The sequence below is a fragment of the Malania oleifera genome, chromosome 6 (genome assembly GCF_029873635.1).
Source record: "Malania oleifera isolate guangnan ecotype guangnan chromosome 6, ASM2987363v1, whole genome shotgun sequence".
NCBI classification, from domain to species: Eukaryota; Viridiplantae; Streptophyta; class Magnoliopsida; order Santalales; family Ximeniaceae; genus Malania; species Malania oleifera.
The window spans coordinates 110,370,418-110,421,965 of record NC_080422.1 but is presented as its reverse complement, the minus strand read 5'-3'; the positions used below and the strand labels follow the sequence as shown (position 1 = coordinate 110,421,965).

Genomic DNA, 51,548 nt, shown 5'->3' with positions numbered 1-51,548 from the left:
GATTTGGTAGGTAAAGAAAACAGAAGAAAGGAAAAGGAAAACGGAAACATGAAGCTCTGTTTTCTGGGTCTTCACCTTCGCGAGAAAGAGCGGGCTGGAATCTGGTGCAGCTAGAGCTTGGACGCGAGCATGGACGAGTCGTCGTAGTGGAACTGGAGGACCTCCGGATGGCCCTGCCCCTGATCTTCGGCGACGTCGCGAGGCTTCTGCAGGCCAATGGGCTTCGCCGGTGAGATGGAGTTGCCGGGATTGAGGTCCCAGGGGGGCCGATTGGGGTTGCTGGCAGAGAGTTCGGGGCAGGAACAGGAGGAAGCAGAGAGAGAAGAGAGCATCTGGGTTGCGGACGCAGCGTGAAGATCGGAAAATAAAAGAAAGAATGGAGGAATGAATTTACATTCCCATGCAAATCTCGGTCCTCCGAGAATTGTGTAAATTTGCTACTCTAACGGGAAAATTTTTTTAAAATAAAATATTATTGTATATTTTATTATAAGTTAATAATAAAATGGAAAAAAACTCGAAAAAATTGAGATGGAAAAATTTATAGACAGCCAAGATAAATATGATGAACCTCAGCATTAAACATTTATTTTACTTGGCATTCAAATCATTCTGGATGAATTTTGAGCCACCAGATGAGGACATGGTAACATGAGAAGATGGTCAGAAGAGTTGAAGTAGACAAACTAATACTTTTGTTAAGTAATATAGGTGATGACAGAAGATATAAGCTAGAAGAACATATGAATCTGTGTTGGATCTTGATAGAGACGAGAGAAAACAATTGCTATCTATCTTTTAACGAAACTGTTATCTTCTGTCTGCTAAAGAAAATAAAATCACCAATCTCTCTTCATTAATAAGGATATTGCAGTATGCATATCAAGCCTAACATCACCAGAAGTAAGAAATTATGAGTGCTGCTGCATAAACAGAAGGACAATGCATCAACGAACACATGCTACTATTCATCAAACATGAAAAAGGGAAAGCAGAAAGAACAGTGGAATGGGCAATTACCTAATAGTTTGGATTGCCGAAAAGGACTGAACAATGCCGGCCAGGTCGATGTGTGTGAAGCAGAAAATATGCCCTTGGGAAGAAAGACAGAGCCCAGTGTAAAGAAAAATGTTCCCAGCTTCTATTTAATAGAATGAAGGAATGGAAATTTAAATATCATGAATGACTTATTCTAAACTCATCCTTGTCTGGCACCGCTATGACAGGGCCTTGGGATCGCGAGAAAATTGCATACAGAGAACAAATACTTTCTCTAAATGCTCTCTCCATAAATGGAAAATCCTGACGAAACCCATTATTCAATTGAAACAAATTTAAATCCATACATGCATATTCAAAAGAAAGAAGAGAACAGATTTAAATGTCATAAATGACCTATTTCAAAATATCCAAGAGCCATGCAAAATGAGCAATTGTCACACAAGGGATTTTAATATTTTTCTTTAAAAAAATCTACAGTACTTCTGCAAATTCAATGGCCAAAATTTCATCCAATCTGGGTCCTAAAGGGAACGTGGAACTGAATATGAAGTGACACAGCATGCGTGCGATAATTGTTCAGGAAAACAATTACCTTAACAAATTCACAGATTGTGATGTTTATGTTCTATATTTTATTATTGCACGTTTTTATTCTTCTTGATTCTTCTTTTAATTATGTTTATGACATGTAAAAAATAGTTTCTTATTTTTTTAGGACCTCTTTAATTATAGAAAATAATAGTATTCAATTTTCATTTCGAACGTCACATTTATCCGGTCCAATTGTGAGAAAAGCTTTTCGTCTCTTTGCCGCTGTTTGTTCTTCTTTCCTTCATCCCAGACATCCAGTCCTTTAATATTTATCCCCTTCATTTTACTGCACCATGATTTAGTCTACCCTGTCCTCAAGTCTTCCTTGTTAGCCTGTAAAAGCCCAGCCGCACAATATGAACAGCAGTGGTGTTTTTTTCCTTTTAAATTGAGATTGTTCATCATAAAAATGTGTCATGCTTGTTGGTATTGCTCTAGAAGTCCCTGCAGAAAAAGAGGGTTGAGCAACACTACCCAAAATCGAAATGAAGAAATATGATTAAAGAGATTCTTCCAGTGAAATATTGGAGGAAAAAAGAACCCGGAGCGAGAGGGGGAGATTCTTCCACTACAACAAAAGAATATAACATAGAATCATAAATGCTCTCTCAATAAAAATTCAGGAAAAAATTAAAACAAATCAGGTATCAAATTATCCAATTAAGCAACACATTCAACTCTGTATAATCACCAGTAAGCTGTAAAATGGTAACATTGAGATCACTAGCGACCTTGGAAAAGATGATAATTTTACAATAGAAGGGGGCCACTCGTTGAAGATTGCTACAAAATAGAAGCCAGACCCCAAGATCTTGATCAGTTTGCCCTTTAAATGACTTTAGTCACACGAGAGTCTGGACCGGTTTGGTAAACCAGCTAAAAATTTTACAACCCTTCACCGTATTGTTGCAGAATGTTAACCAAAAAATTGCATGAGATGCCTCGTGCAACTGTCAACCTAACCTTGCTTCTCTTCGTAGCACCTGAAACACCATTGACAAATATTTTTTTTAAACAGTTAGTAACAAAAATCAGAGTTAGAAAATAAATATGCTGAAGTCAAAAAGAAATAGAAGGAAAATGATGAACATAGATAAAGTTGCAAGAACGGGCAAAATCAGTATAACCGAAACTGAAAAATAGTTTTATCCTTTCGGAGTGTTGTGTTAACTGTTACTAATGTATGCCTACATTTTCATGTACCATGTTACAGAGGTAGTATATATGGTATAACATGCAAACTATTGTGCAACAAAGCATTAAACATTTTCATGATGGTTCCCAAGGCACGCTTTGGGTGAATAAGCCTTAATGTCAGGATCAAGATTTAGACATACGTGAGCAGACAAACTGTGAACGTGAGAATAGAATGCATGTCTCATATGCATAAATATAAGAATGAGCTACACAAATGGTCTAGATGAAACAGAATGGCAGAACAGATGTTATCCACACAACATAACAGGGATGAGCAACAAGAAATGACAATTCATCGTGCCATGATTTGGTAAGGTTGAGTGCATGAAAAACGAGCCACTTCTTAATTGACCTAGTATTTTGGCCAAACTGATTTATGAGCTACTGATCTCAAGTGACACGCCTGGAGCAACATGAAGATTGTTGAGTGGCAAGTCAAACCACACAGATTTGACAAAATGCAAACACATGAACCAGCTATGCTTTCCAGGTTCAGATTGGTATGGCACAAGGAATGATGTGCAGAACCAAGGCCCCAACAGGACAATAACCCAACAAATTTTTCATTACATACCCACCAATGCATGCAATTTTTTTTTCTAGATTACACTTAGCTAGAAGAGCTGTAAAAAATGCCCATTTCAGCCAGTCTGCCATGAAAGCAGCACAAAATTCCCAAAACCAACCATTATTGGGTTTTTTTTGGCTAGGTAACATTATAAGTTTTAAGTATTCGCTGAGGCAAAGATCTTCCAACCCCCACCACATCAAAGAATTCAATAATAAAAGCACTCGCACTTGGTAGTCAATAACTCATGACGATGCTTGGTAATCAGAAACCATTGTAAGCAATTAAGAATCCAAAACAGGCAGTGTAACAAGCTCACCATCAGACATGGTTGGGATTAGAGCACTACAATTGCAAAACAATTGTCATGGATCCAGTCTCTTTTCTTTTCTTTTTTCTTTTTTTCTCTTGATGTTGACACTAAATGCAGTTTGAATTCCATATATTACTGAAAAACTTCTATATCCAACTAACGAAATGAAAACCCGGTATCAGAGATCAAGACTCCGTGTCCCTTTCATTACTTATATTTAGGCCCAAATTTGGTATTTTTTTTACCAGAAAAGGAAATTGGGTGAGAATGGCCCAAAATCAGTTATTCAAGGCGATTCTACGACTGTACATATGACAGATGACATACAACAACAACAACAACAAGCCTGGAGTCCCGCGGGTGGAATCAGCTATATGAATCCATTTCCGATAATTCACATGACCATGGGAATTTTCCTTGGCTAACTTAAGAGCTATTAAATCCTTTTTCACAACCTCATTCCATGTCTACCTCTACCCCTTCTACAATCATTTTTGTTTTTTTTTAGCCCCCTTCTACTACCATTGACAATAACTAACTCACTCCTACTCAATAGAGCACTACTTGGTCTATGTTTTAAATGCTCAAACCATCTAAGTCGCCCCTCTCTATCTTCTACTAATTGCTTACCTAATTGCGATTCGTTCTATAACTTATCCTTCAAAGTTATACCACTCTTCCACCCTAGCATTTCTATTTCTGCAACTTTTACTTTTTGGATATTATAATGTTTCTTAGTTGCTCAAAATTTTGATCCATATAACATGGCTGGTTTTATAGCTATCCTATAAAACTTTCCTTTTAATTTTAGGGTTATTCTACAATCACACAGCACACCTGAAGCCTCAATTTTACCCAACCTATTTAAACTCTATGCTCCCTCAGCTTCTCCGATCCAAAGTATCGAAATCTACTAGTATTATTAATTTCTTGATTATCAATTTTAAAATTATTTCCAATATTCCCCCTTACGTGGCTAAAGTTATATTTCATATATTCTATCTTATTTCTACTTATTCTAAAGCCTCTAAACTCCGAAGTTTTTCTCCATAATTCAAACTAACATTCAACTCAACTCCTACTTACATCAATTAGAACAATATCATCTGCAAACTACAGCATGGGACCTCATTTTGGTATTCCTAATGAATTCATCGATCACTAAAGCAAAAAAGATACAGGCTCAACATAGAACTTTGATGCCACAAAGCTCACCACTCTACGAGGATAAGGGGAGGGTTGTCATAGTGTATGCAACCTTACCCCAACTTTTATGCAAAGAAGTTGTTGCCTTAGACTCAAACCCATGACCAACCGGACATAAAGGAGAAATATCACCATTGATCCCTTGTTCCTTGGGGATTGTTGATGATTATTGAACCTTAATTCTCCCTCGCTCACACCCCCCCCCCCCCCCAAAAAAAAAAATCAAAGAAGTTTCTTCTTTTTTTCTTTTTTTTTATCAGTATGGGTAAATGTATATTCCACAAGTAAAGAATATTTACAAGTACTCTGGACATCCCCAGGAAATACATCTAACACAATCCTTCATTAAGGAAAGGTCGATATACAAAAAAATAATCTATATCCAAAAAAATACACCTTCCATCTCAACCCCTTTGCTCCTGGAGGTACGGGAACTTCTCATAGACAGTTCTAAATATATGCATCTGAATATATTTCATAATAGTTTCTGTAGGAGTATCCTTCCCTTCAAATTTCTTCATATTTCTAAAGTGCCAGATCCCGTAAACAGTGGAGGCCAAGCATGCTCTTCTTGCAATAGTTTGGTATCCAGATCCTCTAACTTCCTTATGCATCCATTTCAGTGCCGCCTTCAATGATATCATTGCTCTCTTCCACCCAAGCCAATCCCTTAGATAATTCCAAATCTCAGCACTTACCTTTGCATCTGAAGAATAAGTGGTCCACTGTTTCCAATTCTGCATTACAAAGAACACAGGGTTTATCTTTGTCATCACCCCAGAGTTTATCACTTGTAAGCAGTTTGTTCTTAGCACTTAACCACAGAATGAATGAGTGTTTAGGGGTACACCCCATTTTCCATATCAAAGCATGCCATGGTATTATAACCCCTTTAATTCTCCAAAACTGATAGGCCTCCGACCAAGAGAACTGCTCACCAGATGTCCACGAGCTCATCTGCTGTATTGCACCCCCACTGCCCCCACATAGCATCATCATTGTATTTTTTAACTCCACCACTTTCTTAATTAATGGAGAGTCATCATGCCGAAAGGAAGCATCCCATACACTCCCCCCCTTGAGGTAAACCTGATTTATCCATTTCGACCATAGGGTGTCTTTTTTCATATGAATGTCCCATAGAGTTTTTGTAAGCAAGGCTTTGTTCCAAGGTTTCAAGTCAAAGATACCCAGTCCCCCTTCTTTCTTTGGAAGGCACACCTCTTTCCATGCCACCAATGGCTTTGATTTACCTCCCCACAAAAAGACCCTGCACAGTCTAACCACATGCTTCAAGACCGCCATAGGGGTTGGAAAGATCTAGAGCCAAAAGCATTCTGTGCCCAGCACTACCAAGTTTATTAACTCAAGTTTTCCAGCATATGTTAACGTCTTTACTGGCCATGAACCAATAATAATATCAATTTTAGCAATCAATGGGGAATAATGGGTAGTATTGAGCCGGGTAGAAGCTAATGGGATACCCAAGTATCGAAAAGGGAAGCTTCCTTCGGCAAAACCAGTCAGATTTCTAAAACTGTCCGGTTCATAATCATTCAAGCCTGCAGTATATATGTTAGATTTCAAGGGGTTAGCTCTCAGTCCAGAGCATCGTGATAATTCTTCCAAACAACCCATTAATTTTCTAACTGACCAAAAATCCCCTCTGGAGAAAAGAATTAAGTAATCAGCGAAAGCCAAATGGGTAATTTTGAGCTCCTTACACCTAGGATGGAAGTTAAAATCCTTATCATCTTCCAGAGACTCCAGCAATCTTGACAGATAATCCATACATAGTAAGAAGAGAATAGGAGATAGTGGATCCCCTTGTCTCAATCCCTGCTTCCCTGTAAAAAAACCATGAAGGCTACCATTCAACGAGAGAGAGAAAGAAGTAGTAGATACACATTCCATGATCCAATTCACCATTTTATCAGAAAAATTCAATTTTCTCAACATCTCCTTCAGAAAGTTCCAAGAGATGGAGTCATAAGCTTTCCTTAAGTCTATCTTCAACATGCATCTAGGAGAAATGCTCTTTCGAGCATATTTTCTAACCAACTCTTGAACCAAGTAGATGTTTTCAATCATACTTCTGCTTAACAAAAGCAGACTGAGCTGGGTTCACTAACTTCTCAAGAGCTGGGTTGATCCTGCACGCTAAAATCTTGGAAATGATCTTGTAGATTACATTGCAGCAAGATATCTGTCTGTAGTCATTTACTGTATTAGCATGCTTAGTTTTGGCAATTACAGCAATGGCCGTATGACTGACTTTCTTAAGTAACCTGCCCTTTAAGAAGAATTCTTTTACTGCATCCACAACATCCCCTCCCACAGTGTCCCAAGCTAGTTTGTAAAACTTTGCTGCATAGCCATCGGGCCCAGGAGACTGGAAGAAAATCAGACAGGGGTGGCTTGCAGCAAGGGCACGTTGATGAAAGAAAATAAAGATGTAACTGATAGAGTTGAAGATAAGACCCCAAATGAGGTTCAACTGAAGCAAATGGACAAAGGAACAGAAAAAGTGGAAGTATTCACAACAGTGAAGAGGAAGAAGAGAGGGAAGAGTTCCCAATTCAAACCATTTGCTTTTCGTAGGGGGTTAAAGCCTCCTTCTAAAAATAAATGAAGATGAGCTGGAATATCAGGGGTTTCAACAAACCCCTGAAACAAAATGGGGTGACAGACTAGAGAAGTTTATGAAGAAGAAGCTGACTATATGGAGTCAGATTAATAACTTTGGGAACCATGATGCTGGAAGAATTGTGGTTGCATGGAACCCTCAAAAGGTGGATGTTCAGGTGCTGGAGAGCAGTTCTCACCTAATACACTGTGCTATCTGCTGTCTGGTTTCTAACAGGAAATTCTTTACCAGTTTTGTATATGGATTGCACACTGTCGTTACTGAAGACCTCACTGGCAACAGATCTGTGAGATAGCTAAGTCTTGCAATGGTCCTTGGATGCTGATGGGAGACTTTAATAGTGTCCTATACCCAGATGAGAAAAGGAATGGAAATGCTGTTAGAGCTTATAAAGTAAGGGACATGGCTGACTGCTTCACTGAATGTGGGCTGTGTGATTTAAACTCGAATGGTAGTTTCCTCACATGGTTCTTCACCTTATGGCATCAAGCATGTTTTAAGTGGTAGTTCAGTTATGAAAAACAATAACAAAAAAGCTCAGTAGTCAGCACTAAAACATTTGCATGAGAAAAGGCATCGTTATCATGTATCCATGTCTATGATACATAAATAGTCCGGACTCAAATTAAAATCATATATGTCACCCATGGAGTAATGGAGAATCCAGCATGTGCAAGATTGCAAGGAAGCATGATTTCATGGAAACTACTTCAGTGAAGCCCATTTTGTTTGGATGGAATAGTGCATTGACAAATGGACACAATAGTCATGGAGAATGAGATCCCTGGCTGCAGGAAAAAGGAGAAGAGGAAGTTTTTACTTTTTTTTCCTTTTCCATTTTCCCATTTTGGTTGAGTTTTTATGGGATCAGGTGGTGTTAGACCAAATGCACCTGGAAGAACATGCAGAATGTACCTCTTCAGCAAATTTAATCAAAATGGTAGTCCGAGGCCGTTGCTGACCCTCGATGGGTACAAAATGAGCTGTCACTACAGCTGGAAAACCTGCACTATCCAGAACACCCTACAGATAGACCAAAAAACCATCAATCGGAGCATTAAGCCAAAAGATACTACAGAAGCAAGCCAATGTAATACGCACCCTTACTATTCCAGCAACAAATGCGCCACAATTGAATGTCCCCATGTCTTTTGGAATTGAAATAAATCTACAACCCAAAGGGGGTGAATCAGTTGGACATTGAACTAAAGAATATAGCTCTAGCTATTTGTAACAGTCAAAGGCAAATTACAACAATTATGATATTTTTACCTATTCACAAGAAGCTCCTTCTCACTGATCATGTATTCATCTTCATGTTCGGTGCCTTTCTCAAGTGAGTCCGCTACCTAACATGTTATCAAACAGGTTATGGTAAGGTCACTGCAGCATTTCAATGAATAGCCAGCATTTGTAAATTATGAACAGAAAAAACAAAATAAACAATAACAACTGCTAGCATGAATTGTCAGGCCTTCCACACACGAATCAAGAGGCATGGCCCCCATACACAATGACCAATCCTGAAACAGATCATATTCCCTTTCCATGAGCTCTAAAATAATATACATGAAAAACACCAACGTCACTGTGCATTGTCTGCTCCAATTAGTCGTTTGGTACTTTGGTTGAAGGAATCTTTGGGGATTTCCAGCAATATGAGTTGGGAATCCTTGATACCCACATTTGGTTCTTCCTTAGAATCCTCTGTGGTGGGTGTCCCTGCCCTGAGAACCATTATGCCCACAAAACATTACCATTATTTTTGTTTGGTAATCCAGATTTATAGGCATGGCATTCCATTCTCAGGCACGGAGTTCCCTAACCAAATGCTGAATACTTCAAGAGTTTTCAAGCAAAAAGTATAATGAAGCAGACAAGTATACCAAATTTTTTTAGCAAAATGGCTAAACAGACAGAAACATGATATTGTCTCTATCAGCAAGATGAATAACCAGATCATAAGAACTGAAATAATAAACATGACATTTAACCAATTACATAAGACTAACAATTAACCAAAACACACTCACAATTGATAGACAATACACCTGCACAAAGTAGACTAATGATCATAGAATATTCTATGGAGTCATGCAAGAACTTCAAAAAAAGGTTAATGGACATTCAATTAATTCTATACACCACACCTCTTCGCACAACATCTACAACTGAAAAATCAATTCTATTCAATATATGTTCCATCTGTTGACACCCAATCTTGTCCGAGGTTGAAAATTGCTCAATTATTTTGAGAATAATGGACAATAATTGGCTAGAAAATAATTAATTATGATTTATCCACCTTTCTCTAAGCCCTTGCTAGTGCAATTTAATTTTAGACTAGGTCGTGGCCTCCAATTTTATATTTAATTGACTTTATATCATCCAATTGGAAGCTATCCCTAACTTGGATAGGGACATACTCTTTTGACTGGAATGAGCTTGTGTCAAGCAATTTTGTGGGACAAGGACAGGAATTCTATAATACTCAAGGGTGTTTTTCAAAAGGTTGGATTAGGGCAAAACCCAAACTTCCAAAAAATTCTATAAAAAGGAAGCTAAAGCTCCCTTGCACACACATGCATTGAAGGTTGTCAAAGGTCAGGAGGACAAACATAAGAGCTTGGAGAGAAGAGGCATGTTGAATATTGGGAGGAGAGGCTCAAATTCAAGATCTAGGGGAAACACATTCGCATTCAAGGGAGAACTTGGGAGGGAAACATTTTCACGTTCAATGGAGAACTTGGGAGGAGTGCATGTTCAAAGGTAGAAGAAAGTTCACTATTCCTTGGTTCTCCTTGATATTCTTGGAATTTCTTTTGGTATTCTAGTTCTTGGAAGAAAGGAAAACAAGGTATAACTTGAAATCAAATTGAATGATTTCTGTATTTCTTGAATTTATTCTGTACAATCACAACTCTCTATAAATAATACAAACCGTATATCAACAAGGAAAGAATTCCCTAAAATAGGAGCATGAAATCTGCCCAAGTATTAGGCTAGAAATCCCTATACAATCTCTAGCATCATTGACCCATTATTCTCGGGATTTCTAATAATCCTCGGGATTTCTATACTCCCCCTCAAGTTGGATCATAAATGTTGACCATATCCAACTTGTATGTGAAATCATCAAAACTTTGTCCAGGTAGTCCTTAGGTGAAGATGTTGGTTGTTTGTTCTTTGGTAGGAACATAAGGCATGCAAATGGTTCCTTCTTCAACCTTTTCCTTGATAAAGTGTCCGTCCACTTCTACATGTTTGGTCCTGTCGTACTGGATTGGGTTGAGAAAGATGTTAATGTCTGTTTTTTTATCACAGTAGAGCTTGATAGGGAACTTTACCGTGACATGCAACTCCTCCAAGAGTTTCTGTAACCATAGTCCTTCACGTATCCCTTGCGCCACTGCTTTAAACTTTGCTTCAGCACTACTTCTGGCCACAACGTTCTATTTTTTGCTTCTCCAAGTCACCAAGTTTCCCCATACAAAGGTGTAGTACCCAGAAGTGGACCTTCTATCTTCTGCTGATTGGGCGCAACTCCTCCAAGAGTTTCTGTAACCACAGTCCTTCACATATCCCTTGCGCCACTACTTTAAACTTTGCTTTAGCACTACTTCTGGCCACAACGTTCTGTTTTTTGCTTCTCCAAGTCACCAAGTTTCCCCAAACAAAGGTGTAGTACCCAAAAGTAGACCTTCTATCTTCTACTGATCCTGCCCAATCAGCATCTGTGAAGACTTTTATTTCTTTGCTTTTACATTTTTTGAAGAATAGTCCTTTGCCCAGATATCCTTTGAGATATCTAAGAATCCTGTAGACTGCTTCTAGGTGACTTTCCCTTGGAATGCATGTGTTGACTCACCACACTTACTGCAAATGCGATGTCGGGTCTAGTGTGTGATAAGTAAATTAGTTTGCCAACTAATCTCTGATACCTTTCTCGTTCAGCAAAGTTTCGACGTCTTCTCTTCTTTTTCCTACTTCAATGGGGGTATTGCTTGGTTTGCACCCAAGCATGCCAGTTTCAGTTAGGAGGTCTAGGACATACTTCCTCTGAGAAACACTGATTCCCTTCTTTGATCTAGCAACTTCCATCCCCAAAAAAAACCGCATTTGTCCCAAATTTTTTACCTCAAACTCAATGGCCAAGACTTTCTTCAACCTATCCATCTCTGCTATGTTGTCTCTAGTTAGGATGATGTCATCGACATATACAATCAGAATTGTATTCTTCCCATCTTTAGACTGTCAGAAGAACATAGTATGGTCTGATTGTCCTTGCCGATATACTTGGCTTCTAATCACCTTTGTAAATCTATCGAACCAGGGACTTTTTGGATCCTTGTGCTATCAAATGTATTTTTCTGGACTACTCTTGCACTCAAAAGGGATATTAATGTAATAGTCCTACTTTACATTGATTCTTTGTCTTTGTTGATGTCAGCTTCTCTGAGACTACACCATACTATTCTGATTCCCAGATTCCTATCCTTGACAAGTCCCTTATTTTGCCCAACCATGCAAATTCTAACCTAGTAAACTCTGCCTAGTCCTCTTGCATCTTCATCCAGTCCTTTTCGTTGCTTGGATTCATCCTAACTGCAAGTGTACACACAAGGCAACAAGGGAGGAGAGCCCCTCTTCTACTCTACACCTCTTATGATCTTATTTCCCACGATGTTGATCTTCCTGTTACTGTTCAAAAGGTAGACACACTTGCACCCATCATCCAATCTCAAATTTTATTCTCTATAATCTCTTATCACCCTCATATTACTGTTTTGTAAGTACTTTGTCTTCTATTGCTCTTCCAAAATATGTTTATAAAGCCATGTCTCATTCTAGGTGGACGACTGCAATGGTTGAAAGAAATTTCTTGGAAATGGTCTCTTCCTTCTAATAAGTTTGTGATTGGTTTTCGCTGGATTTATACCATGAAAATCAATCTAGATGGTTCCACGTCTCACCTGAAGGCCCGCCTTGCTTCTAAAGGATACATTCAAGTGTACGGTTTGGATTATTTGACACATTCTTCCTTGTCACCAAACTTGTCCCAATGTGTTAATCACCTCCCTTACCCACCACATGTTGTTGGCCCTTGCATCAAGTTGGATGTGAATAATGCCTTCATATATGATTCGACAAGGTCTATATGGTGCAAGAAACTGGGCGAGTTGCTCAAGGGGGGCCATGATTAGTGTGTCAGCTCAAGAAATCCTTATATGGTCTAAAGCAGTCTCCCAGAGCATCGATCGATTGAGTGTTGTAGTACCTAAGTTTGATCGTCGGCGGTGGGTGGTAGATCACTTTGTATTTTATCATCATGCTGCTTCTCAAGATTATGCTCATTGTGTAAATGTGGATGATATTGTGATTACTGGTGATGATGATCAAGGTATCAAGCACCAAAATCATTCTCTAAAAACAAAATTTCAAACCAAAGATTTAAGGCTAAATGTTTTTTGGAGTATCCAAATCTCATATTGGGGCCCTTTGTCAAAGAGGAAGTAGGTCTAGACCTAAGACTAGATTGTTGGGAGGCAAACGTGAGTGCCAGATGTTGGTGATTTTTTGGCTAACCCTAGAAGATACCAAAGTCTTGTTGGAAAGGGGAACTATCTCGACCCAATATATCTTTTGCTACAAGTGTTGTGAGTCAAATTCTCAATTCTCCAAGAACAAGTCACTAGGATCCAATCATTTATATCTTGACATACCTTAAAGTGCACCTAGGGGAGATCTCTTCCATCAAGATCATCGTCACACCTATGCTCAACAAGACGCAGCAAATTTGGCTAGATCACCTTTCAATAGAAGATCCACAACTAGGTATTTTGCTTTTGCTGGTGGTAACTTGGTATCCTAGAAAAGTAAGAAACAAACTATGGTGAAAGTGCTGAGGGCCAAGGCCCACACTACATGTGAGCTCATTTGGCTAAAGAACGTGTTAGAAGAACTTGGAAAACATTCTCAGCCTATGGAGTTGACATGTGACAATTCATATTGCCTCCAACCTGATCTTTTATGAGCAAACAAAACACAATGGAAGTTGATTCTCACTTTGTTCAAGAGAACCTTGTGCAAAAGCTCATTACAATAACTCTTTTTTCTTATATAATAACAGAAGGTACGTTAGATTGAGAAAGAGAAGTTACAACCTAAAGGGACAAGAAACCACCCGAAAAAATAAAAAATAAAAACAAAAATAATAAATAATAATATTGATAAAACTAAAAATAAACAAATAAAACAACTCACCAAGAAAACCCCTTTTCAATCCCTTTCCAATCCCTTTCCATTGTAGTTCACGGAGTGCTTTAAATTTTCTAGCTCCCTCCGACCCTATTTTCGGGTTAAACTTACCCCCATCAAAGTGCACTTCAATTCCGCCAACATCACATATTTTTAAATCCAATTTATCCACTGTATCTTGGGCTTCTAAATCCTTCCTAGAAATCACCTCCAGTGGTGTAGGTAAAAATTCCATTCTTGCACTGCAATTTACTATCCAACCCATTGTTATCAAAAATAGGAACCCCGTCCAATCCTTCCAATTGGGAAGGATGTACATATGATAGATCATCCAAGAACATCATAGTATTTTGAAACATATCCATATTGTTCCTGACTCTCATCCAACAGCAAACCCCCATCACAGTCAAACTCACTAGAGTCATCACTATTGTTGTCTGAAAGATCTCCCCATTTTCTAGCATCCTTTCCTTTACTAACTCCATCACTTGCTATATTTTTCATCTTAGCAAATGTATCTTCCACGATACTAATCTCTCCTTATTATCTTTGGTCTTATCTCACCAAAATGCTCTCTCTTTGCATCATATGATTTCCCCATCAAAGCAGCCTTCTGACGAGCGTACAGTTTAGGACCCTTAGATTTTTCAAAATTGAAACCTAAGACGTTAGGTTCTGGAACATAATAACATTCATATCTACTTTTTAGAACATAATAACAATCTCAACACATATGCTATATATTCAAACTCTTTAAACTCTTTAAATTATGATCTATGTCCAGAATTTTCAATACACAATAGTTCATTCATAAAATATAAGAGGCAATTGTAGAATTCATTAAATTTTCTATTTAGTTACAACAAGAAAAAAGGGGAAGATAACCTTTCCAAATAACACCTTCCATACTGTGCTATGAACAAAAGATAGAATACCCAATAACCGTGTCTCCCTTCTGTTTCCCTGCAGCATCATAAAAACATCATTTATTGTCATCCTCATGAAAAACACATATATGCTCACACATGCACATGGGTGACATGCATCGATGGAGATCTTGAAATTTTCAACTAGGCCCATAAGCTCAATGAAGTCAACATGACAATGTTGTCTCACAATGTCACACATGCGCAATGTTTCATTATTAATTCAGATAATGAAACAACAAAATGGCAAAAGAAAGAAAGGAGGGAAGAAGAAGAAGAAGAAGAAGAAGACGAAGAAATAAAGAAAGAAAGAAAAGAAACTCCACTTCCCAACACAAAAAGAAAATGATAGGTTTATAACACTAGCAGTTGCATGGAATGGTAAAAATAAAAAATAAAAAATAAAATTAAAAGAAAAAAAAAAAAACTGAGAGGAGAAAATGTATGATGATCTAAAAAGATCTTTTGTGTAGCGGAAAATCATAATTGAACCACCACCACCACCCAGGGAGGAACTTTTCTTTATAGATTCAATAGTCAACAAATCAATTATAATTAGGAACAATGACTTATTGTTTCCAAACTCCATAGAGTTCTTATTGTTAAAACCACAAATCACATTCTATGCATATCATAGTTAGGGAAACGGAAATAAGAAGTCCAAATGTAACAGTTATTTAGCAATTATTTTGTATAGTAATATTAAACTCAACACATTCAATTATCATGAGGTTGTGCGGTCAAAAAACAAAATGCTCCTGATAAACAGCATAATGATAGAGGATCATAGGTTATCTTTTTTAATGTTGTGGTGCTTTTTCATATATTCTAAAGGTTTTGGGCTTAAGATTAATTTGGAGAAGAGTGGTATCGCTGCTATTAATATGTTGGCGGAGAACATTAAGGAGTTATCCTCAAAGGTTTTGCTTTGGATTGGCTGTTATTTTATATAGGAGTTCCTTTTTTTGTGCATTGGGGGGGGGGGGGGGGGAGTCCTAGATCTGCTATTTTTAGGTATTAAGTTGTCAAAAGAGTGTCTAAGTGTTTAGATGGATGGTAGGGTGCTCTCTTTTTCTTTAGAAGGAAGGATTACTCTCGTTCAAGCTTTTTTTTTAGTATCCTGCAGTATTTTCTTTCTATTTTCAAAATTCCTGTGGAGGTGGCTAGTAGGATTGAGAGAATCACGAGAGACTTCCTTTAATCAGGGGTGGGGGGTGTTAGGGACCATTTAGTAAGGTGGGAGGTGGTTTGTAGGTCTAGACAGGAGCTCTGGTCTTGGTAATTTGGTGTCTAAAAACGCAGCTCTCATGGCCAAATGGCGTTGGTGGTTCCCTTTAGAGGTTTCTTCCCTATGGCATGAAGTCATAAAAAGCAAGTTTGGACTTGATGGGAATGGGTGAGATATTAATTCAGGTCTTTAGATGTTCATTGGAGAGTGCGGAAAGCCATCTCTTAGGTTTATCCCTCTTTATTCCCTACACTAAATTTCTATGGGGTAGGAGTTGCAATATTCGCTTTTGGAATGACCTTTGGTTGGGGAATGTTGTTTTGTCCACCTCTTTTCCTCACCTATTTCATTTGAGCTCAAGACAGGATGGATTTAATTCTTCTTTTATTGTGGAGTCAGGTGGTCCTTTACCTTCTTGGGATTTTTACTTTAGGAGACCCTTGAATGATAGGGAGATGGAGGAGCTATCCTCCTTGTTAGTCTTGTTGAATAATTGTCTAGTCTCTTTGGAAGCTGAAACCCGCTCTTGATCTTTGGATCCCTCGGGGTTTTATCCCTGCAGATCTTTTTGTGAGTTCTTGACTAGCTCTGGTTTCTCCTTTCCTCTCCATAAAACTATTTAAAAGGCCAAAGTTCCCCCCTAAAAGCAAAGCTTTTCTCTGGCTGGTTGTCCTTAATAGGATCAACATCAACAACTTGTTAAAGATTAGGAGACTGTTAAAGGCTCTCTATCCGGATGTATGCATGCTTTGTTTCAATTTCTCTGAATCTGCTCTGCATCTTTTTTTGCATTGTGACTTTGCCTTGGGGATTTGGAACAAGCTATTTAATTATTTTGGGGAATGTTGGGCTTGTTCAGAGACAGTGGAGGAGTTTTTGACAATTCATTTTGTCAGTTTTGGCAGGAAAAAGAAAGGTAAAGAGTTATGGAATTGTGCCCTACTTTCTGTATTTTGAGGTCTGTGGATGGAACAAAATGTGCATATTTTCTCAAGGAAGAAGTTGTCATTTTTGTTGATTTTGGAGAAGATGTATTAGGCTTCTCCTTGGTGTGTGGGTAATGGAAACTTCAAGGGGATGTGCTTTTTGGATATTCAGCGTGATTCGCTTTCCTTGTTGCGTTGATAGGGCAAGCTGATTATTTTGGGCCGTTTCAAGTGTTTTTTTTTTTTTTTGGCTTTCCCTTTTTTACGTTTTCTGCGGCAAACCAGAGCTTTGAAGGGAGATGTTCTATTCTCCCATTTGTACATTCTTATTCTAACAATGAACTTCTTTTGTTATTTAAAAACAATAATATTAAAAAAAAAAACAGCATAATGCAATGTGATTGGGAATTTGGAATTTAAGAATCCAATCAGATGGTCAAGCATGCCATGCAAAAACTTTTTGTTTTACGCATAAGCTAGAGATAGATTAAGGTCTTATTTTTACTTATCTTGGTGCAAGATCATGAAATAGTACTGAAAAAAAGGAAAGAACACCAAATACAAACCATTCTAAATGATCTACTCTAAATCTACTGTTTCCCTTTCTCATAATATCAGAAGCCCTTACAAAAAACATGGGTTAGGATAAAAGGAATACCAGCAAAGAGTATGGGTTGAGGGAGAGTAAAAGGATTTAATTGTTCAACAACTAAGAAAGGATTTTCAATTAATAAATTTATTCCAGTAATTCAAAAATGTTACAGACAAAAAACTATGCCTGGAATAAATGGCATTAACATACCAATCAAGAGAATAACATTCATAGGTATATGTCATGAAGATTGAGTTAAAGCTCCAATAAACTGTTCAAAAGTAGAATCCCAAAAAAGTGTCATACCTTCTCCCTATGGCAAAGAAGCTCAAGAACTCGTGCACCAACAGCATAGCCGGCATCCTCTAGTCTGTTCCATTTCAATTGGACATCCACGAAGCATATGAGACCAACAATTCATAGAAGTTAACTCAAAAGTCAAGGCCATGTGTCAACATTTCTGAATTCAACTAATTATAAAGTTAATGAATTGAATCATGCTAGTCCAAGTCCTTTTTACCCAACTTTCAGTGTCTTTGTATTTATTCCCCATTTCCCTTTTAAATTTATGATATATCCAGTTGGTGAGAAATATGTACAAAGAACTTTTTCTTTGGGAGAGGGGTGTTAGGGATAAAAAAAGTTCATTAAGATAAACAAATGTACATAGAGGATGAGGGGTCCTAAAAAATCCCCCCCCCCCCCAAAAAAAAAAAAAAAAAGCTAATACAAAAGAAAACTAAAATTAGGCCAATACAGCAAACCAATTGCATGATATCAGAAAAATCTATTAACCAAAACACCGTACAGAAAACACCCACATTGAAGCAAAAAAAAAATCCTATCCCAAATCAAATCTAGAGATAAATCATGATCTTAGAAACATTGGGCATTTTTCCCCAGCTAAAGAACCCTAGCTGGATTGGGTAAGGGAGAATCTCACGCCAAGCGCCCAGGAGGGCAAACAAGGTGACAAGCCAAGCACCCAGGAGGGGTAGGCGGGATTTTTCACCAAACACCGAAGGGTAGGCATGGTGCTTCTGTCCCATATCAGAAACGGATGGGAGATCCTAGGGGCTACAAGCGTGGGCGCTACACACCCTAACAAGGTACCTTTTTGGGAAGAGGGTAATGGCCCCGTGATAAAGTGGCATCAGAGCCAACCTGACTCGATTCGACTCACGTCAAGTGCTCAAGGGGGTAGGCAGGGTGGCCATCGGCAATGAGGACGTCGTTGGATTGGGTGGGGGAGAATCTTATGCCAAGCACCCAGTAGGGTAGGCAGGGTGACGCCAAGCACCCAAGAGGGGTAGGTAGGGTGTCTTGCCAAGCGCCAAAGGGTAGGCAGGGTGCTTCTATCCCACATCAGGACAGCTGGGAGATCCTGAGGGCTTATAAGCATGGGCGCTACACATCCTAACAAGGTACCTTTTTGGGGAAAGGGCAATGGCCTGTGATAAACTACAATCACCGCACACCGCCACAACATCCGTAGCCCTTACCTTCTTGTGCCTTCCATAGCTTCTTAAATCAATCAACAAAAATGCCTCGAAAGAAAGACGAAAAACCATCATTCTCCCAACAAACTGAACAGTTTGCTCTAATGTTTTAAAAGGCGAAGATGTAAGGCAAGGCGTTTTAACCCTTAAGAGGCAAGGCGTATGCCTTAAGGCGTTGGGGCTTAAGCCTTTTAAGAATTTTTTTTTAAGATAAAAATATGTAAATAAATTCTATATTTTTTAAAAATAAGAAAAATTTAAGAAAATCACAAATATAATGTAAGAAATAAAAATTTTGCAAATTATTTGTTGGCGATTCAAAATTTGCTAACTTGAATACATGACATAAATCATGACAAGAGATAGCTATACTATTACAAAGTTCAAACTATTTTCATGATCTAAGATAAACCTCTCAATTATTTTGGAAGATTGAGGCCCAAGAATTATAGAAATCAACTCATATTATGACATTCCTTTTATACAAACATGTTAAAATTTTTAAACAATTTTTACTTGAGAATCACACACCCAAAATGCAAAAGCCTCAACTAAAAAGGCACAAAAGTTGTGCTTTCTATAAAAATGCCTAAGCCTCAACATGAAATGCATTAGCCTTTTCGGAATTTGGTACTTTAGATTGAGCCTCAAGGCGTTTTAGGCATGTTGTGTATTGAGGCGAGCCTCCATTGAGCCTTTTAAAACATTGGTTTTGCTCCATTAGCACCAAGCCACGGGGTAATGAAAAAATAAATTAGCATGATCCTCATTGCTAGCACAACACATTACACAAACACAAGAAGAGAGAGCCACATGTGGTCTTCAAATGTGTGCAAATTGTTGGTGATAACTCAATTAAGAATTGCATTCAACACAAAAGCCTTACATTTGAAGGAATTTAGCTTTTCACACTTAATTAGCAAGTGGAAAATAATGGAAGGACATCTTTAGATGAGAATAAAAAAAATTTACGAGAAAAAACACCCGAACTATCCAAACACCCACTCCTAACATCCTCATAACGAGAATATTGAAAAGAATCTAACAATCCCAAGGGTGTCCTCCCTCTCTCTATCATTAAGATTTTGACAAAACCGAAAATCCGAAAAAATAACAGAATTATCCATAGTGCGGAATCAAGATATAGGTTCATCAAGATGCAAAGAAAGACAAAAGATAAAAGGACAAGCAACTAAAAAGCATAATTCCCCAAACCAATGGTCCTTCCAAAAATGAACCCTACACCCATCTCCCACTTTATATTTGGTACTACGAACGAAAAAAGGAGTCACCTGCAAAATGAATTTCCATGGGCATACTGCACACATGTGAAACTCTAGCTGCAACATTAGTATCCTGCCCACAACCAAATTTACTTTAAAGATAACCCTATGACGGAGAGAATCAGCTTCCAATGGAAAATGGCAAACCATTTACCCACCAAAGCAATTTTTTTAGATACCAAATACCAAGATCAATGTCCCCCCCCCCCCCCCTGCCTTAGACCCACAAACAATCTCCCACTCACAAAATGATCCCTCTTCTTACCACATCCTGACCAAATCACACATAATCTTACCGGGAAACCCACCAGAATCTTACAGATAAAAATACAAAGGAATCGAAGAAAGACACCTGGATAAAATTAATATGATGCCCCAAGGAAAAGAGTGCACCCATCCAAACATTTAGACACCCTAGCAATCACTGAATCCCAAAACCTTGTCGGTTGAGGATTCCCAAAGTCAAAAGCCACAGCAAAATACCACAGCTCACAACGCTGCATGCCTAGAAGTCACCACAAGACTTGGGCTACACCACATTTACCTAAATTAATATTTAAGTCTTGAAACTATTCAAAAGATCTCATATCAAGGTGATGGGGCTGGACTGATGGTTATCTTTCACCCGCTTTTTATTAAAAGATCTCATATCAACACTGTCAACAAATGAGACACAATATCACACCATCCCTACCTACAGCAATATGTTGAACAAAACCCCTCTGCATGGTCCTCTCAATCATCCTACTATCATCAACCAAAATAAAGAGAAAGGGTGATACAGGATCCCCTTGCCTTGCACCCCTAGAGGCTGGAAACCAGGTCTAGGTTGACCATTAATAATCACACACACACACAAAAAGTGGGTGAAATATACCCCCCCCCCCCCCCAGTCCAGCCCCATCACCTTGAATGAAAACCCTGCCTATTTAAGAACCTAATATATCCAAAATAGCCAACTAACCCTGTCAATGCCTTTCAAAGTCTAATTTAATCATTAAACTCTGCTTCTTACTCCTCCTAACATCCTTCAAAACCTCATTAGCCACAAGGACAGCAACCCTATCGCGCCCCCCCCCCCCCCCCCAGAAAAAGCCTCCTGGGAAGCATAAATGGTACAGCCAAAAGCTTATATTAGCAATAATATTACGGACACTCGTAGTCAAATTAATAAGACGGAGTCACTGACCCTAACCTCCTAGTGCATTGTACTATAGATTTTTCATCATAAACAAAACCCAACTCAAGTAAGGTGAATTTCAACTCAATTAACCATCGTTCAACCAATTGCCTTGTTTAGGCAAATCTTCATTTATCTGGAAGCCAGAAAAGCTCGAACAGTATATTCAGAATTGTAATTTTCTTAAGTTGTACGAATTCAAATAAACCATGTGAAGAAAATTTTAGGGGGAAACGGATAAATGGGTCTACAATTACAACAACAAATACAACAGCAGAAACAACAGTAACGGCATTGATTGTCGATCACCTTCTTTCTAATTCAGCAATGTTGTCGACCTGTGTCTGATTGTACTGAACAAGCTCCGAAAACAAAAACGCAAAGGCACTCAAACTAACCTGCAACAACAATAAATCATTAATTGAACAAAAATACCGAGAAAATAATATCCAAATCGCACCGGTGCTATTCACTTGGCATTTTCAGAGTATTTCTCTTGCCTTGTAAAGCAAAACATGAAAGCAATTCTCTCTACAAACCAAGAAAGCACTCATGAAATACCAACTAGCAATGCTGTGGCAATTAAAACAGCTGGATCTTATGATAAATACTGTAATTAGAAAACAAATTTGCCCCAATCGAATCGTAAGACGTACAGAATTATCCAAAAAAATAAAATTAAAAAATGGAAGGGCGAAAGACGGAGAGGGAGTGAACCTCTTGTTTGCCCTTGCTGAGGGGTTTGTCGAGGACATTTGAATACTGCTTGATCTTCCCTACTCCGATCATCTTCTCTCTCTCTCTCTCTCTCTCTCTCTCTGTGCAAGTGTGAGAAGAGTCCTCCGCAGGCTGGAGCTCGTCACTAGTCAGGTTGGTCTTTGAACCGGAATGAACCGACTCTAAAATATATATTCTTCATAGTTTTATAACATAATGCAGGAATATAAATAGAAGATAAATAGAGGCAAGAAAGAAATTTTACGTGGTTTGAGTCCTAGGGGTGAGCATAATTCAAAGAAACCCGAATTAACCGAATTAACCGATCAATTTCGGTCGGTTTGGTTCGGTTAAGAAATAGGGTCGGTTCGGTTCGGTTACGATTTTACCAATTTTCGGTTAATCGGTTATCGGTTCGGTTAATATAAATTATCAATGTTAACCAAATTGATAATTAATTATTCTAGTGATTCTACTCTTATAGTTTAATACCAAAATATCTTTTTTATTAATAAAATTAATAGATGAGATGCTTAATTAAGCTCGAATTAGTAAAAAAGTTATAATTATATTCTGTTTTTAATAATTAATTTCAAATTATTTCGGTTAAATTCGGTTAACCGAATTACCCGAAAAGGTAATTCGGTCGGGTTCGGTTCAGTGAGCTTCCTTTGTTCGGTCGGTTCGATTATCAGAAATTATTAACCGAAAATTTCGGTTAATTCGGTTAATTAACCGAATTTGGCCGAACCGACCGTTTGCTCACCCCTAGGTTTGACTATACCTACTCCACGGGCGGATGAGATCATAATTTTACTATTAAAGGAGAAATTATAAAGTGATATAGAATTAGTCATGTTCTGTCACCCTTTATGTATCCTTCTCTTAGTTGACCTATACATGCAGCGTTATTTTCATGAAAAATTGTTGGATTATCCTTTATTGAATGAATATCACAATTTTCTTGGATATGAGAGATCATTGATTTGAGTCACACACATTCTCTACTAGTTTCATGGATAGCTAGTATTTCAGAATGATTGGAGGACATTGTTGTAATAATTTGCTTTACTCTCAAATAGCTAATATTTCAGAATGATTGGAGGACATTGTTGTAATCATTTGCTTTACTCTCAATTAATAGCATTGAATGTCTTTAATTTCATTTTAGTGTCGTCAAGTAGGAGCAGAGTTATTATAGCAAATGTAATGTCGGGTCTTTTACACTTTGCCATATACATTAGAGAGTCGACAATACTTAAATACGGTACTTCAGAACCAAGTAATTTATCTCCATCATCATGAGGTTGAAATTGATCTTTCTTAACATAATCACATCATTATTGGAGATCCCAAAGGATGAACTTTGTCCATATAGAATTGCCTTAATACCTTTTTCGGTATATTTAGATTTATGAACAAGAATTCCGTCATTTACATGTTCAATCTATTGGTCAAACAAAATTTTGTCTTTTATCTTAAATTTTGCCATTAGAAATTTTAGTGAGTTTTTCAGGAGTCCTAACTAAATTCAAATCATCATCAACATAAATAGAAATTATAGCAAATATGGATTATAATAAAAACGCATGGACAAATTGGATCTTTTATGAATCATTCTTTTACAAGGTACTCAATCAATTGTACCACATGCATCTAGATTGTTTTAAACCATATAAGGAATGTTGGAATTTAACTAATCATAAATTTGTGGATTTTGCTTCAGGCAATTCAAATCTTTTAGGAATATTTCATATAAATTTCACTATCCAACGATCTATGTTGTTACTACGTCCATATGACGCATGCTCAGTCGTTCAACGACTGCTAGCCCAATTAGGAATTTGAAAGTGATTCCATCCACTACGGAAGAATATGTCTCCTTGTAATCAATTCCAGGTTTCTATAAGAAACCTTGTGCCACAAGCCTTGTTTTATATCAAGTAATTTCATTATTTTCATTTTGCTTGGGCACAAATACCCATTTGTATCCAATGGGTTGGACATCTTCTGGTGTCGGGACTACAGGTCCAAAAACTTCTCTTTTTGATAGAGAGTTTAATTCTGATGTGATAGCCTCTTTCCATTTTGGTAAATCACTTATATATCGACATTCATTAACATATTTAGGTTCAGGATCCTCATTACTTCTAGTAATGTTATTATTACTTCTAATAATGTCAGTAGCTATCATATGTAAATGTGTTGTTAACAACAACTTTATTTCTATCACATATTTCTCTTGTGTAATGAATTGAGATTTCATTATTATTTCCAGGTACCTGTCCCTTTTCAAGGGATGTCTCTTCAGGAGTTCTCTCTTTAGGAGGTTCCTTTTCAGGAGGAGATTTCTCTTCAGGAGATTCTATAATACGAATTTCATTTTTAGGAGAAATGTGTTTGTGAATGTTAAATGAATTATCCACCTCCATAACCTCTTTTGGAGTGTTTACAGATTTTAATTTTCTCCTTCTGGGAGTTTAATCTTTTGCACCAACTAACCTTCCATGCTTAACTTGCGATTTAGGTTCATTAGCGGGTTGTTGTCCTTCAGGGACATCAATACGTGCTAGAATATTTGTAGTAGGTATATGAGATTTTAATATGGCCTTGGTATTTGCAAAAGAATCTGGTAACTGATTTGCAATCCCTTGCAAATGTATAATCTTCTTGTTGAGAATTCCACTTGTGAGCTTATCCCACATTATAAAATTAGAGTGGATCATGGGTGCTTATATACATGGTTGGGCCCAAAACCCAATAAGCTTAAGCTTTTGGGTCAAGTTGTTGTTCACCCATGTGTATTAAGCCCACTTATAGGCTCCTCCGGTCCCAAGAAGTGGTATCAGAGCCTGACTTTGTGATAGGGACTGCTAAGTTTGAAATAGAAAAATTCACTGCAAAAAAGGACTTTGGTTTATGGAGGATTAAGATGTGTGCCATCTTGGTATAGCAGGGGCTTGAGGAGGCTCTTCTTAGAGAAAAGAAGTGGGCTTCCACTTCACAAGAGGGGAAACTAAGTTTACCTTCCACCGACAAAGTGAAGCCCGAAATCTTTTAGAAGGCACATAGTGCCATTATCTTGTCCCTAAGAGACAAAGTGCTTAGAGAAGTTGTCAATGAGGATACTGCAACTAGAGTTTCTTCAAAACTAGAAAGTTTGTACATGACAAAATCCCTAGCAAACAGAATCCATAAGAATACTAGACTCTATACCTTTAGAATGACCCCTGGAACATCTTTTGATGAATATTTAGATGAATTTAATAAAAATCTTTTGGATCTTGCTAATATTGATATTAGTATAGATGAAAAAGACCAGGCAATTCTTTTATTGAGTTCTCTTGATTCCACATATGATAATCTTAAAGAAACTATGATGTATGGGAGAGAGAGGCTGACTTTAGAAGATGTGCAAGCAGTTTTGCACTCTAGGGAATTGCACACTAAGTTTGAGTCTAAAATAGGGTCAGGGGAAGGGTTAAATGTGAGAGGTAGGTCTGAAAAGAGGGACAAGAAAGGAAAAGGTAAGAGGTCTAGATCAAAGTCTAAAAGCAAAGCACTAAAGTGTTTTTCCTGTCACAAGGAAGGGCATTTTAAGAGGGACTGCCCAGAAAGGAAAAACGTAGTCAATGCTACCACCTTTGAACCAAAGGGTAAGGTAGCTGTAGTTTTAGATGGGTATGATAGTACAGAAGTGTTGAACATCTCTGAGAAAGATTTGGGAAAAGAATGAATATTAGATTCAGGATGTTCCTTCCACATGTGTCCATTGAAAAACTGGTTTGAGTCCTTTACATGCTTAGAAGGAGGTCATGTTGTCTTAGGTAATAATAAGTCATGTAAAATACAGGGTATTGGGACAGTGAGGCTTCTAATGCATGATGGGATTGAAAGAGTACTAAAAGATGTGAGGTACATACTTGAGCTGAAGAGAAACTTGATTTCTCTTGGTAGCTTAGATAAGATAGGGTACACGTTTGAGTCTGAAGGAGGTAGCCTGAGAGTATGTAGAGGTTCACTGGTAGTGATGAAAGGGGTGCTAAAGAATGGGATGAACACCTTGGTAGGAAAGACAATGATTGGTGAGGCTTCACCTATCAATCACAGGGTAGAAAATCAGGTTTCCTTGTGGCATAAGAGGCCAGGACATGTTAGCCAACAGGGCCTAAAGGAGCTAGAGAAAAGGGGCTGCTTGGGCATAGGAAACTTGAGGAATTGTCATTATGTGAGGAGTGTGTCTTGGGTAAGTCTACTAGGGTTAGCTTTAAAAAGTCCACTCACACCATAAAACAGACTCTTGATTACATACATTCAGACTTGTGGGGGCCTGCTACGGTTAGTTCTCATGGTTGTTCTAGGTATTTTCTGTCAATTATAGATGACTTTTCTAGGAAAGTATGGATTTATATTCTAAAATATAAAAGTGATACTTTTGAAAAGTTTAAAGAATGGAAAACCTTAGTCGAAATTGGCAAAAAGTTAAAACACTGAGAACAGACAATGGATTAGAATACTTGTCAAATGAATTTTTTGAATTTTGTGTAGTTGAGGGCATTGCTAGACATAGGTTGTTAGGGATACTCCCCAACATAATGGATTAGCTGAAAGGATGAATAAAACTATTCTGAAAAGGGTAAGATGCATGTTAGCCACTTCAGGTCTACCCAAAACCTTTTGGGCAGAGGCTGTGACCACTGTTGTATACCTTATTAATAGGTGTCCTTCCTCAGCTCTAAATTTTAAAACCCCTCAAGAAATCTGGTCGAGTAAGCTTGCTAATTATCAGGGTTTAAAATTTTTTGGATGCATAGCCTATGCCCACATCAGAACTGATAAATTAGAGCCTCGGGCTATTAAATGCATTTTTGTGGGATACCCAGAGGGGGTTAAAGGCTATAAGCTCTCGGTTACAGAACCTCGAAAACAAAAATGTATTATTAGCAGGGATGTAGTTTTTAATGAAATTGAAATGGGGGGAAAATCATAAAATTCAGATGAAATTGTTAGGCACTCTGATACTAGTGACCTGCAGCTTGAGGTGGAGCAGCCCTCCACTTCTCATAGCCATTTAGAAACAGATGCTGCAGATTTTAAGGAGCAAAACTCAGAAATAGAAACTTTCTAGCACGGGATAGGGAGAGGAGGGTCATAAAACCTCCTCAAAGGTATAGGGAAGCTGATATGACAGCTTTTGCTCTTTCTATTGCTGAAACGGAAATTGAGGTGGAGCCTAAGACTTTTAGAGAGGCCATGGATAGTAAAGAGACTGAGAAATGGATTCTTGCAATGCAAGAAGAAATGCAAGAAGAAATGGAGTCTCTAAACAAGAATAAGACATGGGTAATGGTACCTAGACTGGAAAAACAGAAACTCATAGGATCCAAGTGGATCTTTAAGAGGAAAGAGGGAATCCCTGGAGTTGAACCACCTAGGTATAAAACTGGGTTAGTGGCTAAGGGATTTACGCAAAAGGAAGGGATAGAGTGTAATGAAATATTTTCCCCTATTGTGAGGCATAGTTCAATTAGAATTCTATTATCTTCTATTGTTATACATGACTTGCATTTGGAACAACTTGATGTTAAAACTGCTTTCTTGCATGGTACTTTAGAAGAAACATTTTATATGCAACCTCCTAAGGGCTTTGATACAGAAATGAATAAAAATCATGTATGTTTATTAAAGAAATCTTTATATGGGCTGAAACAATCACCTAGACAATAGTATAAAAGATTTGATTCTTACATGATTCAAAGATTTCTGTAGAAGCAATTATGATGGTTGTGTCTATTATAAATCATGTGATAAATGTCATATATATTTCCTATTATATGTTGATGACATGTTGGTTGCTTGTGGAGACTTGGATATGTTAAATCAAGTTAAGTGCATGCTTAAATCTGAATTTGAAATGAAAGACTTAGGACCTGTTAAAAGCATACTTGATATGAAAATAACTAGAGAAATGAATAAAAAGTTTCTCTACTTGTCTCAAAAGTCTTATATTTCAAAGGTGTTAAAATGGAATGAGTCATGTTAAATCTACTTCTGTTACTATTGCACAACATGTTAAATTGTCTAGAAAATAGTGTCTTGGAACTGAAAATGAGTCACTGTTTATGAATAGAATACCTTATGCTAGTATGGTTGGTAGTGTAATGTATGCTATGGTATGTTCTAGACCTGATCTATCTTATGTTGTAAGTCAAGCGAGTAGATTTATGAGCAAACCTGGAAAACCACATTGGCATGCTTTGAAACAAATTTTTCAATACTTGTTTGGAACAAAACAGAAAGGATTAATATTTGGAAAAAGGGATATGCATTGTGAAATAAGGTTAAAAGGATATGTAGATTCTGACTATGCTAGAAATCTAGATACCAGGAAGTCTTTGTCTGGTATGGTCTTTTCTATTTTTGGTAGTGCTATTAGTTAGAAATCACACATGCAGTTTGTAATGACCTCAAAATCTTAATATAAAACATAACATAAATAATAACAATATCAACCTGAACTCGTGGGTAGCGGGGATAACCTGACATAAACAGCGAAAACCTAAGCAGCAGTAAGTATAAAATCTCAATCATCCAACCATAGAGTCTATTTACACCAAAATAGCATACATATATTTTCTATCTCCCATAACGTTCCAAATACAACTAGGACCTCACAACAAAATAATCCTGATCCTAGAACAAAATCTTACCCTCCTAGTAGGGTAACTTAATAAGCTCAACGGCGGCCACGACTCGCCGGTCTCTCAGGGTCTCTTGAAAAATATATTAAGTTTTGGGGTGAGACACTTCTCAGTAAGGGAAATAAACTAAATGTAACTGTGTGGCAACATGAATATATAATGTAGTTATACATATACAATACATTTCATATATCTGTAAACATTCGTCATAACATACTGAATCATCATATACTTTCATATTTCCTAGTAACTCATATCATTCATAAATCGTCTGTTATATCTAATAATACTAAAAACATACCCAGGATGAATAGCTAGCTAATGTCATGTATTACCTCCCATGACGGGTTGTGCAGCCCGAAGGCGGGACCTGACAATGGTTGGCCGACCACTGCCGAGTCAAAAATGTTTGTAAGTACGATGGGCCCGCCGCACATTGGTCCGGACTGCCAGGTGGATGTCTACAATTCTACACTTAAAGTCACACCGACTATTCATCTCCCACCCCCTTGCGGGGTGGTTAGCACAAGTCTGAACATAAATATCTTATCTATATATATATATATATATATATATATATATATAGTTACGGTACCGAGCTCCTGAACTGAACTAAACTTAGATCCGGGTTCTTATAACATATAATACGTGATAATATAGCATCTTTCATAATTTCATAATTATGGCATTGTGCCGAACATTTCATAATTATGGCCTAGTGCTGAACATTTCATAATGTATATCATTTTGAAAATAATCAATTTATCATGTATTTTTAACATCATAATGTACTATATTCTTTCATAATTTCTCAAAACATATTTCATTCATATCATTGACATATCATGATATTTTTCCACGTAAAATAATATTCATGTCACACATTTGCTACATAAAACCATACATTGTATTCTAAAATCATAGTTTTTGACATCTCATACATACATATTCATTTCAACATACTAGCAGTATTTTTCCCAAATGTACAATTTCTTTCGTAATATACAAATATAATACATACCTTTCTGAAAGTAAATTTACTCATACATAATAATAATTTTGCATGGAAAATAATTGCTTTAGTTTATTCCCTTACCTGGCTACTGAGAAAACCCCTAAAATATCATGGTCTAACACCAATAGAATTTCCTGATCAATACCTTGAAAATGAAAACTTTCAATATTTCCACGTGTATATCATTTCCTATAACTACCGCAAGACCAAATTTGGCTTAAAAAGCCTTACCTTAACTCAAAGATGAATTCCAACTTGCTTTCACCAACGATCCGCTCTGGCAGATTTGGAGAGAACTTCCCCAGGAGCATTGTGGTGGCTTTAGATTGTCGAACCGACATAAATCCGGCCCGAAATCGAAGAGAGAGAGAGAGAGAGAACCGAAGGGAGGAGAGAGAGGATGAGAGGTTGCTTAGTTTTGAAGTTAAAATTCGGATTTTTGATATTTATAGGACTAGATTCGTCGACGAGCCACGTCATTCGTCGACGAGTCTTTCAATAATTTCGTCAATGAAATACACTCCTCATCGACGAAATTCAGTCTGCTCAAAAACCACTCTCGGTATTTCCTTGTCGACGAAATTTGGCTTCGTCAACGAGGCCTCTGATAATTTTCCTTTCTCTTTATTATTTTAAATATCATTTTTAGTTGGATTGTCACACAGTCGGTGGCAGCCTTGTCTACCATAGAGGCTTAATATATTGCCATGATTGAAGCCTTTAAGGAGGCTATATGGATAAAATGACTGTGTCTAGAGTTAGGAATGTATAGTGGAACCGTCATAATTTATTGTGACAATCAAAGCACTATTCATTTGGCTAAGAATCATGTTTATCATGATAGGTCCAAGCATATAGATGTTAGGCTACATTTTGTGAGGGATCTTATTTCTAGTGGTGAAATAGAAGTAAGAAAAATTCCAACAGAGGATAATCCTTTTGATATGATGACTAAAGCAGTACCTAAATCCAAGTTTGAACATTGTTCAAACTTATTTAACCTTGGAAGTTGCTAGTGTTTGTTTTGCAAGAACTGCCATAGGAGATGCTAAGGAGGTGCAAGGGTCACAAGCTTGCCAAGGTGGAGAATTGTTGGAGTGTCAAGCTTGAAGAAGGAAAAAAATTTGGGCCGTCCATTTGGTGTGAAGATCCAATGGCCCCAGCTTTTATAAAAAGCATTAATGTAATTTTAAAATTTGGCTTGTATTTTATTTGTCAAAAGAGCAGTAGTGCTGAGGCGGGAGGAATAACATCTAGAACCTTCATCAGAGAGTTGCAGCTGATTATAGAGAGCACGCAGCAAAGGGAAAAATTCAGGCTTGAGGTTCTTGCAGCCAGCACTGGTTCGCGCCTGGGTAAGCTGAAATAGGGAGGAGAAATCTAGGTTTTGGGAGGGTTTCTTTCAGAAAAATCAGGGAGGAAGATAGGAAGAAGCCTAGGGTTCTTTGCAGGTGCGAAGAGGGGTTTTCTTGGGTCGTTCTTGAGCTGATTTTTGGAGGAGATCGGTAAGCCCAAAGAGGTAGAACTGTGTATATATATTTATTTCCACCGTCTTTAATAAAGCGTGTCCAAAGGTGAGTTCCTAATGTGGATGTAGGCCAATTTTTAGGCCGAACCACGTAAATGCGTTTTTGTGGTTTTGTGATTTTGCATGTTTATATTTTGCTGAAATTCTTGTGGCTTTGCTGAATGTTGATTGGTGAATAAATATTTTCTTGATCAGACTTGGCACACACGCACAAGTTGGAATAAGCAAGTTTTAGTTTAGGTGTGGTTGTGATTACTACAGAAATAAAATCAGATTTGTATTGTGGCTTATGAACACGAAGATTTATAATTGACTAAAATTTGTAAATTAGAATAAGCAATCAGGTTATTCACACAACAAATGGTATCAGAGCTGACGGTTCGTAACTCTGGGCGAGCGACATCATAAAAGTTGAGACGTGAAACTAATTCTCCTGACGTGCTAACAGTTGAAGGACCAAGTGTGTGACCGAGGCCAATAAGGATCAACTAGCCCTGGGATGGATTTGAATAGGGTCAAGATGTGAGAGGTAGGATTAGTTCGGAGGCACTTGGAATGCAATCTGAGGCACGTAAGGAGCCAGTGGTAAGGCCCACTTGAGCAATTGTTGGGGAATTGGGTTTACTCCCATAAGGGAGATGATTTCTATTCAAGGGGGAGCGGTTGGAACTCACAAGTGAGGGGGAGATTGTTGAGAATTTCACTTGTGAGCTTGTCCCACATTGAAAAATTAGAGTGGATCATGGGTGCTTATATACATAGTTGGGCCCAAGACCCAATAAGCTTAAGCTTTTGGGTCAAGTTGGTGTTCACTCATGTGCATCAAACCCACCCATAGGCTCCTCCAGTCCTAACACTTCTTAACTTCAAGTTCACTTTGATTTGTGCGAGAATTTGAATGAGATAAACTTATGCCATTCCATGTGATTTCATGTCGTGCTTCAAACACTGATTTTGCTCCCCCCTAATGTAGGGAATACTGTTTCATTAAAGTGGCAATTAATTTCCTTTAAGAACAAGCTGTACACATGAAATCAGTTGTTAAAAGAATCTTCTAGTTCTTTAGTGGATGACCATGTGAATTTTCGATGTTTCTTCATATCTTTACCTCTCCAATATGTCTAAGATATTCAGACCAATGTGTAAATAACTTTTGGTCATTGCACTTCTGGTGCAAGACATTATATGATTCAACTACTTTAATCGTTGTATAATACTAATTAGAAAATAAAGTTGGTAGTTTTTCTAAAATTTGTTTCTTCCAAAAATAATAGAAATAATATAAATAAATTATTTGTTACCTTCATTTGTAGTTTCAATGTGATATCCATTGAGTTTTAAATGTTTAAAACTTAGCAGATTTCTTCTAGATCTACTGGAATATAACTTCATTGATTTGTTATAAAGTACCGTTGGGTAACTTTATATTAGCTCTTCCAGAACCTTCAATCAAATTTGTAGAAACAGATATTATATTGATATTTATTGAAAATATATTCAAGTAATGAAAATATTTCCTTTCTTGAATAATTGTGTATTTTAACACTATTATCAAAGCAATGATAAATCTAAACATAAAATTGCTTCCTTTGCATCATTGTTTGATTTGCAAGAAAATTAGTAAAATTTATTTTTACTTCTTACTATTTTCCTTTTCATTTATAGATGTTTGGTATAGATCTACCAAGTGTTTGGCGTACGACAGGTACACAACCAATGACCTTTTATTCCACATCTGTAACATTCATTTTCATGATGCGTATCATTGATTATCCTGCTTCTGGGGGTCATCCCTCTTCTAGGGGTTATCCCTCTTCTGGGAGATCGTAACCTCACGTCTCTATGCCAGTGGTTATTTCAATCATGGTCACAACCATGCCCACGACTATGCCTTTGATCTCGTCCTCGAACACAAAATGTTTTTTCATATTCACTTCAAGGAATAGAATCGAACTAGTTTGACGAGTTTGGTAATATTTTATCAAAAACTTGTTATTTTGTTAAGCAACAAAAAGACATGACATGAATTCAGAAAATTTACTAAATTTCCTATCCCTATATTGCTCCTGTAGGAGCATATTAGTGACATGAAAAGTAGTAAATGTCTTTTCAAGCATGTCTTTGTCAGTAATATTTTCATCACATAGTTTTAGCTTTCAGCTAATTTTATGTAGAACGAAATTATATTTACTGATTGTTTTAAAATCTTGCAACTTCAGGTGCAACTATTCATATCGAGCTTTTGGTAAAATATGGCGGTCAAATAAATCCTTTTTAAAAATTTTCGTAGGATAAGTAGGTCTTTGATAGTGAGGTATTCAGTTTTAATTTTTCCTCTATAAATACAATGATAATAAAAATATATGAAAGAGAAAACAATTAGAGACAAATAACGTTTATGAGAGAGAAGAGTTATTAATGAATATAAAAAAAAAGAGGTAAATACATTTGAGCCCATGCATGATTATATATATAATAATATATAATATTTTCTTAATAAGCAAACAATTCATGACTTTCACGCAATCCTGCAGGGATACAGTATTTCCATCTAAAATAGTATTTCTCAATTTCATTATATTTAGATGAATTTTGACATCAAGAATATACAATATATAATTATTGTCTTTTGATGTCAAGTAGAACAAATTTAATTTTACTTATGTTTAACATGTAAATAAATTAACAATAAGACAATTTGTAAAAACAGAATGTAAAAGCTGAAATAAAAACTGTGATAATAATATAATATTATTTTCACCCTTCCAGGGTTACTTAAATATGTTTATTCATCAGGAACATTATTTTATTTTTCTCAATTTGTACTCTTCAGGAGTATAATCCCAAATTATAATATTAAATTAGATAATAAATTATCACCTCATCTAGGAAATAAACGTTTCACCTCTTCAGGACGTCGATTTGAACATCTTTTTGAGAGGTTAAAAATATACCCTCTTTGAGAGGTAAATATTTAATATTTCTTCTAGAGATTAAATATATAGATGAGAAATTTAAATATATAGCATTTCTTTTGGAGATTAGATATATAGCCTCTTCAAAAGGTCTATCTCTTCGGGAGATTAAATATGTAAATGAAAAATTTAAATATATTGCCTCTTTAGGAGGACTATCTCTACGGGAGATTTATATATATATATATATATATATATATATATGGAAGATTTAAATATATAGTCTTTTGAGGAGGTGTATCTTATCATCTCTTCTAGAGATTAAATATATATAGCCTCTTCAGGAGGACTATTTTACCATCTCTTCTGGAGATTGGTACTTTAAATACATATATGTGTGTATATATATAGGTGATAGAGAAATAAAATCGACCATTAAGGTGGTGTAAATAGAAATAAAATATTTCATTAAGAAAGTATAAATATATAGAAATATGTCAGTTGGTTAGTGTAACACCCCAACCCCGAAGGGCCTAGGATATTAACTTTCTACTATTGATTTACAGCGAAAGCAAATAAACTCAATTTTTATTAAATCAGAGTACTAATTATCCATATTACAATCATTTATTTCAAAAAAAGAAAAATTTCACAAGCATAAATATCTGGCATCATACTAATATTTCTAAACAAATCTTTATTTTTCTATCCCCACCCGCATGCTTGCTAAGCCTGATTTCCGACATGCCCTTCAGAGTTATCTGAAATAAAAATATGTTTGGAGTGAGACGACGCTCAGTAAGTAAATAAGATTATTATTAGTGTGTAGCCAAAATGAGCTTTTCAAAAATTTCGTAAAACAATATTTATTACTATAACTTCAAAATTGCTTTTAGAATAAATATAAATTTAAAAATTTCTGCATAAAACTTTTGTCATCAATTATAATAGTAAAATTTTATAATTATATACTATAACTGTTAAATTAAACTTTTAACTTTAAAACTGTAAACATATTTAATGATAAATATACATATACTTTTTCTTATACGTTTTCTTTATATCATCATTTAAGCACAAAAATGATTCTTTTTACATAAACTTACACTTTTCCTTCAAATCATCAGTAACTTTGTACACGTAATTAAATATGTATAAACATATATTATAAAAAAACCACCCTTAGACCTGTTTGTCATAAGTCATGTTTACCCCCATGACTGGGTTGTGCGGTCCGAAAACAAGACTTAGCTGGCTAGCCGACCAAACTAAATCAACGTACATAAAGTTTAAGTGAGATTTTCCTTATTAAGTCCTGGTCCGGAACCATGTGTGCACTCAGGAGAAATCCACTAACATAAATAACCACTCTGTAAATAGTGTGGATGCACTCTGATCCGTATAAACTTTAAGCTGTGATACCGAGCATTTGTAACTTTGAACTTTCGTTACCATAAGGGGTTTCAAAATCATCTTATTATAATTTATGCAATTTAAAATAATATCGTGAAAATCTCATCTTTACTCATATTTTCAAAAAAAATGCAACGTAAAAATAAACTCATGCTACACAATTTTTGTGTTAAAAATATATATAATTTTATTTTTGAATAGAAAGAAATGCTGAAAATTTACCCGAGGGGATTAGAACATTTCTTAACTCAAAAATAAATGCAAGTATATTAAAGATAGAACTGATATAATTAAATAAGCGTAAAAATAAATTCATGGAAATTTTGTGGAACTAATTAACATAATTGAAATTTACTTATAAAATAAATTCGGGTGTGAATTTTAAATAAAAAAAAAACTAACATAATCAAAATTTATTTATCTTCTTCTTTTACCGTGTGCTATGAACACAATAACTATCTTTAAGAAATGAGATCGGAAAGAGTGGGTGAGTGAGAACTTACTCAAAAAATTCTCTCTCCACCACAAATTTTTTCACTCACTAATCCTTCTCTTCATTGGAAAAATTGTTGTGAAAAATGAAGGTTGAGAGCTTCCTATTTATAGGAAAATTTTGGGGAAGAAATGGAATTTATAAAAGTGTGGGGAGATGGGTGAAATTATAATTTTTTTAAAATTAAAGAATGGGCAAGGTATGGGTTGAGTATGGGATTGGGATGGAGGCCATGTGGGAGTGCTTGCCACCATTCCCATTAAATAAATTTTTAATTAATTACTTACCTAATTAATTAATCAATTAGTTAATTAATTATTTTATTATTATATTATTTTTATTAATCATTATTATTATCATTGTTATTACTTTTAAACTATTTTTAGTATTTATTTATTTTATTATTTATCTTTGAATAATAATTAAATTTAAATTTTGAAAACTTATGTGGGCCTCACCTGGTCTTGTGGGCCCCACACAACTTCGAGACCCAAATGGATCCTACATAACTCGAATAACTCTCATACGATTTTATGCGTCTTACATAGCTTTGAGACTCGTGTAAACCTCCATACGGCTTCGGGACTCATGTGGGCCCCACACAGTCCTGTGGACCCCGTAGAGGATACCTATATTATTATTATTTTATCATATATTTCTACAAATTATATTAGTCAAAACATTATGTTATGTACTTATTTACGTATATAAACAGTGTCTTGTGGCTCCGGGACTCATGTGGACCCCATATAGTCTTGTGGGCCCCACATATGATACCTATATTATTATCATCTTATTATATATTTCTATAAATTATGTCTGTCAAAACACTATTTTATGTATATATACTTATTTATGTATACAAATAGTGTCTATCCTGTTTATCTTATGAAATTCCATTTTGACCAGACCGACCTCCAGGGAGCGACTGAGCCGCAATGGTCTCTGAGCACTCGCTTAGACAAGGTCTTTCTTAGGCATCAAACATGAAATCAAGGATCTTACAGAAAAAAACACTTCTGTATTGATATTAACTTAATGACCATTTTTATTATTTTATTATTATTGTACTTTAATCATATATATATTTTTGGATCATCACAATTAGAGTCTCGTGCTGATAACGTGTTATAAAATGATGCAAGAATATAAATAGAGATGAGACGAAAATTTTACGTGGTTCGGCTATGTCTACTCTACGGACGGATGGGATCAAAACTTCACTATTTCAGGAGGAATTACAAAGTGATGGAACTGATCTTGTACAAGATATTTCTCCCACTTTCTTTTATATCTCATATTTCTTTCTACTTCTACCTTTCTCTCTTCTTCTTTTCCTTTCTATATGCTCATCACTTCAAGCATGCAATATGTATATATAAGTATGCTATATGTATATCACAAATGAGAGGGAGAGGGTGCCCTTTTATAGGGAAACGGGTGAAAGATGAACGGGTAGAAAATGAATTAGTGTAGACATATAGGGCAGGTTCATAGAAATATGTTAGTTGGTTAGAGTCCCGTGCTGATAACGTGTTATAAAATGATGTAAGAATATAAATAGAAAATAAATAGAGACGAGACATAAATTTTACGTGGTTCGACTATGCCTACTCCATGGGCGTATGAGATCAAAATTTTACTATTGCAGGAGAAATTACAAAGTGATATGAAACTGACCTTATACAAGATATTTCTCCCACTTTCTTTTATATCTCATCTTTCTTTCTACTTCTACCTTTCTCTCTTCTTCTTTTCCTTTCTGTATGCTCCTCACTTCAAGTAGGGATATGAATTAGTGCTTATATATGTGGTAGGCTCATAGGGACATGGGGGACATCTACCTATATATCATAACACATAGTAATATGTTTTTTTTTTTTTTCAAGTAATTAATTAATATCTTTCTATTTTGATTTTATATTCTAGTTCAAATCTTTCTCTATATAGTTACTTTATTTCATATTCAAATGTAATTATTAAAATTTGTTTGACGGAGTATAATCAATTAATAGTATTTTTTTTATTAAAAACTTTGTATGGAGATATGTTTAAGTTAATATGTTCACAAAATTAATTAAATATTTATTCTATTTAATATTTAAATTCTTTTCCTATAGTAAAATGTTAAAAAGTGGGCCAAAAAAAAATTACGCATATTAGTGCATTAAGAGTTATGAATGAATAATGTGTTAGCTATAGATAATGATGCATTAGAGATAATTAGAACTTTTGCAAGGATCGTTGTTATTGCTTTGTTGCAATATACGATAAAATGTATTCTTTTTAACCCTTGATAATACTATGTTTTGTGGGCAACTTTCATCATTGGTCACTAACTTGTGAGTTGTAACTAGATTTTAAGTGCGTAGCCAAACTTCAATTTATTTCAATTAAATCAGTAAACTTGTAACTTCCTCTCTCTCTCTCTCTCTCTCTCTCTCTCTCTCTCTCTCTCTCTCTAAATGGTTACCCCCCTCCCCCAATTTAGCTCCTTACTATAGTGGTCAACTGTTCCTTTGAAGTGACCAAACTCTTTTCAAAACCCACAATAGATCTCCCCAAGTCCTAAACACCACATACAATTGCTTTCTCATCATTTGGATTCGTATGGACCCTACTAATGACAAACATACAGGATAGCCTAACACGATTATTTAGCATTAGGTGGATGGGATTCTTTAAGTACATGAGCGGATGACATTATCTCACTATGAACCTGTAGATAAAGGTCTAGCAACTTCATATTCGTAATGAGATTACCTACTTACATAACATGAGCTTATCTTTTGCCAAATGAACATCTAAATCAATAACCAAGAAAAAGTAATAAGGAATTTGCTCATCCTGCCCCCTTTTGATACGATATTTTTAAAATGGTCAAACATAGACCTGGCAAAGCGGATCGGGTCGGTTTATCTGTGACGAATAACGCGGATTATTGGGTGAAAAAATCACAATCCATATTCGACTCGTTTAAGTGGCAGATTAGGCGGTTTCGGGTCGGATAATTCATGGCGGATGGACGGATAATCCGCCATTCTCAAATATAATTTTATTAATAATTTATATTGCGTCATAATAATTTAAGTTGTATACGACAACTTGCGATTAGTTTGTGTATTAATTTTTCTAATAATTATATCAATCATTCAATCGTTTATACTAATTAACAACTCATGATTCATGTAAGTAAAACTGTAAGCATTAAAACATAATAAATTAGTCTCAATCCAAGTCAAAATAGAAACTCAAACCGTGCGACTCGTGTGAGTCTCTAAAATCTAAACATTACAACTGTTCTTAAAGCATGCGAATTTCTTTAAACACAACTATTTTCAAATCCGAGGAATCTCTCAAAATAGACATTCCCAATTTTCCATATTAAAAATAGGATATTATCATTCTCTATTCAATGTTATGATGCATTCTTATTTACATTACTATGATAACATCTTTTAATTTTTTAAAACTATCAATTTCTTATATCATGATTTTATATCCTTAAAATAGACATTGATTGAATGAAAGGTAACCTCAATTCTTAAAAACAATCTCATTATCTCTTGCCCTACCAACAAAGTAGCCAAGCAATGCTCAATTTACATTTCTCAAATTGCACTGACTTTTTTTTTTTTTTTTTTTTCAAATTCACAACAATTAAAATCATAAGTTCAAAACTCATACTCTTAACAACGATTGAATTTTCTCATCATCTCTTGCTCTACCAACAAAGTAGCCCAGATATGCTCAAATTACATTTCTCAAATTGCACTGAATTTTTTTTTTTTTTTTTTCAAATTCACAACAATTAAAATCATAAGTTCAAAACTCATACTCTTAACAACGATTGAATTTTCTCCCCACATATTTGCTTTTCTTCAAATAAGTTGTAAAATTATATTTTTAGTGTGAAATTATATTGAATGCCATCTAAGTACAAAGCTCGAAATCAACTACCTCAAATACAACTTATGACAAAATTTTATGGGCTGATTGGTATTATTGTCAAAAATTACAGAAACGAAATCAAAAATAAAAATTAAAAATTAGAAAAATCAAAATCAAAAAATCAAAAACCAACAAACGACTTAAAGGTCAGAACTCGGAAGACAAATTTCCCCAAAAGAGAGAGAATTGAACCTGGTTCTGTGGTTTGTGAAGCTAAAGCAACAAGCGAGTGATGGGCGGCAGTCGACGACGACGAAAGTGAAACCCTAAACGAAAGTGAATGAGAAGTGAGAACGCAAAGAATGAGAGAAGAATCAGACGACGAGCGAATCGAGCGAGAGAGCAATGGGCAAGCAGCGAACTGGAAAAAGTACGGCAACACTACAAGGCGAGGGTTGTCAAACTCACAAGGCTCTGCGAGCGAGCGAGCGACGGGCGGCAATCGACGACGGTGTCGAAAAATTGAAGTATGAAACCCTAAATGAAAGTGAATGGGAATTGGGAAGTGAGAACGCAGAGAATGATAGAAGAATCAAAATATTCAGATGAGTGACTTGGGAGTGGGAAGGGCTGAAGTAGTGAGGTGCTGAGCGGGGCGTGTGCGTAGTGGGCCGTGTGGGCATTTGGGCAGTGGGCTTATTGGGCTGGCTAGGTTAAAGGGTTTGGGCTGTAACACTAGCAGGCTTTCCTGAGTTAATTTTTTAAGCGGGTTGGCAAATATCCGCCGGATAAACCCGACCCGACCAGCTAAGGGGGCGGATATGAAAATGAAAAACCATATTCGACTCGTTTAGCAAGCGAATAATTATAAGTCGGTTAAAACGGGTTGGATGCGGTTTGGATTAACGGATTTTTATCCTTTTTGCCAGGACTAACCATTTTAAAGATAACTAGTCAACCAATACCCCTATCAACATCCATTTAAAGAACTGTTACCGCTATTTTACAGTCACATGCACAAAAATTCATATAATTAATATTTTCCATTTTTATTTTATATTTTAGTTCAAATCTTTCCCTATGTATTTAATTTATTTTATATCCAAATTAAACTATTAAAAAATTTTAGACAGGGTATAATAAATTAATATATAGCAATTTTTTATTCAAAACTTTGAGAGGAGATATTATAGGATTTAGAAAATATAAACTAAAGAAATAGTTGTTCCTTATGGGTTAATATTATTTAACATCTTTCTATACTTTTTTAGTTTTATTAATCAACTTTTATGCATATAAGAGTATTCTAGGAAACAAAAAAGAGGCATCCCTTCATACGATATAAAATAGTCATTACTCGCCAATTGTGAAATATGTTTAAGTTACTTTGTTTGCAAAATTATTTAATTAATTATTTTAATTAATATTTAAATTCTTTTCCTATAGTAAGATGTTAAAGAGTAGGTGAAAAAAATTACGCATACTAATGCATTAAGAGTTATGAATGAATAATGTGTTAGTATGGATAATAATGCATTAGATATAAATAATTATGGGATAATTACTACTTTTGTAAGGATCTTTGTTATTGCATTGTTGCAATATACGATAATATAAGTATATTCTTTTTAACCCTTGATAATATTATGTTTTATGGGCAAATTTCATCATTGGTCACTAACTTGCATGTAAGTTGTAACTGGATTCTAAGTGAGTCACCAAATTTCAATTTATTTCAATTAAATCACTAAACTTGTAATCTCCTCCCTCTCTCTCTCTCTCTCTACAAATGGTTACTTCCCCCACCCCCCCCCCCCCCCCCCTTAGCTCGTTTACCACAATGGTCAGCTTGGCCAAGCTCTCCTCACAACCCACAAGATATTTCCCCAAGTCCTAAAACAATGCTTCACAATACACCACATACAATTGCTTCTTTATCATATGGATTTGTATGGACCCAACTAATGATAGGCACACGAGATTGCCTAACACACTTGTTCGACATTAGGTGGATGGGATCCTTCAAGGACACAAGGGGCAGATGAGATTATCTCACTATGAACCAATAGATCAATCAAGATCTAACAACTTTATTTTGGTAATGGGATTACCTATTGACATAACATAAGCTCATATCTTGCCAAATAAGCCTCTAAACCAATAACCCAAAAAAATAAGTAATAAGGAATTAGCTCATCCCACCCCATTTGATATGGCATTTTTAAAATGGTCAAACACATACTTTGTACACAAATATACTCCCAAACTGACAAGGTAGCATGGCACTACAAATATAACTAAGGATATGACAATATGAAATAAGACAAATAGAGTCACCAATTTTTTTTTTCCTTGGGAAAAGGAAAAAACAAATAAAAATCCTCAAAACTCTACGAAAATCAAAGAATAAGTCATGTCAGTGTAGAAAGTAGGCGACTAACCAAACATTTTAAAGATAATTGGTCAACCAGCATCCCTATCAACATCTATTTAGAGAACAATTACCATTATTTTATAGGTATATACCCAAAAAGGTTATAAAAGATAGAAGCAAGAGAATTGATCCCTTTAGTCATCCAACAAATCCAACAATCGAAGAGTTCACAAGTATGTTTCAAGGAATGCCAAACCTCAAATTTACTTTTAGAATGGGTGACCCAATGAACCCCACTCTTTTCAAACTCTTAAAATCATAAATAAAAAGAAAATTGATGATTAAAATTACACATTTGAAAATATTGTGTGTGCATATCTATCTAAAGAAAACATTATTACCAGAACAAAAATTGGAACTAGAATGTATGATTTCATTAGATAAAAAAAAAGGTATTGAAAACATTCATTTAAATCCTACTGAATTATTGCAAAAGGCTATAAATAAACAACACATGACAAGTTCCCTAAAAATGGGGATGGATTTACAATGCTTATTTCTTTTAACCTAACCATGTTGACTAAAACGTCCACGTTCCTCAACTATTTTTTAGCTTTTAGGAAGATTTCTGTGACGCTCGATTTTCATACCATTTTTTTTCAATAATCAAACATACTCAAACATCGACCACATCAAAACTCTAATAGCATTTAAACGTAACCCGACCCGAAGTGGGATAACGAGTAATTAGCCAAACTTATATAACAACCCCATCAGCGGAAGTCAATATATACAAATCATCTATAATACAAATAACCAGAGTACTAAACATCCATATATATATATATACATATCCAACACATCCCCAAAAATCAACCAAAAACTCTAGGGGAATCACACATCATGAGCTCAAATCACTCACCTTGTCTATCAGGGTACCAACTCCCCTCTATCTCGAAGTTCTACCACCTGGTCTTTCTCGGTTCCCTAAAATATTTAGATATTTGAGTAAGACACATTTCAGTAAGACGAAATAAATTATTTATAGTGTGTGGCAGTATAAGTTTCATTATATCATAATATACATATTCATTTCAGTGATAATATCATTTGAGAAAATATACCAATTATACTCATAATCATATAGATATAAAACACAAACTTTTATAAGCTTTATTTTCATTTTTCAAATCATTCACATGCAACCCATATTTCACAGCGAAAGTTCCCAAGGTTAGGGGAGGTTACACGCTCATACATGTAGCTCCCCTCTGCTCTGATATCATTTGTAACCTTACTCGATTAACTCGGGTATGACTACAACTGATACTTATTAGGGCACTCACCTTACTTAGTAAACCCTTAGGCGAAGAGTTTTACTTCGCCTTATTTATTTATGTTATTAAACTCACACTCTTTCTTTTCTCTTTCATTTCCATTTCATCATCTAGCACATGAATGTCCTCAGCAACCAATACATCCGTGTCTATAACTCATGGCTACCCTGAGGATATTCTCCACGCCATGCTTCCCCCCATGGTCGAGGTTGTGTGGCTCGAAGGCTGAATCTAACTGCGGTTGGACGACTAGGTTAGATCAAAACAAGAACTCTTCCTGTCCCTCTGTAGTACGATTGGCCTACCGCAGCCTAGTCCAGACCCAGGGGCAGTCAACATCTCTCCGAAGGCCCAATCGACTGTCACGCCACACTCTCCATGAGACCATGTGGTTGCACTAACACCTCACTAGCAACGATACCGTACTCTATAACTGTCCATTAGGGTTCTCATTTCCACATTTCATCATTCACATTTCACATTCACATTTCAATATTCATATTATAGCATTCACATTGCAATATTTACATTTTCATATTCTCATTTCAGTATTCACATTACACTATTCTTATTGCAATAGTCACATTTCCAGTATTTACATTACAGAATTCTCATTGCAATTTTCACATTTTCAGTATTCACATTTCAACATCCACATTACAATATTCACATTTTCATATTCATATTCCAATATTTACATTGCAATATTCACATTCCAATATTCACATTTTCAGTATTCATATCTCATCTCATAATGGCATATATCACATTTCATGTATTTCAACATTTCTCAATAAAATAGTTATGTATTCCACTTTTCAACATTTTCCATGTTTCCAGTCTCATATTATCCCAGTTCAGTACATAAAACATAACTGATCTCCATTATCTTCATTTGTGCAAAAAGTCTTTCAATAAATATATATCATAAGCTTATTATTCTCAATGCAAAATACACACCCAATTTCAAACACGTTTCCAGAATAAATCATATGCCACACACTTTTATCTGATATTCATATCATAATATATACAGTTAAAATATCATATCATCATTTTCACATATTCATTTAACCCATAAATTTCTAAAATACTCCTATAATTTATTCTCCTTGCCTGACTTACTGAGAGGTCCGTTAAAAACCCAAATCCTATGCCCGCGGTGTTCGCAACTCAAAAGCCTGAAATTCACATTTCCTTAAATTGGTCAACTCAACTCCTAGAACAATTCCCATTTAGCACTTCCTAGGTTCCGAATACTCCAAATAGCCCATTAAATCCTAAAATACTTCACTTACCCTGATTTTGGGATGGTGCCCCGGAACTACAAATTGAAAATTTGCTCCGGTTAAGTTGTAGAGAATCTCTCCATGAACCTCGTGGCGGTTCTTGATCATTAATCTGGGCTATAACGAAGCCAAAATCGAAGATAGAGAGAGAGAGAGAGAGAAAATCGTAGGTTAGAGAGAGAGAGTGAGAGGAGGGAGAGATTCACATTGAAAAATGAGGGTTTCACTATTTATAGGCCGCTGTTCGTCGACGAGTTCAAGTAATTCGTCGACGAGCCCATGAAGGCACTTCATTGATGAGGAGGTTGATTTGTCGACGAACTTGAAATTCTCTTAATTTTCCTGACTCTCGGTATCTTCTCATCAATGAGACACGTGTACTTCATCGACGAGAGCTATAGAGACATTTGTCGATGAAGACTCTAGGTTCGTCGACGAATCCCTGCTGATCCCATTTTTTTTCCTTTTCCCCTCTCTTTCATTTCATTTCTTTTATTATTTTCACTAATTAAATTTTTCAGGTCTCTACAGAAAACCTCCACCTTAATTTCACAGGGATAGAGGGAATGAATACAACATCCAAAAAAAATCTCCTAACTATATCCCTTATTAATTGAGTTAAGAAAGTTATAAACAAGTATGAAATAGTCATCCCATGGGTATGAAAAACTATAATTAACACAAATCGACATACCAAACAACAAACATATAACAATTTATAAGGCCTACTATGTTTGTCCTAAACTCGTTGGTTAGAGTATAAACTCTCCTTGATTATCTAGTATTTGAGAAGATAACATTTATGCTTTGCTCAAGATTGGGGGGGGGGGTTTCTCAATTTTTATGTAGTTTTCATGACTTTTTTTTTTTTTGTGCACGCAAGGGGTATGGTGTTATTTTTTTGATTTTTGATGTTTTAAAATAATAACAACATGGATTAGGGTAGGTTAGCAACTATTGGATGGGTCAGGCAAACCAAAATTTTAAAACATGCAAGGGGGGAAGTTGACATTGAGGAATCTTTTAGGGTTTCTCCCTACCTATCTTTTTTTATTTCTCGACAAAAGTTGTTGTGACGAACCTAAGTGTTATTGTATCAGTGCTTGCATTCACAACTTTCATTTCCAGATACCTTCTTTAGTGACTCTTCCTCTTTTTCAATCCCATCTCTCTTTCTTTAGCTTCAATCTCTCTTTGCAGATTCTCACCTCTCTCCTTTTTTTTGCTTTGGACTTAATTGGCCCCCTCTCTCAAACCTTTTGCCCTCTCTTTACATCCCTAGCTACTAATTATCTCACTAACTACCACAACTCCAATGTTTTTTTTCCTTTTATAATCCTACTTTGCTTCTTTCCAAAGTATATCTCTTTGAACTTTATCTTATCCTACCTTTCTCTCACTTTCTCATGCTTTATTGCACTGTCTCTCTCCTATCCTTTTGCTTCTTTTCTCTCTCCAACCAAACCTCTTTCATTGCTTTCTCTAACTCTCTAGCCAAACTTGTTATCTCTCTTACATTTCCTTTTTCATACTCTCTCTAAACCCTTTGTCTCTAATATTGCCATATCTCTCCCTATCTCTCTCTCCTATTTTGTTCTCTCTCTAAATAAAAAAAGCAAAAAAAAAAAAGCCAAAAACTTAATATGCTATGCATACCAAATAAATAAAAACACATTCATGAAGATTCAAACATCAAAGGAAAAACAAGCCATGTAAAAACGATGTAAAAATGAATATGAGATGGAAGAAATACCATATCTTACAAGCTTGGTCTTCCTTAGACATTCTTTGAACTCTTCTTTCTGCAAAATAGAGGGAAATGAAGGAGCTATGAAGGGAGAGAGTAGGTGGGAAGAATATGGAGAGGATCTTTTGTCTTAGTATGGAGGGTGGGTGGCATCTAACATGAATCCCCTTGCAAAAGCAACTTTTCTTAAACGATAAATGGAAGCCTTCAACTTACGAGATAAAAGATTTTCCTTGTGTGCCTTTTCTTTTTTTTTTTTTTTTAAAAAAAGCTCACCTTCTAAAAGATAAGCCAACATCTCTTTTTTTTTTTTTTTTTTCTTTAGAAATCAAGCTTGTTCTCTTAATTTTAAGATTGTACTGCAAACCATATGTGTGACAATGGTTAGGGTGAATTAACTAATGAGCCCTCAAAACATGAGAAGTGATCCATAATAAGGTATTTAACAATCAACCAATCTTTGGACCCAAATTTGAGTGGATGGGAAGATGACATGTTTAAAAAATTTTCTTGGTCAAAATGGAACAACACTTTCCAAAATTGACTTCAAGATCATGATCATCAGCTAGTTGCAACATTATATTCACTATACCCGAAGTTAACTACACAATCCTTAACCCCTTGCTTCTTAGCATTGTGTTTGTCAACACAAGATCTAAACTCATCAAATTCCTTGCTTAGAACCTTTATCCTCTTAACATACCTTTGCAAATCTAAGAATTTTACACATGCATGGTATGGGGTCCCCTTATGTTCATCATGCTTGCCTATCAAGAAAAACCTATCCAATAAATTTTTTAACTCCTCGAGCTTCACTATAGAACCTTACACCAAGCACTTTGTCCACAACAACATCATTTTATCACGCTCAAACTCATAATAGATGACTTTTCACTAATTCACATCGTTGTTTTTTTCTCGATAAGCCCCAAATTAAACAAAGTCCTTGTTGTACCTATTGTACTTTTGGAACAACATGTCCAACAAATTCACCATCAATTCGGTTTCAAAGGGTGCAACAATGGCCAATCAATTCCATGCCGTCACCAACTTTATCAATCTCTGTTGGGGTAGTTTGAATAGTTGTCTTTTATTGTTATACTCTTTTAATATTTTAGCTGTTTAAGATGAGGAAATATTGCTTTTACAAAATTACAAAACTTGGTTGCTTGTATTCTACATGGAATTAGGGTATGAAGCAAACAAGCTAAGCGACGAAAGAAAATGGGACCTATTTGACACATGTTTATAGTGGCAAGAATCATTTGCTCGTGAATATTTTTGAAATTGGATGGAATAACAATCAATATTGCCATAGTTTAAAAAATATAATGCAAATAAAATGAAATATAATTAGAGGTTCATAACCAATGGTGAAGCATAACACTTGGTTAAGATATATTGGATATAATAGAAAAGAGACTTATAGGAGTGAAATGAAAGATTGTTATAAAATATGTACATCCTATTTTCACCATCCCCCATTAGTAAGTTCCATAAAAATCCCATTCCTGTGGGATCTTAATTAATTTTTCCCTCACTATTTTGGCAAGTTGGACACTGATGGCGAGTTTTTTCCCGTTTTAACTTTTTTTTTTAAAAATATATTAAATAATACCTCATTCTGGGAAGTATTTCCCAGAATGACTCTGACGTAATCTCGCTACTCCAAGTAGCGATATTTAACAAAATCTCGCTACTTGGAGTAGCGAGATTTACTTTTTGCATGAAAGGCTCGTGGTAACGGGTGGCAAATCTTGCTACTCCAAGTAGCAAGATTTAATTAGGAGAATTAATGCTCTGCCAGCCGCCTTTCGACGCGTGGTAAATCTCTGCCAACCACAATTTGATGCGTGGTAAATCTCGCTACTTGGAGTAGCGAGATTTTGTTGGGATAATTAATGCTCTGCCAACCGCCTTTTGAATTACCTCCACCCGTCTTTTGACGCGTGGCAAATCTCGCTACTCCAAGTAGCGAGATTTGCTTCAGAATAACCTCACCCGTTCTTCCTTCTTTCTTGCGCGAACAGAGTACCTGTTGCAGAGCCGAGCAGGTGACCGTTGAAGGAAGACTCCAGAGCAGGTGACCGTTGCGGGCTTCATCACATTGAAAGTTATATAAGGAGATGGGGTAAGCTATGTTTTTCATGTTCAGTGCTTAGATTTTTACATTATTTTTATTTCATCGAAAGCTTTGATAATCTGAGAGAAAGTTTGTGATTTGTGTTAAAAGATTCGTGGACAAACATTACTCTTAAGGTTTGTATTTCATTGTTTTGGTATTTAAATTTATTTTTTTGCTGATAATATTTTATTTGTATTTCATTGTTTGGGTATTTGAATTTAATTTTTTGCTAATAATATTTTATTTTTTCCATTCAAACTGTTGTTCAATATTTATTTATTTTTTTTGGATTGTTGTTTCATTGTAAAATGCATTATCTTTCCTGCCCTAGAAATTGTTGAAGTTTCCTCCACTCACTAAATTTGCTAAATTTCCTTCTACTCTTTTGAATATAATTGTGCAATTATAATGAGATCATATGATTTACTTTCAAAATGAGAAATTTTGTTATTCAATTCTTAATTTTTCTTGTACTGTTTTTAATATAATTGGGCACATCCACTAAAGTTGTGAACATAACATGTAAATTGTATGGTTTTAATTGATGCTTTGAGTTAATGTGAATGCACATTATAATTATAAATTGTATTGTCATATGTATAAGATCTTAGGATTTTATACCTTATTTTTCGGGTTATTAATAATTATGTTGAAAATTTTAAAATAAAAAATTCTGACTCTTATATTAATGCTAAAGAACTAAAAAAAAAAAAAAAATGTGTTATTTTTATAATCTACAAAAGAAGAATCTGAAAATTGAGAATTATTTTTTAAACATTGAACACATCCTTAGGCTTTTCTCTTCCTTTTATTCTTTTCTTTTCTCCAGTTAATTTAGGGCTATTTGAAAAATTAAAATTTGACAATATGTTTGGTTAATATTTATGAAAATTAATATAACTTAAATTTTTTAATTAAAAAATATTTATGTATTATTTTTAAATCAATTGATATTTTAAATATATAATTAAAAAATAAAATTACAAATAATATATAATAAAATATTATAAAAATAAAAATACAATTTATTATAATTATTTTAATTAATTGTTGTACTATCCAAATTTATTTTATAATAAAATCTTTTTTTTACATGACAATTGAAAAATTGTGAAAAATATTATATTATTGCTTCTATAATTTTATATATATATATATATATATATATATATATATATATATCTTAATTTGAATTCTATTTCAATTTTTTTCATAAACAGTTAAAAAATTAAAATAAAAATTGAAAAATGACCACATAAAGAAACATATTTATATAATATGTTTTCTTTTTCACTTTTCTAAACTTTAACTAAATAGTTTTATTTTATTTTTAGATTTATGAATTGGTTCTTCAAGAAACTAATAAAAAAAAAAAAAATTAGGGCCAGCATAGCACACTGAGTCATATATATATATATATATATATATATATATATATATATATATATATATATATATTGTTGGATGCTACGCCTTCTCAATTTCAAAAGCTAACTCATAAGATAAATCTTTCCAAATACTTAATAATTGATTATTAGTACCTTTCACAATAATTCCAATAATCTCTCTCTCATACATGAGACTCCAATTTTAACCCATCTCGAGAAGAATGTTAAAACATGTTTTTGACACTAGTATTTGGGGTGGGATTTTTTCCATACTTTTATATATATATATATATATATATATATATATGTATGTATGTATATGTATGTATGTATTGTGTGTGTGTAGGCTATGAAAAAAATGTTGCTTTGGGAATGTGTGTGTGTAGGCTATGAAAATAAAATAAAATTTATTACCTCTTTGTCTGCATACTCAAGAATCCAGCTATAATGTGACTTGCTGTCTGGACATCAATGAGTTCTCCCTCTTCTAAACTCAGATGATCATGTGGGTAAGGTTTGACAAGTTCTCTTTGAGTGAAGAGTTTTCTTAGTTCTCCAAGCTCATAGCCTAAATTTCTTTTGTATTTTGTTCACCAATACTCACAAGCCTACTACTTGGTTTCCAACAATCTACTCAATTCTAACTCACCCAAAATCACATACACAGAGGCAATGTTCACAGAATCACAGCTCTAGCTATGAAAGGTTATCTCACCCATCCTCTATCATTAGTCCATCCTATGTAATAGAATAATGGCTTTAACCAATATATAAATAGAGGCAACTGCTACACTGCACAGAAACTGCCAAAAAAGAAAGGTGCTTGAACAGCTGACGATCATTAGAATCCTAAAGTAGCAGAAGACAATTAGTTGGATTACCCGAGTTATTTGGTAGGTGCAGTAGTTCTAAAAAATGCGGTTCCTTAGGGATCAAATTAAAATAAAAAATTCCATGAAAAAAGCCCCATATGTATAAGATCCTAGGGTGGGGGTGCCTAAGGAGGCCACAGTCGACAGAGCACCATTAAAGATCCAACAGTACGAGGGCGAAGCCGGCCTCGACTAGTCACCGTCGATGACGCTGACTGGGAACACTGTAGAGATGATAGCTAAAAGGTCACATTATTAGAGGAGAGTAGTAATGAGTTTTTTCCTCCCTGAATTTATGTATTTTTCACCAATATATCGATATAAATG

General features: G+C 35.5%; 1 protein-coding gene across 1 annotated transcript; it reads right to left on the bottom strand.

Annotated features, from left to right (window-relative positions):
- Positions 1–2,177: 2,177 nt before the first annotated feature.
- On the bottom strand, positions 2,178–22,329 carry LOC131158026 (uncharacterized). Its single transcript, XM_058112573.1, has 8 exons — positions 22,134–22,329; positions 21,726–21,814; positions 17,761–17,824; positions 14,668–14,745; positions 8,797–8,873; positions 8,626–8,692; positions 8,440–8,547; positions 2,178–2,576 (listed from the first exon to the last, which is right to left on the bottom strand). Exons 1-8 carry the CDS (start codon positions 22,203–22,205, stop codon positions 2,547–2,549), a joined length of 585 nt encoding a protein of 194 aa, XP_057968556.1. The 5' UTR covers positions 22,206–22,329; the 3' UTR covers positions 2,178–2,546.
- Positions 22,330–51,548: the final 29,219 nt, after the last annotated feature.

Coding starts and splice junctions, on each gene's coding strand:
- LOC131158026 (XM_058112573.1), bottom strand. CDS start 22,205: ATGATCGGAGTAGGGAAGATCAAGCAGTATTCAAATGTCCTCGACAAA. Junction 17,825..21,725: donor ATTGCTGAATTAGAAAGAAG/GTGATCGACAAT, acceptor GAAATGGAACAG/ACTAGAGGATGCCGGCTATG. Junction 8,693..8,796: donor AAGGAGCTTCTTGTGAATAG/GTAAAAATATCA, acceptor TTTGGGTTGTAG/ATTTATTTCAATTCCAAAAG.